Source organism: Molothrus aeneus, chromosome 24 (genome assembly GCF_037042795.1).
Source record: "Molothrus aeneus isolate 106 chromosome 24, BPBGC_Maene_1.0, whole genome shotgun sequence".
Classification (NCBI taxonomy): domain Eukaryota; kingdom Metazoa; phylum Chordata; class Aves; order Passeriformes; family Icteridae; genus Molothrus; species Molothrus aeneus.
The window spans coordinates 4,346,517-4,402,281 of NC_089669.1; the positions used below are offsets into that span (position 1 = coordinate 4,346,517).

At 45.3% G+C, this 55,765-nt stretch overlaps 1 protein-coding gene across 2 annotated transcripts; it reads right to left on the reverse strand.

Annotated features, from left to right (window-relative positions):
* Positions 1-2,685: 2,685 nt before the first annotated feature.
* On the reverse strand, positions 2,686-26,588 carry TSPAN2 (tetraspanin 2). 2 transcript variants are annotated; one of them, XM_066565471.1, is made up of 8 exons: positions 26,402-26,588; positions 23,991-24,093; positions 11,349-11,446; positions 10,851-10,925; positions 10,249-10,350; positions 8,961-9,035; positions 8,151-8,234; positions 2,686-6,649 (listed from the first exon to the last, which is right to left on the reverse strand). In XM_066565471.1, exons 1-8 carry the CDS (start codon positions 26,468-26,470, stop codon positions 6,584-6,586), a joined length of 672 nt encoding a protein of 223 aa, XP_066421568.1. In that variant the 5' UTR covers positions 26,471-26,588; the 3' UTR covers positions 2,686-6,583. The 2 variants fall into 2 exon arrangements, with proteins under 2 accessions (XP_066421568.1, XP_066421569.1); XM_066565472.1 differs by lacking the exon at positions 2,686-6,649 and adding an exon at positions 6,667-8,033.
* Positions 26,589-55,765: the final 29,177 nt, after the last annotated feature.

Below are 55,765 nucleotides of genomic sequence, written 5' to 3' on the forward strand. Positions count from 1 at the left end.
CTGGCTGCTCTGTTCTCTGCAAGGGGAGCGTGCTGCCATCAAATGGAAAGCAAAACTCAAAAAATCCCATTTTTCCCCACAGGTGACCACCCCCCATCCCCCAGGAGTGGAAGGAGAGCTGAGCCCACCCTGTGTGCTGCACATGCACAGGTGAGAGGTGCAGAGACAGGAATAAAGAAAAGTAATGCATGTAATCAATGTAAGCTAACAACTGCTTCCTTTCCACTGAGATTGTAGCTCCCAAGAAATCACAGACATTCCATTCACACATTGCTTGAAATAGTAAATAAAGGAACCAGAATTCACAGGATACGAATATGAATTTAAACATTCTTAGAAAAGTCCTGCTTTCGGGATTGCAGTTTTCATGACGGTTCCTAGAATCTGATTCTCTGTTCCAAACACCTTCATTTTATTTAATCTGCAGCATAACCTGTGAGAAAGCCCAAGGGAAACTGCTGGTGCCCCCCTGGAGCAGGGGTTTGGACTGGATGAGCTCCAGAGGTCCCTTCCAACCTCAACCAACCCATGGCAATTTGAATGTGTGTCACGGATTCTAGACAAGGTATGAACTCCAATTATATGTGCATTATTTGGTGATAAAGAAATACCTTCACAGGCAAAGTTTAAAGATTTAAATATTCCAAAAACAAGTTTGAAATTTACAGAAAATCCAGAGCATCTGCAGAAGCAGCCCTACTTCTGTAAAACAGATCCCTCACACATGGTTTAAACAACCCAGTCATAGCTAATTTTGTACAAGACTATTTCTAAAACTCTTCGGAGCAGGAGAGGTTAGTTACAATTAAATTACAAACACTTTCTGGTGGTGAGAATCTGGTATTCCCAGCCCCTTCTGTGTATCACACAGATGAGCTGTGATCTCCCAAGCTCTCCAAGGAAGAGCTGCAACATGAACTGCCGCTCTCCAGTTGGTGAAGAGCACAGGAGTGGTAAAAACACTTGGGAAATAGGTATTTATTGAACAAAGCTGCCCTTATGGTATCTGGTAAATGCCAAAGAAACAAAGTGTTCAGCTTTAAGATAAGCCAGAGCTTTCTCAAGATGTCTGGATTGTTAAAAATACTATTTAGCACAGGAATATATAATTCTGTTTACTACTAAGCAGCACTTGTACTTAGGAAAATAAAAAGAGAGTACTTGGCTATTTACAGTATCAGCAGCACTGCTAAGTTATTGTAATGTCCTTTATGGCCTGACAGATTTGTCTTCAGTACAAACAAAAAACAAGTCTACTTTTACGGCTAATGCCTATGGAAAATCATTGAGAGAAAATAACTAATGTGCCTTTTTTTACACTTTAGAAAAACCCAAACTGAGACGTTTGCGTTGTGCTAACATATCTATTTAACCATATGCTTCCATGCCCTCCGAGGTCAGTGTTAGGCATATTCAAGTTTAAGACTCCCAGGCCCAGTGATAAATCCCTGTTCAGGTGATGATTCCTTCCGGACGTGTTTGTTACCTTCCGTTTATCCCAAGACGGTTTCCACATAACTCAGCCATGGATTTGCAGGCAATCCAAACATCCTCACGCAGGGTCCGTCCCTCAGCCCGGGTGGGGAGAGCACAGAACGGGCTGGGGGGGCCGCGGCTGCTCCCGGCGCTCCGGCCCGCGGCAGGTGCTCGGAGAGGAACAAACCCGGGCGCATTCACACGCGGAGCACGGAGAAGGAGAAGGAAAAGCAGGAGAAGGAGAAGCAGGAGAAGCAGGAGAACAAGCCCGCCCTACCCCGGGCGGAGGGAGCGGCCTGAGCTCTGTACCCGCGGGGGCTGCGGCGACACCCCCGCCCCCAGGGGGCGCTGTGGCAAGGGATCTGAGGGGCGGGGCCGCCGCTGTTCCCCGCATGTAAAGCGCCGTGGGCGGCATTGGAGGGGGGGATTCTGCCCTGCTCAGGTGAGACTCCACCTGCAGAGCCGCCTCCAGCCCTGGGCGCCCAGCACAGGAAGGAGCAGGAGCCATTCCAGAGGACGTACCAGGATGATCAGTGGGATGGAGCAGCTCTGCTGGGACGAAAGGCTGGGAAATTTGAATTGTCCAGCCTGGAGGAGAGAAACTTCGGGGTGACCTTATTGAGGCCTTCCAGTACCAGAAGGGAGACTACAAGGGGGATGGCTTCACACAGACAGTAGGTTTAGATTGGATATTAGGAAGAAATTGTTCCCTGTGAGGGTGGTGAGGCCCTGGCACAGGGTGCCCAGAGCAGCTGCAGCTGCCCCTGGATCCCTGGAAGTGTCCAAGGCCAGGCTGGACAGGGCTTGGAGCAGCCTGGGACAGTGGGCACAGCTTTAAGGTCCCTTCCCGCCCAAACCATTCTGGGATTGTGGCCCCGCCCCGCCCGCAGCGAGAGCAGCCAATGGGGAGCGTGCACCGCCCACAGTGGGCGGGGCCTCCCCGGCATGCGGGTGCCTGAGGGAATTCCGGCGGTGCCGGGTTTGGATCGCGGCGGGTCCCGGTCCTGATCCCGATCCTAATCCCAGTCCCGATCCTAATCCCAGTCCCGGTCCCCAGTCCGGGGCCCTGCCTGCCTCGCTGGCCGAGGGCTGCTCCGTCACCTGGAGCCTAGCCGGTGTCCTGGATGCTGCAGGTGAGGCGGGGGCAGCCCCGCGGTGCCCTCAGGGCCGGGGGGGCTCTGGCCGCGCGGATCGAGTTCTCTCCGGGAGTCGTTTATTCCAGGTTATTTTTATTAGGAAGTTGTTTCAAATTCAAGACACATAGCCGATAAAACGCCACTTCGGAACACATCATAGGGAAGTGAAAGCTAATTTCAGCCACAGAGTTAAGTTTGTTTTCCTTCAAAGCAAGAGGTAATTCTGCCACAGACTTGGCAGCATGAACCAAAATGCCAGTTCTGTCAGAAATCAGAATTTATGCTGTGCCATACACATTATGCAGGAAGTGGTTAGTGTTTTGGAGAACCTCGTGGCTGGAGCACCAATAGAGAGGAAAAAGATTGAAAAGCTTTATTTATTTACATTTTCTATGAACAGCATCTGATGCTGTTAATCCATAGCCTGCAAAGGCTGTGCAATACAGCACTTGAGGGCTTAAGACAACTCAATTTCTTTTTCAAGACACATGAAACGTGTTTTGTTATAAAACTATCAGTATCAAGACAAGTGAAACACTACTCTTCATTGTAGGGAAGTCACAGGGCTGAGCTTCATCAGCTGCTCTGTGATTTCTGAGAGGTACCAAAACTGGCTGAGGTTTCCCTGTGACAAAGGAAGCTCCCACTGAAATCAGTAACTTAGAAAAATTAGACAAGGGAGATGTGAATCAGGATGTTTAGAGACACTGTAAGGGCATCAACAACTTACATCTTTATGCTCTAGAACAAACGGACAGGAGAACAAGAAAATGTGTGTGATGTGCTTTCAAAATTCTGTCACCTGGAGAGATCTGATCTTTTGTCACTTTCCTCTGACACAGGTGCAAGGGACAGGATAAATGGGTATTTTTGCTGCCTTTTGTGGCAGTAACTGAAAAAATACCTTCAGTTACTAAGATGCAGAGAAAACTGCAATTATATTAAGCACCTCACAACAGCAGGAAACTACAAAAGACCTTTATCCCTGGATTCTGTTAAAGGCACTAGTATATGAATAACATGTTGATTTCCAGCTTAATTTATACCAATAACTTAGAGAACTAAACCAGTAACAGGTATTGTCCTGTTCCTGGTATGCAGTGCAAGTATCCCCTAAACCTAAATAACTGCAACCCTAGAGCTTATGCAGGAATGCTCAGAAAATTAATGCTTTCTTTAGAGGAAGAAAAAAACAAATCACAAACCCAAAACACTTCAGCAGAAAGTTTGGTGGCTCGAATCTGAATTTATAGAAAGTTTTTTTCTGCCACTTTTTCTTGTTTTCCTAAGGCACTGGGGTGGTTTTGTACTTCTGGGGGAGTGGAGGGCTGGGGAAGCAACAGCAGGTTCTGCAAGCTGCCTTGGCATTCAGTGCATCTCCAAGCAGGAGTGGGCATCTTCCAAGAAATCTTACTCAAGAAATAATAAATAAAAAGATAAACTCTCGTCCTGTCATTACATTCTGGTGCTACAACTTTGAGGAATGTATAGATGTGTTTAAAATGAACAGAACACTGTCATTATGAGGGGGAATGTAACACAAGGAAATGGCTTTATTTGCAGTCAGTTTCTATCCCTGTAGGACAACAGTCTTGGAACCTGAACCACTGGCTCTGGTGCTATTTTTACTGATTTTCCTGGAAAGCTGGCTTGTCCTGAGTGGCAAAAATGACACTCCACAATTCCAGTACTACCTTGGGACAACACACCCCAGCTGGGCACTACCCCATCATCTCTTCAGAGCACAACCACTGTAGGGACAGTCTCAGGTACACCTGGGAGCCAGGAGATTGCTTTGCTGGCTGCTGTGTTAAACTGATTTCTAAGGTTCAGCTTGAGACCCTCATGGATTTGCTGCCACTGCTCTCTTGGGAACAGGCAGCAGATCAGGGCCCTGTTTCCTGTGCTGCTTCTTGCAGAATGAGGTCCCAGGCCCTGTTTTTAATTAACATCCATTGCTAATCAGCTGTGACAGAGTGACATAAGCCTCACTTTTTTCTGGTGTGTGATTTCATGTGTCCCTGACAGCCTAAAGCTCAGCCTAAAGCTCAGCCTAGACACAGCTCAGTCAGCAGTGCCTGCCATGCCCAGCTCTTAGTGCAGTGCCACAGCTCATGGTTGGATGATTGGAAAAGAGAAATCCATGTAAGAGACAGCAAGATGTGACAACTAAACCAGAGACTTGCAGCAGCAGCACTACCCCAAGTCCTGAAGTGACAGAAAACTGATGGGAGTTTTTGAGTTTGAGTTTCTTTGGGGAATAAGAGATTAAAAATAGATAAAAGGGTGGTATATCACACACAACACAAAACATATTTCCTGAAATCCCATTTTGTTCCACTGTGTTTCAGTAGAACAAGGAGCCCATGACTTGGAAATTCCAAGGCCTCTTGGACAAAGGTCTATTGGAATGTGTAGTTTAACTGAACTCCCCAGCATGTATGGAACAAGTGCATCAGGAATCTGAACTGGTGATCACCAGACCTGCTGCCATGGGGGTAGAGTTAGCAAAAAGCTGTTCTCTGAAACTGTGAATTACCTTGAGTAAGCCAAAAATTAAGAGATCCTGAGCCTTTGATGTAACTTCTTTTTCTGGGGACAACCTTTCTCCCTTCTAGGCTGGTTCAAAAGGAACATTCTCTTATGAATAAATATGACAAATAGAAAAATTAAAATATAGAAAAAACCAATGTAAACGCAAGCCCTGAGGTATTTCAAGCACACAGTGTAATTTTTATTCCTGACAATCTAATTTATACCTATGCAATCTAAAGGTGCCAGTAAGAAAACTTCCTGCATGGCTCTGTAAAAATGTCCCATCTTTCTTTCCTGCCTTCTGCCCCCAGGAGGGGGCGAGAGGTTGAGGTAAGAGCCCCGTGGAAGCTGTGATAGTCACAGAAGCAGAAACTGAGGATATTAAAGTGCTGTGTGTCATTCTCTGACCGCTTTCACTCTTGGTTTGGCTTCCACAGGCCAGTTAGATTCTCCAGAGATCTGACAAAGGCGCTGCTTTTCTGGACCTAGGCTCCACTCCTGCACCAGTTTGTAGCCACAGTGAGGCTTTTGGGATAAAGAGGCTGCTGAATGTTGATTTTAGTGGCCCCTTGAACTCACAGCTGGGATTTTTGGTCTATCTCAGCCTAGCTTGGGAAGCTTAAGCACACTCTGCACTGCAGTTGGTCCCAAATGACTGCCTGGTCTTGCCAGCTTCCCACCTCTTTCCCCCTCTTCCTATAGCCTGGATTTCCTTGGATGTGTTTTCTCCCCCAGAGCTTTCTGCATTTGCATGAAGGGTCCAGTCCTACAAAAAATAAATACCCAGTCTCTGCATGACAGTGAAGTCAGTGGGTCCACTCTTTAAGTTTGCTGGAGCAGACCCTTAGGCATTAATTGGTTTTTTTTTTAAATAAAGTACAATTTTATTAGTTCTGCTCTGTTTGGGCTTTGGAAAATAAAGTCACAAAATGGATCATAGGTCTTTTTACAATGGCATTTGTGCCTCTGCTAGTTCTTGGCAAGCAGAGGCTCAGTGTGAGAGGGCTCTGAGCACTGGTCCCTGAAGGATGTGCACACACACCGTGTTCCACCTGCAGATATTTACCTGGACAGGTACTGCACATCCAGGGACCTGCTCACATCCAGAGCTGTTTGTAAGGAGACACATGCAAATGCTTACACAAAGTCTATACATGTGTAAACTCTTAATTGCACATATACAAACATTAAAAATCAAATTAGTCTTAGATGCACCTTTGCTCTTTTTTCATTAAAAAGGACATTTTAAACCCCTTTTTTTGTTCACTTCAGTTTTACTGTAGCTAATACAATTCACCTGATCACCTAACGGGATATTTTCCTCTCAGTATGTTAAAACACTGATTAAAATGCATTACAATTATTAAATTGGGTAGAAGAGCACTTCTTGTAAGCTTAGTCTGGAACTCCTGGGGCACAGTTGTGCAGTGACAGTTTTAGATCATTTCTCTCATGTTACGGATGGTACAGCACAGAACCATGCTGAATATCATGCCAAAGATCTAGAAGAGAAGGGATGTGATTTAGGGATCCACTTACAAAACAGTTATAAAACAATTTGCATATCAGACAATCTGAAGGTCCCTATGGCAGAGTAGTGACTGCTTCCATCTACAAAGCCCAAAACATCAGACAGTGAACATGGAGGAGGTTGCACTGATTTTATCAGCTCACACTGGTTTCACTGTACTTTGTTCTAAATGTCCAGCCAAGCACAACTGCCCCAAATATTAATGTTACTATCATCAATGTAAGTCACATAATAACTGGTGATAATAATATTGGTGGTATCCTGGTATTTCACTGGAGTGTTCTGAGTTTCAGAATGCTTCTACAGGGAATAGGACACACATTAGAGTAAGAGCAGAGGGTGATTGCAGAGCCCCCAGAGCTGGTGCTGAGCTCTGAATAGTTCCTGTGCTCAAGAGCAAGACTGTGCCTTAAATCTAAACCCCAGCTTGTGTCAGGGAACTTGGTCAGCAGAGGGAATGACGAAAGCAGAGAACAGTGGGTGTTGGCAGAGCTCTGCTTTCTTGCCACAGCTCAGTTCCCCAAAGCAGCTGCCTCCTGAGCCTGCACTGCTTGGGGTGTGAGATGGGCACTTAAAGCACTGGGCTCATGTCCCTAAGGATGGGCACAGCTGAGCTCTCACAGCCCAGCAAGTGGCAGAAACAAGCACAGACAAAGGTGCAGGTGCATTTCTGCTGCTGAAGAGGTTGTGGTCACTTCAGGACCTTTGCTGTGTCTGAGGTGGGGATCCAAGGGGAGATGATCCCAGTTCTGGTGTGTCCTTGATGTTATTGATCTCTGTCCCACCCCCACTGTATTTTTGAGTCCCTTCCTGTCTCATACAAACCCCAGGACTGTTCAATATGCACAGCATGATTTCTGTTACCTGCAGAAACCCTTCAGCTGCTTTTCAGTGTCCACTGTGAATGTCCTGCTCTTCCCAGCAGCTCAGGGAGTGTTTCTTTACTAATACTGTGGCTCCTCATGCTGCTGTGTCTGAGTCTGAACGAAGTCATGGCACAGACTAAAGCCTGGAGGGCCCCAGCCTGCCAGCCCTGCTGTGTCCTTGGGACAGGGTGACATCTATTGGTCACAGCTCTGTGAGTACTCTCTATTCCTGATGAAAACTAAGGAATGTATCCTAAAGGATTGAAAGCATCAGACTGCAGTTCTTTTGGAATACAGTAAATGCTGCTACAGCTTTTCGATTGGTTTTGCTTTTCCATTTGGTTCATGTGCACTCTGCTCTCCTCCTCTTAGAACAAAAGAAGATTACCATCACTTTGGACCCTGTCTAAAGACACCAAATGAACTTGAAAAGCACAGTCACACAGCTCTGCTTGCACTGATGGGGGCAATTCCCAGGGAGAAGACACACTGGAAGCAAGAAGAATTGAGGAATCTCACCAGCTGCTGCAAAACACCTTCCACAAATCTTTGAGTAAGGGGCAGGGTACTGGGCTCAAGGAAGATTGGAGCAATGGATTTACTCACTGTGATGCTAGCAATTGCAATTCCAACAATTCCAACTAAGCGCAGCTGAGTATCAATTACATTCTGAATTTCAGCCAGGCAGTTCTGTTAAAAACAAAATATTTATTTATGTCTGGAAATCTGTATTTCAATCAATTCTATCAACTGTTCTCACTAAGCAATGGATAAACCCAAAAATATTAGTGCAGTCACCATCCTAATTCCTGCATCTAAACCTTGGGTTTTGCTGGATAATTTTCCCAGCATCTTCCCTTTCCTGGTGAGGCATCTGTACCTCTTGCCTGGAGAGGCTGACACATGCAAGTAATTTTCTTACACTCAGTTTTCTCCCTAAATTTAAACTCCTTTATATAACAGGCCATGCTAAATCAGGAGGTTTGGTGCTTCATTTTGACATTGAACTCACAAGCAGATTCCAGAAAAGACAGAAATTACAGAAATATCTTTCTTGACACCAATGAAGTTTCTAGTCAGGAGGGTCATGCATGACTCAGGTGGGCACTTGCTAAAGTCCAGCCTCCATGGGGAATTTGGGATCCTGCTCTGTTCCCTCCTTTTCCCTTTTCCTTTCAGATGGTGCAATATTGTCTTGGCTACCATGGGATGCCACAAAGAGGTGTCATGACTGAGGGCAATATGACCTCCAGCTTAATTCTGCCACCACTCTGCTCCCTTCCATAAGGAATTTCATGCTGGAATTTGCAAGGTAAAAAGAACTTCTTCCTTTCTTTTACTTATAGAATGTCTCCAATTTTACTAAAGACCTGACTTGAAGAAGTGATTAGAACAAGCAGGACAGAGGACACTTGCCTTTGGCAGCTGGATGTTCTCTGGACAGGGTAGTCCTGTTGGTTGTTCCACACTACCTTTACCACAGCACTGGAGCTGAATGAGAGAGAGATGGAGGATCAAAGAGGGGAAACCACAGACTGATCCATAATGAAAATCAGTTGTTACTTTGTCCTGGTTTAGGGACATATTTTCATACTGAAAGTGAGACAATAAATAACTAAAAAAAAAAAGAATCTGTACAGATCAAATAATAACCTTATTCTCTATATTTAAACTGCTGCTTCTGGTAGAGTTCCAACTGCGTGGGACAAAATTCTCAAAAATTAATTTCAATTGTGTGAGGCCACAGCAAACAGCCACATTTGTATTAACAACAATGACCAGAGGAGATTTTTATTGCAGTATTTCATAACAAAGCAAACAAGTGGATTTAGGAAAAGCAGATCCCTGGCTTACAAGAAAACGGGAGTTAAAGGGAGAATGCAGAAAGTTCAAATATCACATGCAGAATTATGGGCAATGCACAAAAAGTACAGCAGAGAATGCTGGAATTTTATTTTTGACACAACATCGTGCTGGGTTTGGAGACAGTAATAAATCAGAGTTTCAGAGGGTTTGTTTTTCCTGTTTGCCTATCTCCCACAAAATGCTTGGAATTCCTCTTTGGGTCAGAAATAAGAGCTATGGGAGAAGGACAAAAGGGTCTGAGGTTGTGAAATGTTTGTTCTAAAGAACGTGGGAATTGCTGTAAGGAGCAGCAAAGCTTGGGCTTGCTCTCCATGGGAGGCAGTGTAGATCCAGGATGGACACAAACAGGATTAAAGAAGTCACAGGTTGTAACTGATTCAGACATTCACTTTTTGGGTGGCCTGAACTGTGTCACACATGTGTGGTCTTTCACTGAGACTTAGTTCAGCCACACTGTAGGTCCTGGGACACAGGTCACGTTTTCTCTGACAGATGCAGAGGAATGCAGACATTTCTCTCTCTCTCTCTCTGCATTTGCAAGTATTTATCTGTGGATTTCAATATCCACAAGGGCCATAACAGTCATTTCTTCTGCACACAAAGACCAGAAGCATCAGCAATTTCAAAGCCTGGCTTAATTGCACTTTCAAATGTAGAGATCCAAAAACCAGAATTCTGACAGAGCCCTCAGGAAACTCTCAGGGTTGTGAGCCTCTGATTGGATTTGAAGCATATTCAGTTCTATTTTGCCACACCTGAGAGGGAGAAATTCTGGATTCTAAAGGGCAGTGTGAGAGTGGAGCAGTGGAGGGAGGTGTTGAGGGGGAGCAGTACTCACAGCCACGTGGTAGCGATAGATGGTACTGTTGGCCTTCCCCACTGGGTTTTTCATGTAGTCCTCATAAGCATCTTCATAGATTTTCTGGGCTTCCTGTATTGCCTGCAGAAATCAGACTTTCAGTGAGTTACAAATCAGTCTTATCCCCCATCCAAGACTTTCACCTTGTGTCCTCAACCTCCAGGGCAAAAAGTTGTGCCTGGTAAACAGGAATGGTGACTCAAAGGCCAGGAGGGTTTGTGGCCTGGTGGGATTCAGAGGCTCAGAGTGTTCACAGGCTCTGTTCTGTGTTTTGGTTAAGCACTCTGAGTTGGGGAACTTCAGTGCCTAAATTTGTTTGCCCTTCTCCCAGGCAATGCCCTCTTTTCATACAGCCCCCCTTGATGCTCCTTCAAGGCTGAACCACACCTCCACTTTTTCTTGAAGAGAGGAGGCAAAAACTTCATCCTGATAACACAAGATGTCATTGGCTCCAGGTAAGAATGCCAGAGAGTCTTGCAGGGAAAAGTCTCCTGGAAAGTTTTCCTATGGAAGAGCCAGGTCAGTGGGCACTGGAACCCATAACTACCCCATCATTACATCAGAGGCTGTTTGCTACTTACCACTTTCTTGCCTATGAAGGCAAATACTCCAGCAGTGACCTCACCTGCAAATATCACCAACAGGCAAGCAAAGAACTGCAGAGGAAGAAGAAAATCTCACATGAGTATGGCTTGTTCATGGGGGCTGCCAGCCAGCCCTCGTCCTCCCCAGGCCCCAACAGCCCATCCTGAACCAGAGCTCTGAGGGGGCTCTGCACAGGGCTGCCAAGGCAGATTCCTTGTCACATTCAAACCAAGGGGAAATGGCAAAGATGTGGCTCAGAGGGAGCTTCACAAAAATCAGAGAATAATTCCAGGGAATACATCACAAGGGACAAGCAAGGGCACCTCTGCTGTAGCATGGTGGCTGCTGACTCCAGAGACACTGGAATAGCCAATAAAAGGCCATAAGACCTTTCAGGTGTTGGACTGTAAAGATCTTTGCATTAATGACACCAAGCACTGAATGCTTTGCATGGTTTCCCTGCAGAGCCCAGGCCCTGGAAACCTTTTACTCACAGTTCCAATTAAGCACTGGGACTCCCGCGCTGCTCCACAGCACCCGAAAAATCCAACTGCTGACATGATGGCCCCTGCTCCCACCAGTACATAGAGTCCTGTGGAAAGCAGAGCCAGCAACCATTTCAGAGAGTTTCTGTCCCCAAAGTCTGCTACCTATTTCATCAGCCCCACACATTTACAGGTATAACAAAGTCTCTGACTCTCACAAAACTGGTTACACAGAAAAGGTTCTCTGACCACAGGAGGAGAGCAATACTTTCTTCAGAGTTCTTGGAGAAGTAAATAAGACAATTTGAGATTAGCTCAGTTGGTTAGAGCATGGTGCTAAAAACACCAACTTTGCAGGTTTCATTCCTGGATGGGCCATTCACTTAGGAGTTGGACCTGATGATCCTTGTTGGTCCATCCCTTCCAACTGAGAATATTCTGTGATAAGAATCTGGGACTTTCACCTTCCTAGTTTGTTGTCCCAGGGACAGTTCAGTGCAGAAAGAACAAACCCCATACCATCCAGAACCCTCTTACACCTCTGCAATCAGCAATGTAAGGCAAAAAAAGCCCAGCTTTGCTAGAGAGCTTATTCCTGGGAAAGCTGGGGCTGGAAATGTGATGTAGTGGGGGAACTGAAAGGAACATGGGAGATGGCAGCATAGCCCCATGCAGATCCCAGCTGTAACCTGACACCTAGAAATACTCTTATTCAACAGGTGTTTTGGTTTTGGTTTTTGTTGTTTTTTTGGTTTTTTTTTTTTTTTTTGTATGGGCTTTATCTAGGATAAAAGGAAATCAGAGTTCAGAGTTTTTCTTTCCTCACTTGTGAATGTAAAGTTTTTGATCTGTGTTTAGGCAACACTCGGGTTCCTGTGGGGGTCAGCTCCCACCAGAGCACAACCACGGGGCTGTGCCTTGGCTCTGGCACCGTTGGTGTAATTCCAGTCCTTGTCCTGTGCAGGATGTGCAGAAATCTGCCATGCTGAGCCACTGCTGGGGAAAAGAGCTTTATCTTCCTTCTCCTCATGTCCTTCTGGTGAGGGACAGGGGAGCTGCAGGCAGAGTGCACTAGAGGGCACAGTGAGCCTTGCTCCCAGCCAGGACTGCCCAAGCTTCCACTGAGAGCCTGTAGTCTGCTCAGTTACCACTGTAAACATTAATACAAAATCCGACCCAGGGTTAGCACAGCTGCTGGCATTTGCTGTTAGCAGGCCTTGTGTGACCTGGAATAGAAAATCCTACAGATGACAGTCTGCAATTGCTAGGAAAATGTAAAAGTAGTCAGTGTTTGAGTGCAGAGCTTCCATCCAGCTCCTCTGCCCACTGGTGCAGCCTGCTCGGGGAAGGCCAGCTCCTGCCTGCTGCCCATTCACTGCCACATCAGCCTTCAGTCTCTGTGTCTATCCCAGTTATTGTGATCCTTGTCCTCCCCTCCCTCCTCCTGCCCCAGTTCCTGCTGAGGGATACATTCTGATAAACAGTAATAAAACAAGGAATTTGGCTTTGCCCTACTAATTGTAATATACACGGTGCTGGGGAGATGCTGCTTGCTGCCTGTGTTGGCGGTTCTTATTCCATGTTTTCTGGATTTTTATTACTCAGCCACCTGGGACTTCCTGGGACTGAGCATTCTTCAGTCTGGTACTTGTACACAGATGCACAGCACTGGTTTTTACTGGAGTACAAAGATATCTGTGGCTCAGGGGAGAAAGGTCAGCCAGCCCTGGTGGAAGATGAATTGGAAAAGACAAAAAACCCTCGCTCAGGTGCAGAACCTGGTGCTCACCAGCCAAACACCAACACTGCCATTTCCTGGGATCTCCATGGTAACAAACACAGTGTCATTACAAAGATGTTTCCTGGACATACTCAGTGTGTCCCTCCCTACTCCCTCCCTGTACTTATCAGGCCACTTAGCAAAGATAAATTTGAGTAGAAACACAGGAAAGAAGTCTTCCCATTTCTTTTTGTTATTTGCAGCTAGGAAAGACAAAGCTCAGTGAGTCTGGGGGTGAGACCACTTTCAGGAATTTGGATTTGCATTTGTCAGAGAAACAGCCTGAGCATTTCACTCGAATGACTCAGAGCTAAACCACTACCTCGGTGAGAACTTCCCTTTTAAGGCGTGTTACAGGAAGAACTCACAACACTCACTAAACAAAGCTGAGCCCCAAGCTGAGCCAGCCAGGAGTTAAAATCCACCTTCTTCCATCTTCTGCTCAGGAGACTTCATCCCACTTGGTCCTTTCTCAGCCTGGGACTGCCACTTGGTGATACCCAGCTATTTCTAGATGGAAAATAATGTTGACACTTAAAATTTCCACAAAAATAATGATATTTTTACTTTTCTACTATATATACACACATGTAATCTTTCACACAGGAATAAACTTGTGATTTTGGGGTTGTCCTGAGGCCAGGACTTGGCCTTGGTTGATCCTTGTGGATCCCTTCCAATTCTGAATATTCCATGAGACACATGAAGAGAAGCCTGAAAAAAGTTAAAGGGGCCAAGTTACTTCTCAGCTTGCACTGAGAGTTTTCCCAGCACCCACATCCAGGGATGCTCAGTGGAAGATGACTTCCAGGAAAGATGTCTGCCAGAGATTGAAATGTTTTAATTTATGGCTTAAACATCTTCAGGAAGGACTTTTGCCTCTTGTAGCAAAACTGTATTACAAAAGCTGCAGAGAAGACCACCACATCCTGACTGAGGCCCCACCTAACCCCTGTCACTCTCTCCCTGTCTGTGCCTTCTCCTTTTCTTTTTCTATTTCTTTCTTTTCTCTTTCCTTCTCTTTGCCTCTTTTACTATTAAATAAAATATATCAATTTCTTGGCACCAACATCTAACCTCATTTGGTTTTAACAATATTTTTGGGTAGATTTTGAACATTTCTTAGTTTGATCAGTTTTGTTCACAGACTTAATTTTCTTTGCTCTTCTGTGTTTAAACCAGTTTGTAAAAGTATCAAAGCTGTAGATGCAGAAATATCCTGGATAGTGTAAGTATGTAAGAAGGATCTGGTATTTCTTTTCCTAGAGGGCTGTAAACAGCCATGTAGGCATGTTCACCTCAAATTCTTGATAAGACCAGACCTAAATTTAAAGTGAGACTCTCCAGAGAGAAAAAAAAAAAAAAGCAAAGAGTGGCAATGTCTGGCACACAGCCCTTGGAATCCCAGCCTTACCTAAAGCCATCAAGCCCTGAGAGCTGTGAGGGCCAGCAGTGCAAATCCAGACTTTTAGTGGTTAATATCACACCTTGCCTTGCAATAGTATCCAGTGTCAGAAGTAGCTCAGCTTCACTAAAACCCATCCCTTCCTAAAAAGCAGGATGGAAAGCCTTAATCAGCTTCTATTCATCAGCACTTCCATTGTAAAATACAAAGCCTTGGCATGGCCTCCAGCTTGGCATCTACAGCACAGCAGGGAAACAAAAAAAAAGTCGCTTTATAGCCACAAAATGGAACAGGTTTGAGAGCTACAAACTGACACAAAAAATTCACCATGCAGCTCAACATGGCAAAAAGAAGTGTGTGAGTCAGGTCAGGATAGAGAGCTTGTTTAGGTGAGTGGAAAATGATGAGAAGACTCTCCAGCTGCAGCTTTTTGTGCAGCAGAAGGAAAAATGTACAAGGTGGAAAGGAAGCAAAGGTTTGTGGCCTTTGTGAATTTTTTCCTCTCACCTCTTGTTGCCTCTGTTGATTTCCTGCAATTCTGCTCTTTGGTCTGTGTGTGCTCGTGGAGAGGAGAGAGGGCTGGCACCTAAACTGAGAGCAGGGAATGCAGAGAGCAGGAACGCTGCTGTGGCACCCACACTGGCCCCAGAGACAGAGCTCTGCCATCTGTGATTGCAGAATATTGGAATATTTACTCCACCTGCATTTAGGACCCACAAACAGGTCACTGGCAGCCCCTGAATGCAAAGGGGTGAAGAGGCACATTCCAAAGATTAAAAATCCATGTGCGAATCTGACAGAAAATTGGTTGATTTAGGCAGCCACAGGGGGTTCTGGAGGAAATAGGGGCTTCTTTAGAACCACATGAGGATGAAAAACAACGTGTCACAGAACTGGGGATTTTTGAACAGAGCTTATTCTCTTAATATTTTTTTTTAATGAGGAAATATTGAGGTTTTGGGGTGTGGTTGGTTTGGTTTTTTTTGCTGTGCTGACCCCCCCCCCCTTCCCCTTCCAGTTTTTTTATAGCTGTGAAGAGAAATGAAGACTTCTTCTTTTAGCAGTGAGTCAAGTGAGAGAACACCTGATAAATTGATTTCCCTTCTGGCTGTAATGTAGTGTGTGTTAGAGGAGAACCCCCTTCCTCTGCAATTGTTGTATTTTGCAAAGACAAATTTGGAAAGTCATAAAGCAGCAGCTTTTCTGTATATTTGATTTTGTTGATTCATCCCATGGGGAAAATCATTCTTTCCTGAAAGGAAATTGTCAAATGGGGGTATTCCCTGTGAAAATTCCAACAGGAGGGAATCCCATTTTCTAGCAGACTCTGCTTTGCAATTACAAGGGGAATTAAAATGTTATCTGGCAGTGTCAGAGCATCCTGTGGCTCCCAGTAGTGAAGAATGGCAAATGCACAAGTCAGCAGATCTCTGGATCAGCCTTAGTGCTCGTGGCACTCAGCTCTTCCCTAAGATATTGTCTCCTCTGGAGATAAGGACACAGCCCTTGTTGGGCTGCACTTGGGGACAGGAGACCTGCAAGTCTGAAAAAGCACCTTCAAAAGGAGCAAGGGATTCTGTGTGTTGTTTCTGAGTGTACAAACCCTCTGTGATTAGCAATGCTAGAGAATTCCATCTCTTTAGACCAGACAGAAGAGAAGGATGGAATTTTATAGCTACTGGCTGCAATATATTTTTATGCATATCAAGAGTGAGGGAAGGATCAGCCTGGGCTGGAAGAGATGTCATTTCAGACTCTGGAAGAGAACCCACTCCCAGAGATACTTTTGTTTGTTTGTTTGTTTTTCCCCAGGTCTTACTGAAGGTTTGAGGCACAAATCCCTGCCAAAGAGCAGGAGCAGACAAACACACCCTGTCTCTGTCTGGCTTTATTTCACATGGCTTTCTTGTTTACCTGGCTGCTATGGGCACTTTCCATTTGAAATGATTCTCCTTTTTTTTTTCCCCTCTCTTTTGGGCTGAGTAAATAACACTGAACAAACCCCCAACTGTTCCTACTCCACAGAGAGAACAAGCAGCTCTGTTCTGGGGGTGAGGGACCCAGCAGCAGCAACAGCAGAGCCTGGGACCCAGGCAGGGCTTGAAGGGATTTTCCTGGGGTTGTGTGTTCCTTGCAGCCCCAGAGGCAGATGTCCTCCTCCACAGAAGGACTGAGGCTCTCCAGCCCTTAGGAGAGCACCAAGGAACTTCTAGCACAGACACACTCCTGGAAAATATGAGAAACACACGTAGGAGTTGGAAAAAAAAAACCACCCAGACAGGGACGGTTGTGTGTGTGGCACCAAACTCAGCTCCTGAAACAGGCTTGTTACTAGAAATTTCCATTGTATATTTATTTATAAAATACATTTACAGAACTGGAGAAAAGCTGCCGAGGCCTCTAAAGTGACATGAATTTCTGGAGAAGTGGAACATACCCTTAATTTGAGCATAATGGATTTATCTGATTAAGTGTCTGGTGTGAATTCAGCAGAGATTCTGTGGTTAATCTTCCTGGAACCATTAGAGGCACCAGCCAGTGTGGAGGCTACTGCTGATGCACAAATCCTGAATTTCAATTTAAAAGCAGCCTCACTGTAATGTAACATCCCAGTCCAGTTCCTCCCTTTCCCACAGAACACCAACCCTTGTTACATATCTTGCTCACATGAACCCTAAATAATTATGGCCCAGATTCACTGGAGGCAGTGTGTTCCCAAAGCTGTTCCCAAAGGCTCTGCCACCCCCACAGACTGCTCTGAACTCAGTGTCACTGCACACCTGTGCCAGCTGGAGCTGTCCTGCCCTGGCTGCTCTTCACAGGCCCCCATGGCAATGGATTCTGCCATTTACTGATGTGAATAGTGTGGGAAACCTTCCTCACATGGGAGCTGTGCAGAGTGCACACTGTGGTCAGAAGCACATGGTCAAATGTCTTGGTACTTTTTCTACTTTCACTTTTGACTAGAACCTTTTTGACTAGAACCACAGAGTGTTCAGGAGTGCACTGCAAATGTACACAATTATATTAAGATTTTTCAACTGGATTCCCATTTTCTTTCTTCAAATTTCCTGACATTTATATGCCTGCTTGGCTGCAGTAAACAAAGCACTTTGAAGTCAAGAGCAACTGATAGTGAGTCTAAGATCATGTTCCTGTGTGGTTGTAGCTAATTTAAAGTCTGGCAGTGTTTGTACTGCTTACATTATCTGTTACCACTTGCATCACTTTGTTGTCACTGTATTTCCTCTGCCTTTGTAATACTCAGTCATTTGGTATTCTGAAATCCTCTCGTCATTCTCTGCAATCCTCTCTAGATTAGGACACTCTGGGTAATCCTGTGTGTGCATGAGCCAGCTCAATCCAAACCCTCCTGAAGATGTTTTTGAACTGACAAGCCCCAAAAAGGAGCCTGAGGGCTTTTTGGTTGCTGGTTTGTTTTGTTTTGTTTTTTTCCAGCAGACAAAACACTTTCCTCTCAAGGGCTTCAAAGTGGACAATCCAAATGTATTTACAGCTCTGTCAGAGCAAAACACGGCACAGGACATTTCCCTTACAGGAGTTGTAATGGGCTATACTGGTTTGCTTGTTATGTAGGAACTGCTTCAGAGCATGTAGAGCTCTCTTAAAGAGACTCTGTGTGAAAAAGGAGCCTGAGCAACCCTGGAGTGTGGGGTGCTGCTCCAAGAGGAATCATGGAATGGTTTGGGTTGGAAGGGTCCCTAAAGATGAGGGAGTTCCAGCCCCTGTGACCGTTCACAGGGATCTTGAGATGAGGGAAGAGATGAGGATCTGACTCCATGTTTGAGAAGGCTTGATTTATTATTTTATGATATATATTACATTAAAATTATACTAAAAGAATAGAAAAAAGGATTTCATCAGAAGGCTGGCTAAGAATAGAACAAGAAGGAATGATAACAAAGGCTTGTGGCTGGGACAGAGAGTCTGAGCCAGCTGGGCTGTGATTGGCCATTAATTAGAAACAACCCCATGAGACCAATCCCAGATGCACCTGTTGCATTCCACAGCAGCAGATAACCATTGGTTACATTTTGTTCCTGAGGCCTCTCAGCTTCTCAGGAGGGAAAATCCTAAGGAAAGGATTTTTCAGAAAATATCACAGCTACAAGCCCCCTGCCATGGGACACCTCCCACTGTCCCAGGCTGCTCCAAGCCCTGTCCAGCCTGGCCTTGGGCACTGCCAGGGATCCAGGGGCAGCCCCAGCTGCTCTGGGCACCCTGTGCCAGGGCCTCACCACCCTCTGGGGTTACATATTAATGTAACCAGCCACGTTCTGGGGGCATCCAGGGATGGGAAGCACCTTGATGCCCTTTTCCCTCCCGCAGCACCAGTGGCAGGTTTATCCCCAGGCACCTCCTGCAGGTGGCTCTTTCCAGAGAGCTCCCAGCGTTGCTGTGTGAGCTCTGGGCTGGGCCTGGGCAGCCTGAGCAGAACAGGGACTCCTGGAGCCTGGGTGCTCCCCGAGGGGGCTCAGGGCTCAGCACTCACATCACTGCCACCAGTGAGCAGGAACAAGGGGGGCTTCCAGCTGCCTCGAGGGAGGAGAAGGAAATGGGGTAACTGTGGGCTTGGCTGCTATGGGGTGGGACTGGCTGGGAGAAGCCACCCAGGGGGACAATTTAATGGGCAAAAAGCATTAAGTGCATTATCATGCTTAAGTGATTAAAGAAAAAAACCCCTCCTGAACCTCAGCATCTTGCAAATATACAGCAATCACCCCAATGCAGATGGAGAGGTTGTCACATTAGGCTAAATTAGCTGGTTTGGCTAGAATTGCCTTTATTCTTGCCTTTATTCTGTCTGGGGGAATGCTAACTCTTAGGAACTGCTGCAAGGTTTTGTGATCCACAACAGAGACCGAAGACTTTGGAACAACTTTCATTTTTAGTAAGGTTTTCTCAGGGGGTGGTAGTGGTGGTGTCATATTTTTAAAGTGAATTTCCAGTGAGCAGCTTCCGTTTTCCACTCAGGGCCACTATCAGCCTTTTCTCTCTAAACCACTCTTCCTGAGCAACAGAAAAAGAGAGCTGCACACAGATGATAGGAAGAAAGACAATTTCATTGCTAAAGTCTTAAGTACAGACTAAAAGCCTCTCCAATACATGATGGCAGGATCATTTAATGCTATTCTTGTGGTTGCACATCTCTTCACAGGGGCTACTTTGCCAACAGCTCTCATTTTAAAGGCTGGTAGAGTTTGAGAGGTGGTGGATTTAGCAGAGAAAATCCTGTTGACTAAGGATATAGTGCTTGACTCCAAAATACATGAATAGAACTTGAACAAAGTGAGGCACAGGAGCAGAGAACTGCAGTTCACATGGATGGAACTCCAGCCAGCTCCTGTTTGTATGGGCATCCACTGCTATGGAGAAAAGCTACTAATATCCTTCAGCTCCAGACATGACTTCATACCCTAAGGCACGCTCCATCCACGTACCTTGCAAAGCCAGCAGCATCACTCCTGCTCTCACTGACCCCAAGAAAAAGCCACTATCACCCTAAAACTTTTGTCCACAGCTGTTTTGGCCCTGATGGATGCCAGGACCACAGACTGGATCAGGGGACTGAAACAAAGAGAACAGATCAGAGCATAGGAGGGTTGTGAGCTCTGGCTCTGCAGGAGAAGCAACAAATCAGGGCTGAATTGTTGCTTCTCCTGAAAGAGAGAAGCAACCCAGAGCAACCCTGAAAGAGCCACCCAGACTGATTTGTTTGCATTCATCAGGTTTTGTTACCATTCCTGAGGGGGTTTGTTGAGTACACACACTTGACTTTTATTGGTGTTGGCAGGGATGAGACCCTCTGCACTTCATTTCTGAGGAGTACAGAGTTTGTCCTGCTTGTTGCCCTTTGTCCACCGAAAGCAGAGATGGAAGAATGGGGAACTGAAACTGATCCTTAAAAAGTCCCCATGTCAATTTTTGCTTTACAAATGCTCTACTTGCACTCAGCAGCACTTGGTCTGTACTACTGTGCTTCAGTTTTTCTTAAAATTAAGACCAGCAGTACTACAAGGAATTAATTAAGGACCAACTAATTGTGAGACAGTAATGCTGACACCCTGGGTTCCCACAAGTATCTTACTTCCTTCTGACTCTTGCAGACCTTCCTGCCCAGTAAAAAATTTCCCAGTCTTGGTACAGGAGTCTCCATAGGGACGAGCAATCCAAGGGAATGCCCTTAATTCCACAGATCCATTTGATCTGTGCAGTGTCACAGACAACTCAGATAAAAAGGTATCTGCCAGCTATTGTCCTTTGATGAAATTATCTGGTTTTCTTTCATTTTTTCTCTCTCAAGTGCAGCTGAGAGAGGGATCTATGAACTCTACCAGAGCTGAACTGCAGCTGAACAGGGAAGCCACAGTTTTGCTTCATCACTTGAAGCACAGGCACAAGAACTGTAGTGTGAGATGGAGTAACATAAAAATACATCCCACTGTAGAGGGAACTCCAGAAGCTGGGGAGCTGCAGGGAGAGGATGTTCAGTTTTAGGAGCCTGCTCCAGTGTAGGATGTGTCTGGTAAAATGTCTGGAGGCTCCGTGGGTCAAAGTGTTCCAATTCCAGCCTTTTCTGTTGTAGGTTTTTCACTGCAAACTGCAGTGGGGAATATGGATCACCAAACACAAAACCACAAGCAACAGAAAGCTAGGAACACATATGTGCTTGCCCACAGCACTGCTGCCTGTAAGCTGTTCTCCAACCAACAAAAACATCTCAGTGGCTGGAAAAGATGAACAGGCCTGGTTGCCAAGTCATGGCCCAAACTATTCCAGGGGCAGAAAAGACAGCTGGGCTGCTGGTAAAGAACAGGGCTATTTAAGGAGACTCACTCTGGCCTAATGGAAAATGCAAGGATAGAATTATCAATTATTTTACACTAACCCAACATTTCAGATCCAGGAAAAAAACAATCACAAGGAAGCAGAAGAGAAAAGCTGGTTAGAGTCGGCTGGCAGCTCAATCCAGGTACAGAAAGAGCAGAATGTGCTGCCCTTTAGAAGAAAGAAAATGAACTGTTTTGCAGGAGATGGTGATTCTGGAGTGTTTCAATGCACCTGCACTGTTGTTCCAAGCACTGACACAAAGCTGATGTGATCCCAGGGCCTTGGGTTATCATAAGGAGCCACAAAAGCCATCAGTGGAACTGAGATAAAGAAATCATTTTTGGATGTATAGCTATATGCTGATATTTTAAGTCATACTGCTGATCTGCTTTCTCTTTCAGCCCTCAGGGCAGCTGCTCCTGGTGTGCTGCACAGTGTTCCATATTAAGAATTCCTATGCAAAACCCTGGCTGCCACCCAGAAAGCATGTTAGAGAGCAAACACACAGAGCCAAATAAACAACAGTCCCAGAGACTGAGAAAGGCCCAATACACAACTGCCAGGGGGGACTCCGAGCTGAAATCTCCTTGAGAGAGAAAGCTCTTCAGCATGATCTTCAAATGCAGCTTTGTCTGCTGCAAAGCCACTGTAACTGAACTGCTCTCTGTCCTTTTACCACAGCCTTGGCCCCAGACTGTTGACAGCCTCAGCACAGCCTGAGCTGTGCCATCAGACGCTCAGGAGTCACAGCATTTAGCAGGGTTTGTAATGAGGGAGGGAGGGCAGCAGAAAACTCTTTGGTTTTCTTTCACAGGAATGCTCTGTTCAGTGCCTATTACAGAAAAGGGCAAAACTTTGCTTTAGAATTCAGACTAAAGTGCAAGTTTAAAAGAATTCTGAAATCTCTGTGCCCTGTTCCTCAGCACTTCCTCTCACAGTTACATATTTCAACAGGCAGCTCTATAAATACGTGTGGCAGCCCAAAAGCTGAATGTCATGGTGTCTGATGAAATTTTTACAAGAACATTCCTCGGGACTTCCCAAAATTAACAACTTTGAACAACTTTTGTAATTTCTATTCAGGGCAGAAGCAGACTACATCTTTTGGAGATTTAAATACACATGCACCAAAGAATATCTTGTTTACACTGTGTGTTCCAGGCTGTACTGGAGTTGTGGTGCTTATTCACAGCACAGGATGTAGCAATTTCTGCCTTCCAGCAGCACTTGATTTTGAAGGCCAGAACATCCTTTTGTCTTGTTTGCTCTCCTGGGACAAACATAAGTGGATCAGGCAGGGAAGCATTCCAATCTACAGCACAGGGAATTCAGCAGGTATAAAGTGGAGCTGGAAATGAAGTTGGTGATCTAATATGCTGCTGTCATAGCAGCTCAGATGTAAGAGAAAAAGTAAATCATACTTCCTGGCTCTCTGTGTCTGTGGAGCTGCTGCAGTGTGTTTTACAGTAACCCTCAGGTCCCAAACAACATTTTCATCTGAATGGTTTTATTCAGCCTCACAAAATCCCAGGGAAACACTGCTGGACATCACATTCTCCCCATCTATTCCCATGGCTGCACAGCCAATTCTGTGCCTCTAGCCTGGCTGCAGATGTTAAAGAAACCTGGGCCTGGGGCTGTGGTGGATCTGAGTCAAAGCCTCCACTGAGAGCATTGGGGTATTTAAGGCAACTGCACAATCCTGGAGTGACAGGTAACTGCTGGAGGACACCTCTGTCACCTCCCAGTCCTTCCACCCTGTCAGAGTCACCTGATGGCCAGGGCAGGACCGGGTATTCACTCACACTTAGCATTTGTAGATGGCAAAAATGTTTGCACCAATGGGATTTTATTAGGTCCATCTCAAAGGGTGATGTATTAAACAGAAAAAAATCCAACTTTTCTGGTGTAAAGGTATGTTACAGTTGCCAATGCCAGAGAGCTGCAGTTGCTGGCAGTCCCAGACAGCTGCTATTTAAGGATATCTATAAATACGAAGCACAGGTCCCAAAAACCCACCTGGAAATCCCAGGGAGAAAGAAGTTATCTTAAACGCTAAAATTAGATGTGACTAATCCCAGTTCTGTGGGCACAGGAACAAGCTGATTCCTGCCCAGGTTGGATAAACAGCTCCTGAGATGACTGAACACCAGGTAATATCACTTTTCAGCTGTGGAAGGATTTGCTTTGGCACTTTGGTCCCACTGAGGCCTCCACAGGGAGAATTGCTGAGCAGAATTTTGCTGCTGTCCTGGTTCTGGGAACATTCTGAAAGGACACTTGTTTTGTTGGCTGGAAGCTGCACACAAAATTCTGGAGGGATATACTGGTGAGCCCCACAAGTCTCTGACCTGTCTCACCTTCTATTCTGAGAGTATTAGCACAATTCACTTAGGATATGAGGGGCTGGATCAAATCCAGGAGAAGAGATTAGTTAGGTCTAAGGAAGTGGCTGTCAATCAGAGAAAGGTCAAAAGCCATCACACACATGGCACACAGCACCAGAATATCCAGTTTTGTATAGGTCAGCCCAGAAATTGTTGACCAAGGTGTGTCACCTGCCCCAGGATGCAGCCAAGGCTGGAGGCTGCTGCCCCCCAGCACTGTCACTTACCCATGAAGAAAAGTTCCGGGGACTTTTTGTCTGTAGCAAACTCTGCCATGGGCCCACCGAAGCGCAGCCACAGCCCGAAGGCAATGACAGCCAGTCCTGCCAGCTGCAACACAAACACAGCAGTCAGGGCTGCAGTGACAAGTGGCTGCAGAGCATCACAGCAGTGTCTTGGCACCTTGTGCTTTCTTAAAATCCCACAGCTCAGAACTGCACTGTCAGAAAATTCATGCAGCACTTGCCAGGCTCTGATAACAACAAATTCCTATTACAGTGCAATGTACTTTCTTCTTTCAGCTCCTCATTGTAGTGGTGCTTCTGAACTTACTAGAGACTCTCAAACCTTGTCAGTTATTTAATTATCAAAACTAGGCCTGAATTGTCATTAGAGATGGAATGGGGCAGGGGACCCCCAACAAAACTAGGAGGTGCAAGGATTGTTACTGGGTCGATATCTTGGATCACAGAAATTACAAACCAGTGATAGATGCTGTCAAGTGCAAGGGAAAATTCCCTTTAATGTGAATAAGACCAGGTCACAAAGGAGTATCACAGCATGTTGTTTGAGGGAAAAGATCTACAGAGGTTTCAGCCTCACCACGTGCCAGACAGATCATCAGCCTGCCAGGCAGAGCTGTGTGTCCTGCAGGCAGAGAACTCCAGCACCCCTCAGGGCAGAGCTGTGTGACCTGGCAGAGAACTCCAGCACCCCTCAGGAGCAGAGCTGTGTGTCCTGCAGGCAGAGAACTCCAGCACCCCTCAGGAGCAGAGCTGTGTGTCCTGCAGGCACCTCCAGCACCCCTCAGGAGCAGAGCTGTGTGTCCTGACAGAGAACTCCAGCACTCCTCAGGGCAGAGCTGTGTGTCCTGCAGGCAGAGAACTCCAGCACTCCTCAGGGCAGAGCTGTGTGTCCTGCAGGCACCTCCAGCACCCCTCAGGAGCAGAGCTGTGTGTCCTGCAGGCACCTCCAGCACCCCTCAGGGCAGAGCTGTGTGTCCTGCAGGCACCTCCAGCACCCCTCAGGGCAGAGCTGTGTGTCCTGCAGACACCTCCAGCACCCCTCAGGGCAGAGCTGTGTGTCCTGCAGGCAGAGAACTCCAGCACCCCTCAGGGCAGAGCTGTGTGTCCTGACAGAGAACTCCAGCACCCCTCAGGACCAGGCACCGTGTCCTGCTGCTGTCCAGGCCCAGAGCCCCAGCCTGTGGCACCTGCACAAACTGGACAAGCTCACAAACACCTGCTGCTTCCCATTGGGTGCCAGCCTGGCACAGGGCTCCCCTAACCTGTCCTGCATTCCCTGGCACTTGATCCATTGGCACAGCTCCACAAGCCAAGACAGCAGGCAGTTGTACAGCTGGAGAGCTTGGGATCACAGCTTTCCTCACAGATGTGTCCTAGCAGAGGGTGAGGGTCCCCTGCCACCCTGTCACAGCATGGGGACCTCCCTGCTGCCAGCCTTGGGCTGCCAGGGCCTCTCCAGGCTGTGGAGTGCCCCTGACAGTTCGGGATGAATGTCCCAGCCAGCTGAGGAGATGATTCCTTCCATCTCAGTGAAAAGGCAGATAACAAAACACAGTACTTGTCACTTTTGAGAAACAAATAACACAAAGCTTTGTCCTTCTGCTGCCTTGCAGCTGCAGCTGGGCAGCAATCACAGTGCCCCTCCAGCTCGAGCACAGCAGCACTGTGTCCCCGGAGCACGCAGCGCTGTCACCATGAGGGAACAGCCTTTGGTTTAACTGTGCTTCAAGCATAAAGGAGACAAAAGCCCAAAACTGCTTGGTCCAGAGAGGCTGAACAGGATGACTTTGTGGTTTCTTTTAAAAAGACCCCAGTGAATCAGAAGGAAAGAAAAAGACATTTAAGAAGATAACATTGCTGATTGTTTTCTGGAAAGCTGAAGGGAGAACAGTGCATGAGGGAGGGAAAGTGAGAGAAGAGAAAGCGTGAATTCAGCTGCGTGGAACTGTGAGACTATTGAAAAGGTGCAATGTGGGAAGAATGGACACAGCATTCCCTAAATCTCTAGGATGATCTTGTAGCAGCTGTTGGCTCCCTATTTGAAATTACATTAGTAAAAAGCACCGTGATGCTGTGAAATGTTCTGCTCACTGCACTCTACTGGGGGAACCTCTCTCAGCTTCCTCCTGCAGCCGCGTGGTTGCCGGGGAAATGATCGCTCCTTTAAATGATCAGTTTAGACAGATGCCGTCTCTGCTCAGCAATGTCATCTTACACCGAGCCGGTGCTTTATTTCCCTAGGAGCGAGCAGAAGCCGGGAGCGCAGTGTCAGCTCGGGGAGCCGATCCCGCAGGGCTGCCCGGAGGGAGCCGCGCCCGTTCCACCCCCCCGGCACCCCCGGCACCTGCAGCAGGTGCCCGGCCCCGCCCGGCCCCGCTCCGCCCGGCGCTCACCCAGAAGGTCAGGTTGAAGATGAAGAGCAGGATCTTGACGCAGCGCATCCCTCCATAGCCCACGCCCATGGCGGGCGCTCCGGCAGCAGCTCCGCGGCGGCTCGGCCCGACTCCGGCGGGGCGGCCCCGGGGGCAGGTGCGGGGCCGGGCGGGGCCGGCGCTGCCCGGGCGGATCCGCCGACCTGGGCCCGCCCCGGGGCGGACTTTGTGCCCGGCGCCGTGCCCGGGGGTTCCCGCGGCCGCAGCTGCCTGGGCGGGGCACAGGCGGGGCCCCCGGGCACCCCCTGGCCCCTGCGCTCGCTGAAATCCCTCTGTGTGTCTCCCAAAGACGCTCAGATCTTGCAGATGCTGCCCGCAAAATTACACGCAGGGTCAAGAATGTGATGTCGTTAAACTTGTCTTGGTTCATAGCCATAGCTAAGAGCCCCTCAAGTTCATCTTCCAATCATTTATTTGTTCTCTAATTTGACCCAAAATGCTGACTCTGCTATCAAAATCTTAAAGCTTTCTCATCTTATTTTTTCAGCTGCTCCTTCGAGGTCTCCAGGAACTCTGAGTCCAAAGTTACCTGTGGGGCTTTGAGACAGGGGAGCACGAGGTAAGGTTGTGTCTCTGGAAAAGGGATGTCTTCTAAGCTAAACATTTCCTCTCCTTATTTAACAAATAAAACACTTATTTCCTATATATATATATATATATATATATAGTTTGTGCTCTAGTCATAACTGTAGAGTTCTATCTATTCAGATTATTTTCAGGTTTTGAATAAATTTTCCCTGAGGTGTGTATGGAAACTGTGCAAAAATGTGTGGGAAAAGATGTTTGGTGTTGTTATTTCAAATTACACTCCACTAATGACATAATAATACCAAAGGACGTTGGAGGCGGTTTCCTTTTTCACTCATTTTCCTCTTTGTTTTCAGTTGCGTTAAAGCCTGGCCATATTTTGGAAAAATAATCCCAAACAGTTTATTTGAATTGCAATGACAGAGTTTAATTAAGAATATCTTATTCCATTTGCAGTGAATTGCAATGCAATACAGTTTATTGGTTTAGTTGCTTGGTTTTATTTAAAGAAACATTGAATCTACCTTATAACTCAGAGTAAAACCCCACAATTTCCCTTTTTTTGCTTCTGTGATGCTCTGCTAGATGGTGTTGACCTACCAGGTCCAATGTATTCCTTCTAAAATAACAAAAGCCTGAATGCATTTGAATAATCAAAATAACTTCAAGACAATGAGATGCATCAAACAGTAGCAAAAGTCTTCATTATCCTCTGATACATTTGAAGCAGAGGGAAAACAAGAGAGTGGTTTTGCCTTGAATTGTGATGGCAACAAAAATAAATAGTTTTTTTAGAAGTCTTTTATTAGGCTTCTCTAGTTCTCTAGTAATTTTCATGCTGATTTTCTCTAAAAGTGTAGGAATGAAGCATTCAGCCTTCATAAGTAGTTGGTCTCCTTCCCACATAATTCTTGCAATGAATTAATCCCAAGGTGCTGCTTTTCAGCACATGATTCTTGGCATCTCCTGGAGGCAGCTCACAGCTTCCTCTGGCACTGCCCAGGGGTCACACAGGTTTGGGTGCCCAGGGGTCACACAGGTTTGGGTGCCTGGAGACGTTCAGGCAGGTTTGGGTGCCCAGGGGCACAGGGTTGGCAAAAAGTCACTGATGGGGCTCTGCTGGGCTCGGTTTTAGGGCCGGTGTCTTCATAAATGACTCAGATCAGGACTCAAAGGGATACTGAGAAATTCTGCTGACAACACGAAACTGGGAAGAGCTGTTGACTCCCTCGGAGGCAGAGAGATGTTGATAAACATGAGGGCTGGGCAATCACCAACCATGTGGAGTTTAAAAAGGGCAAGTGCTGAATGCTGCACCTGAAGAGTTGTAGGATGGGTAACCCTGGATGTATGGGCAGAGTGGGGAGTGAGGCTGTGGAAAGCAGTGCCATGGAAAGGCACCTGAGGTCCTGGTGATGGCCAGTTGAATCTGGGTCAGTGTGCCCTGACCAGGAGGGACATCCCTGTCCTGGGGGCACCAGGCACAGCATCCAGGCTGGATGGGGGAAGGATTGCCGCACTCTGCTCTGGGATGAGGCAGCCTCGCCTCCAGTGCTGGGGTCAGTTTTGGGTGTCACAACATGAGAAGGATATAAAGTTGTTGGAGCTGTCCAAAGGAGGGACATGAGGGTGGCGAAGGGTCTTGAGGGGCCACAGGAGGAGCAGCTGAGGGCACTTGGTTTGTTCAGCATGAACGAGCCTGAGGTCAGAGCTCCTCCCGAGGGACAGCGGAGGGACAGCTCCGACTGCTGTGACAGGGACAGGACCCAAGGAAGGGCTGGGGCTGTGCCAGGGCAGGCTGAGGCTGGATCTCAGGGCAAGGATCCTCCCCCAGAGGATGCTGGCACTGCACAGGACCCAAGGAAGGGCTGGAGCTGTATCAGGGCAGGTCAGGCTGGATATCAGGGCAAGGTTCTTCCCCCAGAGAGTGCTGGCACTGCCCACGCTCCCCAGGGAATGGGCACAGCCCCGAGGCTGCCAGAGCTCCAGGAGCGTTCGAACAACGCTCCCAGGCATGCACAGGGTGGGGTCTGGGGCTGTCAGTGCCGGGCAGGGGTTGATGATCGCGGCGGGTCCCAGGCCGCTCCTCAGCTCCGTGACGGCTCCGCGGGTCCCGCTCGGGCCTCACGGCCGGGCCGTGCCGCGGGCGGCAGCGCCCCCTGGCGGTTCGGCCGTGCCCGGCGCGTCCCTCACGGCCGCGGGCAGCGCCTCATTAGAGCAGCGGCGCTAATTGCGGGGCTCCCGGCTCATCAGGGCATCTCTGCGGAGAAGCACAAAAGTGGTCAGTGTTCTCATTTCGCAGCCTGTTTGCGACAAATCAATATCGTTAAGGGAAGTAGAGAGGCATTGACTTTTTTATCAGTAGGATTATCAGGTTGTGAAGGAGGCATTTGCTTGTTAGACAATTCAGTGTTATTCCATGAGCTGCTGTAGTTAGTCCTGTTTGCTGGACAGGACTAACATTTCCATCTGGAACATGTCCAGCTTCAAAACCCATGGATTTTATTGCTTTTTATATTAAAGACCCTTCTGTTATCAAAGTGTCCTTTCCCCCTGAGGTAGATGAAACAAGCATGTGGATGGATATTTGTAACAGGCCTCAAGTCTGGCAATTTCTTTGCAGTTAGATTTAAATTATGCAGATCCTAGGGCAAAGACTATTTGGTTTTGGTTATTTTCTGATTGCAGACTATGCTAGGAAACTTTTCAGCCAAGTGTTATCCAACTGTAGCACTAGGTGTTCAGATACTGCTAAACACATGGAATTACTTGTACTCGTAGTGACAGATGGATAAGAAACTGTTCTTGCTAGAACAAGTGCTGTTTAATTTCAATTACTAAAAGAAAGCTTGAGTTATTATTCCCATAAATATCATCCTGACTTGAGAATTAAAATATTTTAAAATGTATTTGTGTAAAGGGAGGGGGTGAATGTTACCATTTTCCTTCCAGTTCTGCCCTACCCTTCCTCTGTTTTTCAGTCTTCCAAATGGTTCTCTGGTAACGATTAACCTTTCAGATATCAGGAGAACACAATATTCTTTTTCCTTTCCAGTGTTTGACTGTTTCCTAAGTGGCTTACAAATCCACTATGAACAGCAAAACTCCTATGAGTGTTTCTTAGCTCTGCAGAGGATTGTTCAGATTCACAGAATTAAAGAATAAAATTATAGAATGGTTTGGGTTGGTAGGACCTTAAACTCATTCAGTCCCACCCTCTGCCATGGGCAGGGACACCTTCCAGTATCCCAGGTTGCCCCAAGCCCTGTCCAGCCTGGCCTTGGACACTTCCAGGGATCCAGGCACAGCCACAGCTTCTCTGGGCACCTGTGCCACAGCCCCACCACCCTTCCTGGCAAGGATTTATCCCCAGTATCCCACCTAACCTTGCCCTCTGGCAGTTTAAAGCCATTCCCCCTTGTCCTATGTGCTTCGTGTTCCTCAGCTGCTTCTATGCATGATAAGGATGCAAATTCCTTTTTCAGGGTCCAAAATAGCCCTTCAGAGAAACATCAGCCAGGGAGTGAGGAGGAGCTTCCTTAATAAAAATAATCTTATTCCCTGACTTAAATAATCTTATTCCCTGACTTTGGTCTACGTGGAACTACAACTGATTTTAAATTCCAAGCAAACAGCCCCAAACCCATACTGGACTGCCATTCTTCCAGGGACAATGAAACTTGCATCACACCTTTGGCATCCGTGGTGCTCTTTCCATTTCCACTGAGTAATTGCCGGAATTCTGGGCCTGGCAATTCTGTCTGTCTCTGAATGCAGCTCAGGAATTGCTCCCTGGAATACAAAGGAGGTCAGAAGGGAGAGTATTTCTCCAAGTGTCTGGGCAAATCATCTGCTCCTTTGTTTCCTTCCATGCTTTTATTTTTTTTTTTCAATATATTTACTTGCTTTGCATCAAGCACTTGCATGCTGGGTCAGTCTGCAAAGATCACAAGGGGCTGATGGGAACTGCTTGGATGCCCTGGCAAATGCACTGGCCTTGTTTTCTTTTCTCAGGAGTGTTCAGAATATGCTGTGCTTCAAATCCTGGCCTGTCTCTGAAAGCTGCTTCTCAGAAAATGCATTGGAAAGGTGTAAAATCCCAGAATCCTGTCATTTCTACAGCAAGCATGATCTAGATATTATTTCTAGCATCACTCCTTAAAGGCCAAGTGGGTAGGAGGGTAGAACACAAAGTTTACTTTTCTGCTGTGCTCCAACAAGCCTTTCCCAATCCCAGCTTGGTGTTTTGAGTCCTCTCCCAGCTCTCCACTAAACAAATGAGAGGGGTTCATCCAATTACCAGTTATCTTCTCTCTCTGCAGATTCCATCTCATCTTGGGCCTGGTTTCTCTCTACTCAGGTAGATGTGAGCTGCACAATCCCACTTGGATTCAGCAACTCTTGCTGCTGAGTCCCTCTGCAAGGTGCAGAGGTGCCTGACACTTACCCAGATGATCACTTGTGTGTGATTTTGGTGGGCAGGAGCACAGCATGACCTGGTTTGCAGGCTCTTGTAACAGGCACAGCCTGCACAGCCTCTAAGGTGTGGGTGTTCCAAAGGAACATTCCCACTAAATCTTCCCTTGCCAAGGGAAAGGAGCTTCCATATCACAGTTCAGCATCTCTGCCCTGCTCAGGTGAGACCCCACCTGCAGAGCTGCCCCCAGCCCTGGGGCCCAGCACAGGAGGGACCTGAAGCTGCTGGAGCCAGTCCAGAGGAGGCTCCAGGATGATCAGAGGGCCGGAGCAGCTCTGCTGGGAGGAAAGGCTGAGATGTGGGATTGTTCAGACTGGGGAAGAGAAGCTTTGGGGTGACCATTTTGTGGCCTTCCAGGAGCTGAAGGGCTGGACAAGAAAGATGGAGAGAGACAAGGTCCTGGAGGGACAGTACAAGGGAGAATGGCTTCCCACTGCAGAGGGCAGGGATGGATGGGATGTTGGGAATTAGGAATTGTTCCCTGGCAGGGTGGGCAGGCCCTGGCACAGGTGCCCAGAGCAGCTGTGGCTGCCCCTGGATCCCTGGCAGTGCCCAAGGCCAGGCTGGACAGGGCTGGGAGCAGCCTGGGACAGTGGCAGGGGTTGAATGAGAGGGGCATTAAGGTCCTTTCCTGCCCAAACCATTCTGGGATTCTGTGATGTGGCAAGAGCTGGAGTTGGTGTGCATGGGAAGAGCCCTTTCACGTGACTGCCATAGCAATATCCCATTCTCAGCAGTGGAGTTTCCATGACCAATACACAGGGAGGAACTTTTGTCCCTGGTTTATGTTGTTTCTGGACATGAAGTAGACTTTGAAAAAGCAAGCTTAATTGTTTCTGCTCCCCATTAATCAGTAGCACATTCTGGGCAGTTGACGTTGATTTATCCATGAACCATCTCTGACAAAATGTAATGAATGCTCATGAAATGTTTTAATTTGGCATCATTTCCCTGGAAGGATTAGAAAAGTAAGAAGATGCTTTGTTTCCCAGGAAACCTGGCCTGGAAGATAATAACATGATCTGTCAAACTGTGAAAAACACGAAGGAAAAACAGGTTATCAGAAGTGTTGCTCAAGTTTAATTAGAAGGAATTCTGTTACGTGTGATGGCTGAGGTTTTTTTGAGTTAATCTGGCTGTTTGGGTCAGCATGGAAAATGAGGTATGGAACTGATTCCATGGTGAGTCACAGGGGGTCTGGGACAGCTGGACAGGGATTAATTCATTTTGCTCAGACCAAAGAGTCTCTGCTGTGGATTACAGTGGGAACAGTTCCCAGGAGAAGGAGGTCCTTGGTTGCATGTGGATATTTCTCCTGTATTTACAGCCTTCCCAGGGAGAAGGACAGACACTTTTATCCTCATTCTTACAGACCAGATACCTGAGACACTGCCTGCTCTCAATGCCCAGTGGCAGAGAAAAGGCTTTTTTCCAGAGCTCTTGTGTGTTCAGTGTCTCTGGACCCAGGAGGTTTCCACAGGTCCAGGGGACATGTAACACAACCAGTGTGGAGTGGAGAATTTCTGCAGAGATTGGGCCACTGGAGTGATCCCAGAACTGTGAGTTCTTGAGTCTGGTCCTAGCTCAGCCCCAGGTTTACTCCCATATAATCTGTTGTTCTCTTTAGGGAATTAAAATCTAATACATATAAAAGGGTCTAAGAGTGACTTATTTCATAGTGCTCTGGGACTGTTTATTACAGAAAGCCTATTAAAAAGCTCTGCTAATCTCTGAGCTGTATTCCATCATCTTTTCCAACCTTAAGGATTCTAGGAGCTAGAGGAGGGTGTGCAGCTCTGCCCTTAGCCTGGAAAGTAGCAACAGCAGAAGCCCAGGGTGCTGTACAGAGCTCCAAACACTGCCAGCCATTCCAGGAATACCCCTGGGGCAATCCCCTGGGGGCATGTGGAATTTCATGCAGTCAGCAGGAGGTCCCAAAGGCCCTGACTCACAATCTGCATCACAGGAGGGAACAAGCTGTTGCTGCTGTCTTGACTTGAAAATTGTTTGAGCCAAGTAGGAAAAGGAAACTGCTCCAAAGGGCAATGGAAAAAAAGAAAGTTACTCAAATTCAAAGCTTATGCCTCAGGATCAAGGAAGTTTACTAGACAGGTTTTAAACTGCACATTTCTGTGGTACTTCAAAAATGCATCACGGCTGGAATGTGAAATCAGAGAAGTGAGTGCTTTCACTGCCATCGGGGACTGGCCTGATTTGCAGCACCATGAGAAATACCAGTTCCACCAGTGAGGTCTGGGAGCCGGGTCAGCTCCGGGGAGGGAGGGAGGGAGGCATTGCTGGGTGTGCTCCCTCCAGCAGAGCCTGGCTGCAGTTCAGAGCTGCCTCCAGCTGGCAGGAGGGGAAGATTTCACTGACAGCGGGGGCTGAGTGGCACTCGCAGGGTTTGCATCTCCTTGTGGTGGTGGAGGGGGTACCCGGCAGACAGCAGCAATCCTCAAAGAGAAGTGTCTGCTTCCACAAAACTGCTTTGAGCTGGGAATTGGTGGAGGCTCAGGCATTTTTTCAAGTTGCAGTAGAAGGACAGCAGATGATGTATGAGCTGTAGCAGGTGCTCGGTTTCACTCCCTGAAACCCAAGGCAATCTGAACATGTTTATGGCCTTTAAGGAGGTAAATTTGTTTGTTGGTATACCAGAAGAAAACAAGAGAACTGAAAAAGCCTAGAAAGTTCATTTATTTTCCTATTTCTTGAAGTATTGATGGATTTCCATCAAGAAAGGCAGCTTTTAAAACAAACAGACAACTAACACCAAGGAGTCTAAAAGCTTGGTCATTATTAACATTTGGTTATTGTTATATCTGGGGCACCACCATGCTGCCTGCTCTACCCTTACTATGAAATGTGATTTTCTCTTGGCACAGAAAAACTCTGCCTGTATTGTATCAGAAGAATATTTGGACATAGCATTCAATTATCTGAGTAAGTTTTGGTTTCTGTTCAAAGAAATCATCACTCCAATGTGTTTACAAAAAATGATTTTGTTAATTTTTGGGGAAGATTTCTCTGCTATTTAATCTGTCCTGCAGGCTACAGGATGGCAAGGGCTCCACTCTTAAACTGGCAGCAGCAGTGCCTTTCTCCTGCTCCTCCTCCTCACTCCTGGAGTCAATTTCTTTGTTGGGCTGCACCTTGAATTCAATGGTTTTAATTCAGCTCCTTCACATGCACATCAGTGTTGGGGGAACTTTGGGCCTCAGCACTGATTAAATGTAAAATTATCCCTGCAGGATGAGCTGCTGAGGACAGAATCCCAGTCAATGACTAAGGAGTCCAAAGAGCTTTTCTGAATTCTACCCCAAGTTACTCCTTTGCAAGGACAAACCAGAAGGGAAAGATCCAAAATGAGCTTTGTTGTGTGAATGGTTTCTTCTCAAATAAACAGAAATGCTGCTGAGTTTTCCATTTTCCATGGAAATTTGCTAGAAAGCAGGGGAACTGAGGAGAGGAGGAACTTTAAAAAATGATGTATCCAAAGCTATTCTTGTGCTATTTATACAAAGCCTTTGCATCTGTAACTGCATGTTAGAGAGGTACAAAATGTCCTTCCAGAGCAAATGTACTCAGACTAATTCAGACATACTTGGCAACTCATAAAGGTGTTTAACTGTTGGTGGATCTGGGTAGAAAAGTCAAGGACTTTTGACTTTAAGACTGAAATCAGATGCTAATAGTGACTGATGTTAATCTCAAGAACTTGCCACTAAGACCAATTTTTATGCTAAGTCAAATCAATTCATGTCTAAAATAATTTTTTATTACATGTTAAATACAGAAAACCTCGTTGAGTTTTATAAACCTCCTCCCCTTCCTCAGTTCCTATTAACCCCTGTAAGAAACACTCATCAGGACTGTTCAAATATTTGCAGGTGTGGAAAGGAAAACCATGGCAGTACCAGGACACAACTCCTATTTCACATGGATCCCTGTTTCAGTCATGATAGAATCTCATTTTCTATCCCATTCACATGAGTGCTGCTTTTCTGCTTCTGGCTGGAACACTTGAAGGAAATTTATTGATGTGATTGTGGTGTGATGCTGTTTGGGTACAAGAAGAGAAAATTTCCATCAGGGAGAGCCGATCTGAGCACAGCTGCTGCTGCTTGGAAACTTGCCAGTGTTTTAAATAGACTTCTCCATTTTCCCAGGTCTCAGAAGTAATAGAAAAGGCTGTTAAGAGTGGAGTAGGATTAAGTGTTTAGGGAAAATTAGGGGAAAAGTATTGGAGTTTTCGTGCCTGGCTGTGAAGCACAGAGGAGAACTGGAGAAACCCATTTCCAGTGCTCCAGTCTGTGTAACCATGAGCCAAGGGACAGGACTCTTCCCTTGAAATCATCCCACAGCTCAGCCTGCCCTTATTTCCATTATTCTCACTCTCAATTTTCTTCTTCTGATCTTCTTAAAACAAACATCACTGAATTCCAGCAGGCCAATCTGGGAATGTGCTCCTCCCATTCCTACCCTTACATTCCCAAGCTGTTTCCTTTAGCTGCCCATAAAGTGGCCAGGCCATTGGTGCTACCAGAACATACATTAATGACTCTGGCATTTCTTTCAAGTCAGCTCTGAGAATTTCACTACTATGCAAGATGTCTGAAACAATATCAGTCCCCAGGCTGTGCTCTTCCCATTTCCACCTTCAGGCTGGAAAAAACAAACCCATTTGGTGCCTGAGTCTGTTCGCTCACATGGTGCGCACACGACTGGAGCTAAATCAGAATTAGCTAAAACAGGAAGCTTATTTCAAAGCCTGTGCAGCACAGCCAGGAAAGCTTCCAGAAACATGTGCTCTGAGATGATCTCAGCACGTTCATTATTCACACTGTGAATAGCTTTAAAAGGGCCAAATTTCTTCGGGTTGAATCAGCTAGGAAAGTAATTCAAATGGAGCAGTAAGGATCGCTTGGGCAGTTCAGGAAATGTTTGTTGGAGCCACTAAAAATGCAGGAGGTAGAAAAATAAAATCGACTTTGATAAATATGTGTTCAAAGTTTGGGGTTTCTTATAACAAGTAAATAGAAGTACCATATTTTTTTGTAGAATGATGATGGTCTAAACCCTTTTATATCAAGAAAAACTATCCAATAACAGCAACACTCCACAAGCAGATATAATGGTCATGAAAATATCAGACATGTTGAGTAATTTTGCTATTTTGGGGATAAAGTGAAAGTAGTCATAACTGTAATTCAGGAACTTTATTTAAAAATATCATAATCACCATTAATTTTGCAGTCAACCTGTTTTTCACAGTGGCTTCAGTCATTAAATTCTATGGATCCATAGAGATGCTTCACACCAAAGACAAACCCTCTCATTTAATACAGAAAACTTGTAAAAAGCATGGACTGAATGTTCTGAAACCACACTAGAGGGCACTTGAGCTGCTTCTTCTTGAGTAGATAAAGGTCAGAGTAGTAGGATGCTTATCCAGGAGCAGCAGTGGACTGAGTTGAACATGGGAATTACCAGGATTTATCAATATTAGGTTGGTAGAACAATCTGGGATTTTCCCCAACTGCCTAATGGAGAGATTAGGTGTGAATTTCCAGGTCTAAATTTTGCTTGTAGACACTATAAGCATTTAGGAGGAAATAATGTAAAAATTGCTGGTTGATTGCAATAGTGTTTTGTCTTTGTACATGGATCAGCCACAGAAATGTGGGATACTTTGGGAGTTTCAAAGAAAATCAGGGCAAATGTCTGGAGAGCTGAGCTGCTCTTTGCTCCCACTGTAAAAGTCTTGCTCCTGTCCTGTCCCCATTTGGAGGGTGATGCCCTAAAATGATTGATTTTATGGGAATGGAACCAACAGCACTTGTCAGCCTTTCTGTAAGGATTCCATAATAAACACTGAAGGCTGGAAAGGTAGTGAAGACCCCACTGCTTATAACTCACTTTCAGAGGTTTGGTTAAAAAAAAAATTAGTGTGTTGATCTGGTTCCCAATGTGGAAAACACCCACAGAAGTCTGAGTGTGTTTAGCTGGAGCAGAAGAGGCTCAGGGGGAATTTGTGGCTCTGCACAAGTCCCTGACAGGAGGGGACAGCCAGGGGGGTCGGGCTCTGCTCCCAGGGAACAGGGACAGGAGAGGGAACGGCCTCAGGCTGGGCCAGGGAGGTTTAGGTTGGATATTGGGGACATTTTTTTCACTGACAGAGTGATCAGACACTGATTTATTTTTTTTTCATTGAAAGAGTGATCCACCCAGGGCTGTGGTGGAATCACCATCCCTGGAAGTGTTCCAAAGTCATGTGGATGTGGCACCTGGGGACGGGGGTTAGTGGTGAACACAGCGGTGCTGGGGGAATAGCTGGACTTGATAATCCTAAAAAGCTTTTCCAGCTGAATGATTCCATGATTCTCTGAGCTCTCAGGGATCAAGGCCTCCCTACCTTTGGTGCTGGGCCCACATTTCAAGGTCCTGGAGCCCAGAACAGCTCCTGGGCACCCTCCCTGCCTGTGCAGAGCCCGGTGGGCTCAGGTGCTGCTGCACAGCCCCACTAACAGCTCATTTCCTGCAGATTTTCCTGTTGATGATGATGTGTCTGTAAAACAAACTCAGCTCAAGAACTGGCTGCCTCTGAAGCAGGAGGCACAGGAGTGGCTGAGTTTCAAACAATTCTCCTTTTGCCCTGACAGGTACAACCAAACTCCAGCTCTCAGCACCTTCACTCTGTCATCACTGAAACAAAGCTACGAGCTGCAATTAAATTTCTGGGAGATTTACAGACTTTCTGGTAAGTCAGGTCTCTTATGAAGGACACAGACTCTTTGTGTGTACTGTGGAACACCCATTTGTTTGTGGATCACTCTCCCCCAGTCCCAGGGAATTGCTGGCCAGTTTTGTGACCTTTCTGTCCGTGTTTCCTGTTCCTCAGCCTTTTGTCTTTCCCCTTCCTGTGCCCTTGTGAGACCCCACCTGCAGCAACTCTTCAAAAAACTACGGGTAAATTGCTATCCTACCCCTTCTGCCTTTCAGTACATGTTTCCTCAGGAGTATCCAGGAACAGTGGGGGTTTTCCTGCTCCCAGCAGTGAGGTAGGACTTGTTTGTTGACAGGCTGACACGTGCAGCACGTCCTTGCAGCAAGGACAAGCTGTGTGCAGAGGAAAAAGCCTTGGGAGAGCTGGACAAGCCCTCACAGGATCCAGGAGCCACCTCAGACCTCTCTGCATTCCATTCAAATGCCAGGTGTGCTCTTCTGATGTGGCTCCAGGAGCAAGGAGGCACCTCCATCCCTGTTTCCATGAGGAGAGGGGGAGGATGTCTCCTGGCAGATGCTGCCTTTGCTTTTTTGGAGCACTACTGGGTTATGCTTGGAACCTGTTAATGAGATTAATGCAAAAGCTGAGTGGGATGGAGTGGATGGAGACACAGATCTGGTTTTTACTACTGACATATTGATCTAATCTTTCCATGGATATCCTGGATATTTATGGCATTAGAACACACCACTAGAAACACTGAGTACCCAAATCCTCCAATTTTTATCACTTTTGTAAAGCTCCTCTTTGAAGTATCTTGAAGGGGATTTTTTGCAGTTTAGCTATAATCAGAATTTAGAGCACATGGGTAATAAAAGGAGTTATTCTGTAGTAACCTCCTGAATGGTAACAGTGCTGTGTACTTTGGGGAACTTTTCTGTCTAAAAGGAGCATATCCTTTAAAATTGAATAAATTTTACCTCCCCAGGAGGAACTTTCTATGCCTGGAATAAGAAGAAATTACCTTCCTTCTGCTGAGTGGAAGTTTTGCAAATATATTTTGTTGGTGGTGGGTTTTTTAATTAGTTTTCTGTTGGTTTTTTTTACGCAAATACCATGACTTGAAGTTTTTGGTGAACTCCCTCCTTCCCAAATGTTTTTGGGTGGAATAGAGGACAGAAATGAAAGTTTATTGAAATTCTGAGGTTAATGACTTTGTTCTTTAGCTTAAATTAGATTGTTTCCATGACAATCCTTCAGTTAATTGCACTTACGCCACTTGATACCACAATTTCTCCTGGGCTTCCTGTGCTGATGCATGTGTGGCCTGACAGGAGATTTCTTAGCAAAACAACTGAAATTGCATCAGGGAGGACTCAGAATATGGAAAGGAAAAGAGAAGAGAGCAAGAATAAGAGAACAATGGACAATAAGTGTGAGTCTGACCCAAACTGCTGGGATGCACATGGAGCTAGAGGATGATTTAGGCACAAAGGAAGGAATGAGAGCAAAAACTTCTCCCCTGGGTTCAAAGCTCTTGGTAAAAGCACAGGAGAGACCCTCCAGTTGCTGAGGTCAAACATGGAGGAGATGAGTGTATAGAGATTTAGGATGTCTGGAACTGTCAGCTTTCCAATTAAATTACAAAACAGTGCTCTGAACATGGAGAAACATGCAGGAAGAAATACTGTCATGCCATATGACTTGATTTGGACAAGAGGTAAATTTTAAAAATATTGCATGGGCAGAATTGGCAACAGATCTGGAATCAGAATTTTGGCCTGTTACTGAAAAAGCAGCACTTGAGATTTTAGATATGGAAGTCCTTCTCTGAGCTGTGTGGCTGAAGAAAACAAGATGGATGCAAGTCAAGATCTGTGAGAATTTTCTGGAAGTCAGTCCTTTTCCTTGGGTGTTTTTGGTAACCTTCACCAGTTCCCTGTACTTAGTGCCTATCAGGTGAAGTTGGGTGATGTTGTGTTGGCCAATATTTTCTTTTACATAACCTGGATAATGTAATGGGAGCTCTGTCAGGAATTTATGAATGGCAGCAAAGCTGTAAAGTGCTGCCAGAATGGGGGAGGACAGAACTCTATAATTACAAATAACAGACTGGGGAAAACCTCTAAAAAAGTAGCTATAACTTAATCACAGCATAGGAGATCAGGGATTAGTGTAGAAATAAACATCATCACAGGGGCAGCACTGGGAGCAAATAGCCAGGTAAAGTCTGCAGTGAGGAATTTGGGAGATGCTGTGAGCTGAGCAGAAAATGCTGCAGGGAAGGAGGCAACCCCTGGTTAATGTGGACAGGTCCCAGTTTGGGGGTGACCATGACAATCAGCACCCACAGCCCCTGTGGGGTTCTGCTCCCCAGGAAAGGTGGGGACCACTAGGGGACAACCCAGACCAACTTTGAGCTCTCTGATCCCTCCTGGAGCTGTAAAACATGAGATCATTCCATGATATCTCCTGCATATGTCCTACATATGTCTCAAGTCTTCACTGTGAACTCTGCAAATACTGCAAAGAATAATATGAAAGCACAGCCCAGATGAGATGGTATCAGAATGTAGGAAAAAAGTTTAGAATGTAGGGAAAAAAATCCAAGTGACAAAAGCTGGATGAATCTGGAAAGTTTCTCCTTCATAGCCTTGTGATTGGAATCCTGCTTTCTGTCTGTCTTTGGCTGTGCTGTTTGATTGCTCAGAAATGGGGGAAGTCTGAACCCATTTCCTTGATTCTTACAGTCAGAAGCTGAAAGAATAATATAAAAGAATAGTATAAAATCACAAAGAATAATATAGCATAAATAAATAAATAAAAGCACAATAAATAAATAAATAAATAAATAAATAAATAAATAAATAAAAGCACAAAGAGTAATATAAAATCACAGCCCAGATGAGATGGTATCAGAATGCAGGAAAAAAGCTTAGAATCTAGGGAAGAAAATCCAAGTGGCAAAAGCTGGATGAGTCTGGAAACTTGGTCCTTCATAGCCTTGTGATTGGAATCCTGCTTTCTGTCTGTCTTTGGCTGTGCTGTTTGATTGCTCAGAAATGGGAGAAGTCTAAACCCATTTCTTTGATTTTTACAGTAAGAAGCTGAAAGAATAATATAAAAGCACAAAGAATAATATAGCATAAATAAATAAAAGCACAAATAATAATATAAAATCACAGCCCAGATGAGATGGTATCAGAATGTAGGAAAAAAGTTTAGAATGTAGGGAAAAAATTCCAAGTGACAAAAGCTGGATGAACCTGGAAAGTTTCTCCTTCATAGCCTTGTGATTGGAATCCTGCTTTCTGTCTGTCTTTGGCTGTGCTGTTTGATTGCTCAGAAATGGGGGAAGTCTGAACCCATTTCCTTGATTCTTATAGTCAGTGGCTGAATGTCTTTTTTCCAGCCCTCCCCTGCACTCGCAGGCCAGGTAGGAAACTTCTCATGCATGCTTGTGGTGATTAAGGCTGCCTTGCAAAACTGCTGGTGCTGTTCAAAAGCTGTTGGAAATCAGGATTTCTGGTGACTCTGATGTTGGCTTATATCTGGATTTCTTCTGTGACTTTCACAGGTCCTTGAGAATTAAGCACTTCTGCTGGAATTGTGGTGTGGGAGGGTCACCATTCCCAAATCTTTTTTCTTCCCATCCACATCTCCTGAGTGTTTCTGTGCCTGCTGGTTGTGTTTCAGTTGTGCCCTGTTGCAAACACCTGGGGAGACACAGATTTGTTCTGGCTCAGGATGTTTTAATGCTTTAAATGTAAACATATTTTTTTTAGTGTAAAAATTAGACCATCCACCAACCTTTCCTGCCCTGATGACTGCCAGCTTCTCCTGATCCTGCAGAGGGAAGGACATGGACAGGGTGGGTTTAGATCAGGTGTTAGGAAGGAATTGTTCCCTGTGAGGGTGTCAGGCCCTGGTACAGGGTGCCCAGAGCAGCTGTGGCTGCCCCATCTCTGGAATGTCCAAGGTCAGGTTGGACACTGGGGCTTGGAGCAGCCTGGGACAGTGGAAGGTGTCCCTGCCGTGCCAGGGGTGGCACTGGATGAGCTTTAAGTTCCCAACCCAAACCATTCTGTGGTTCTACAATTTTACAACCCCATGGATACAATGCTTATCATTGAACATTTAATTTTTTTTCTTTTTCTGAGCAGTAACTTCAGCATCCTTTTTTGGTGGCTGCAGTGGATTCTGAGCTGAGCTCAGATATCAGGGTTCTGTATTCCTGGTGAGATGTCAACCAACATTTAAATGTGCATTGAGTCCTGCCTGATAAACCTGGCAATTTGCAGCTTCCCCATAAACACCACTTTGCATAGCAAATATTTTTCAATCAGTATCATCTGTCTTGCAGGTTTTGTTTCTTCCAGGATAACAAACCCTTCCTCTGTTTGCAAGAGTTTTTGCTCTTTCCAAGAGTTGCAAACCATTTACTGAGGCTGCAGCCTCAGTAAAAGGAACCATACGGCTGAGTTAAGATCCTCCAAGGAGGAATATGGCTGGAAGCAGCTCAGGTCTCTGCACTGAGCTGTTAAGGCTGAGCTTCCAAGTTTCTAATCAAAAGCTGAAACCAGATGGAAGTAAAATGTGAGGAATAATATGAAAAATATGTTTCTGAGGAGATCAAATGGAAGAAAGAAAATGAAAATTTTCTCAACTGACTGCTGAATTCCTTCAGAAGCAGCTTTGGAGGAGTCACCTCGTTCCTCCTACACCTTTATTTTGTCCCCAGGTGCACCCAGGTGAGGCCAAGTAGAACCTGTGGAGCTGGGGCTTTGCCACAGTGCTCCTGCCAGCACTGACTAGCTCAGGTTTTCTGTTACTAAATCACATTTAGGTACCTATCAGGTTTTCTGTGCCACTAAATCAGATTTAGGAACCTACCAGGTTTTGTGTGCTCTCCAAAGGCTCTCCCTGCAGTCAGCAGCTGAAAGGACAATAATTGAAGGTGCCAGCTCTGCAGGTGAAACTCTGTTCTTGTTTCTTTATCTGAGGCAGTTAGGATGACTTCTCTGAAGAGCAAGATTTTGAAGGACCTGAAACCTCCTGATCTGAAGATCCAACAATTCAAGAAGGAGAAGGGAAAATAAATAATTAAATCTCTCTGACAAGCAAGATGTGTCCTTATTCAGAGAACAGGAATACCATTCTTTCCTTCTTTGGGGAATACATGAACAGAAAAATGAACCCGGAGACAATAACATAAGAGTGTTGTCAAAGTATTCCAAAAAATAACTGAGACTTGTGCAGATGCCAAGTCTAACTTTGGCTGATTCTCTTTTTTAGGAATGTTGTACAGCAATTTTCTGAATTCTATTAATATAACAAGCAAACAGACTTTGGATGCTCTGGATCTACATTGTGGGAAGTAAAGGTGATTTCTTGGTGATTTTATAGAGTCCAAGAGCCTGCATGCTTTTGAAATATGAACTTAAATGTTATTTATAAATTAAAAGATGGTTAAAAGTTTAGGGAAGGGAAAGAGGGACACAAGGCCTATGGAATATGCTGGTGATGGTACAGGATGTGTGCAGGCCATGATGAAGGATGATTACAACAATAAATTCTGTTTATTCCAGCCTTGCCAGGGAGGATGGAGAGGGGAGGTCTGCCTATGGCTCTGAGCTGACTCCTTTCTGTAGCCCTTTGGCTCCTGCTACAGCAGCTCTGTGGGAATGTACATTGCTGTGTCCTTCTGCAAAACGAGGATGGGAGTGAGCTGCTGAACCTTCCACCACTGAAGTGCATTTGTCTTTCCCAGATGTGGTTTCCCAGAGTCCTGGTGACACTGGTGTGTCCTCAGGCTCCTTGCAGGGCTGGCAGTTTTGGTGGTGAGCTCCAATACAGGAGGCTGAAATGTGGTTTTGATTCCTTGCTCATTCCCAGCTCCCTCTGTGTCTTGCATTTATAAAGGAAGAGGCTAAACAGGAGCACAGGTACTTTTACAGTGATACCAAAATCCTGTTTAGGTGCTAAAAGCAGCTGGCTTTGACAAAGTTAAGAAGGTTTTTGGGTTTGCTGCTGTTGGCTTAGGGGTCCTATATTTCTTATCTCTGTTTTTCTCCTATTTTGTTTTCCTATGCTGATAAAATGAACCAAGAGCCTTGAAGTTTCCCTGTCTTTTGAGGACCAGACTGTCCCAGAGGCACCACAATCCCCAGGTTGAGAGCAGTGGGCTCAGCTTTCTTCTGTTACTGCTCCAAACCATCCCTCAGCTGCAGCCTGAGCCCCTGTCTGCAGTGTCAGGGTTGTCATGGAGGAGCAACACCACCTTCTGCTGCTTCCATCACACTGTTTATTAAGTATATATTTATATATAATATATATTAAAACGGGAGTAAAATGTGAGGAATAATATGAAAAATATGTTTCTGAGGAGATCAAATGGAAGAAAGAAAATGAAAATGTTCTCAACTGACTGCAGGGCTCCTTCAGAAGCAGCTTTGGAGGAGTCACCTTGTTTGTCCTAAACCTTTATTTTGACTATATATATAATAAATAAAAGAAATTTCACTTTGACCTCTGGCTTAGAGAGGAAGGCAACTTAAACACTAAGAATAAACATAAAATGGAAGACAATTGAAGCATCACCAAGCCATTCCTACGTATTCTGTTTATCTTTTGCTGTGGATTAAACTGCTTGACAAAGGATCTTCTGTGCCTTCACAGCAAAGATGTGAATGAAAGTAACAGGAATTTAACAACAACACTGAATTGGTTCTTGTAATGTTACCTGTCAGCAGTGGCAGACAAGAAGCTGTCTCCAGATGATTTCAATTTCACACATCTTCTATCTTCTAAACAGCTTTAGGTGAGATTCCAGCAATCAAAGAGGGTAGGAAAAGCTGAGTAATGGTGTCACCCGAGTCAGGAAATGTATTGCTAAGTATGCTGTCACAATATGACTGCAGGAATGCAGGTTTAATGAACTTCTAACAAAACGTGTGTCAGATTTCCAGGCAGAATTCACTATTTTAGTGTTGTGTGGATGTGTGCAGAAATCTGCAGAGCAATCTGCTGGAGCAGTGAGGAACAAAAATTAATAAAACTCATTTGAAGGGGCTAAAAAGGCAAGGCTGTGCAGGTTGCAGAGTCTTCATTCAAAGTGAAGGAAAGGCAAAAATGTCTTTGAGAGTAGAAATGTTTTGAATGAGAAGCACAGCCTTGAGTGGAATCTGCAAACTGAACGAGTCCAAACAACTCTCCCAGAAGAAAGGGAAAACCAGAAGGAAGGAGACAAAAACCCCAAGATACTGTTAGGAAATGTTGCTCTAAAGTAGTTGATGAGGAGAAATGAGTAGGGGCTTCAGTTTTTAAGGCCTCAGAGGTTGGTTAAGCTCTGGCTGGTGCAGCACAGTGGAGGTGCTAAGACCACGTTCCTGCTTCCAATTTCATGCTGCATTTGCACTTTCCAGCTCTCAGTCCTGATGTGCTTATCTGTCCTGCTGGATCACTGAATTAGGAGTAGTCTTGGGCTAAAGATTTCCTAAAGCTCTTGAAACCTAAAATCTAGTGGGTCAGGAGAGAGTGTTTGAAGAGAGGGTTGAGTGATACCTTCCTTTTCTGATCTCCCCATGTTTCTTCTTTCTGGTTTCCATTTCATGGTGGTTGAGTAATGTGAGCTCCACCAAATGGTTGGTATTGCAGATCTTAGAATTCCAAAGTGCTTTGGGTTGGGAGGGACCTTAAAGCTCATCCAGTTCTAACCTCAACACCTTCCACTATCCCAGGTTGCTCCAACCTGGCCTTGGATGCTTCCAGGGATCTCTGGAAATGAGATCTTATTTTTTATTCCAATTCTTATTACTCTTTCTTTTAATTACTATTAATAAAATTTTCTTTATACCATTTTAAAGTTTTAAACCCACTCTACCTTTCTCCTAATCCTATCTCACAGCAAAAAAAAAAAAATTAATAATATTAAGAAAATATTATTTTATATTGATATAATATAAGATATTTTATTATTAATATATAATTAATTATATAGATTATAAATATTATCGTATTGATAAAATATTATTGTTATAAAAATAATATTAATACATTAATAATTAACCAACACCAAACCTGCCACACTCTTTAAAATATTAGCCAAAAAAATCTCAAAATTGACAAAATCTCAAATTAACAAACCAAAACCACTACACAGGGGCAGCTGCAACTTCTCTGCCAGGCCCTCCCCACCCTCCTAGGGAAGAATATGAATGTGGCTGCACATTTGCTGGATGCTCCCATTTCTTTTGGCTCCCTAAAACCAGACAGAGCATTCCAAGACACCTTCCTGTGACACATTTCTCCAGGCCTGGCTGTAACCTTGCCTTCTGTCCTAGGCAGACCACAGGCACATCTCTCAGGAGTGTTCTTTGCTGCAGGACTTTGTCTAAACATTTTCCCACTGGATCTAATCCAGTCTGGGATTGCAACTGTCGTGAGAATGCAACAAATCATTCTGGGAAGTCTCTAATTTTGCCCCTATTGGTCAAAGAAATGTTTATGCACAGCCAGAGCCACATGACAGAGGAGAGGGTACTCTTGAACCCTGTTAGCAATGTGTACTAAAAAAATACCAGAGCTCCCAAGTTTTTGTATGAGTAAATGGCAAAACTACTGTTTCCTAGTTTGAACAACCCCTGATTTGAACATCACTGGCAAAAAGCCAGGAAAGCAACTGGAGTCAGCCCAGAAACATTTTTTATCCTTGTGGCTGCTTTATTTAATCAATAAACAAACAAACAAAGCCCCTCAATAAACCAACAAAAAAGCCTTCTCAAAAATGTACTTTTTCTTTCAAAGGGTGTTTTAGGGCTTTACAATGAGGCTTGAGATGTGATACCTACACAGAGACTGCCAGGGAAATGTGAAACACAAAATAAATGCTCTAAGTGCATGTGGTTTTGCTCATTTTCCAGTCCTGCCTCAAATAAATAATTGAGTAAATAAAGCATTGTTCAGTTCCTCTCTAGGAGCTCCCTCACATTCCCCAGGTGTCTGCAAAGGGCCAGCCTTGCAGACAGCTCTCTTTAGCAGTTTCCCAGTGGAGGGGACTGCAGAGCTCTCACACATCCAGGGCAAATGGCCAAGAAATTGATTATTTCCATGGGTTGCTCTGAATCCTCTGGAGGGGTGGGCTTACCTCCAGTTCTAACTGATGCTTGGGCTGAAAAACAGAGAATTTAATATATGTACGTGAGGGGAAGCTCTGAGTGACAGAGGCTGTGTCAGGGAAGAGCACTGGTGCTGTTGCAGCCTTTCTGCAGGAGCTCTGCAGGGTAAAATATCGTTGTTCCCCCAGCCACCACTTCATCAGAAACACTAAAACTGGCTGGGGTGCTCCTGCCTCCAGCTGCCATTTCACTTTAGGGTATTGACAGGAAAGATCCTTTGGGAAAGAATAAAACCTGGTTTGAAGGCTCAGATTGATGGAACACCCACCCTGTGCATGGTCACCTCCTGGGGAAGAGTCACAGCATCTCCTGGGTGACAATTTGAGAAATAAATGAAGGTTCATGGCATGAGGTGCAAAGCAGGTAACTGAAATATAAGAAAAAAGAATGAGAGCTGCTGCTGTTGAGGAGCATTTTAGAAATAATATTAATAAGCAAGATCCTGAACACAAAAAAAAATAGTCTGTGAAAATAAAAGAGAAATAAGAATGGGATGGAGAAAATTGGCTAAACCAAAACAGAAACTGGGCCATGCTGAGAAAGTGACAGCATGAAGTGTTTGTTGAATCACCTTTGATGCTCAAACACAAGATCCTGTTACAACTGGTTAACACAAACTCAGGGCTGGTTGATGGATGGGAAGATAAGTGCTGTATACTTGTCTGAAGAATGATGGGTTGTTATGAACATTAAGAATAAACTATTACAATCAACACCATTATTCAGCCCAGTGCTGAAGGAGCCAGAGCAGATCCAGTTTACAAAAATCCCATTTATTAATTTGATTCTCCCTGTTTGCCCTCGCATGGCTTTGATGTTCCGAAGTTGGTGTTTAAGCCTTGCTGATGACAGCTGTATTGGGAGTTATTAATCACCAAATGAATCATCTCTTCACTCACATCAGACAGTATCTAAGCAGTTTGATAAACCTGAAGGTGATCTGAATTTAGGGAAGATTAGATAAATAATATTTTTTTTCAATTTGTCCCAAATCCTCTGTAGATAAGACAATCTGTATCTTAAATTCTCCAAATAAATGTCTGGCTACTTTTAAGCAAATCAGACAATTAGGACCTATAATGTCTTTACTACATTGGTGAAATAGAAGCAATTTGTACTTCAAGTGCAGTTTTCAAGAAAGTTTTTGGGTTGGTTATACTTGAGGTGCTGGGGACTCCATCTTGCATTTTCAGAAAGAAAAATCTCTTGATGTAACTTAATTGGATGATCCTAAAGTGACAGAGAGTAGGTTAGATCAGATGTTAGGAAATTGTTCTTCCCTGTGAAGGTGGTGAGGGGCTGGAATGGAACTCCCAGAGCAGCTGTGGCTGTCCCTGGATCCCTGGAAGTGTCCAAGGCCAGGCTGGACAGGGCTTGGAGCAACCTGGAGTAGTGAAGGTGTCCCTGCTCATGGCAGGGGTGGGATGGGCCTTAAGGTCCCTTCAACTCAAACCACTCCATGATTGTATGAAAATGGGGGTTTGTCAGCAGTGCTGAGCTTATAAAGGATCTGCTACTTCTGGAATGTGTTGCCTTAATTTTCAGTTCCACTCTTCTCCCTGTGCTGGCTGTAGAAATTGCAGTCAGAGTAACTGATTGCACTCAGGGCACAGCAGAAAACCTTTGACTTCTCTGAGAAGCTTTATTGCCACAGAAAACCTTTAACTTCTCTGAGAAGCTTTATTGCCACCATTCTCCTGGCTCTCAGCTCTCTCTTACTGCAGCAGCATGGATGAAGCATGAAAACTCCAAGAGAAGAATGTCAAGAGCAAGTAACCCAAATGTTTGGTTTTTTTCTCTTTCCCACGTCAGCGATTAGTCACTAATTGTATCAATCCCTTCAATGCATAATGAGCTGCATTCTGTGCAGGTCACTGTGCTGATGTGGCCAGGGTGGAGCAAGAAGAGTTAGAAATGGCTTTTCTGCATCAGCTCCTGGCCTGGTGGCAAGAAGGGTTTTTGCAGTTCAGTGGCAGAGCTGAGTGTGGCAACCCTGCCCCTGCAGCTGGCAAACAATGCTGCAGGAGCTGCTGCTGGGCTCTGGGGATGCTGCTGGTGCCTGACTGGGCTGTCTGGGCTCCCAGCTCCTGCAGGCACACAGCTGAGGAGTTGTTTGCTTCAGCCTGACAATAACCCTGGCCAAGTTTGTTGTCTTTGGCTTCAGGGATCTGCTTTGGGAGCGCACTTTGAAAGGGAACTTCAAGAACTCTTGACTTCCTAGAACAAGAGGATTGGGCTTCTATCATTCCCCAGTAAACAGTCCCAGTTTAGAACAGCACTTTCCCATTAGATACTGCTTTTCCTGTGCTACTAATCATCTAAATTTATGGATATGATTCCAAAACCTCTTTTCTGCTCTCCTTGTCTATTCTGATTTATAGTCTTGAGAAGTTAATGGAGGACAAGGGACTTTCCACAATATTTTGCATTCTGGTCACCTTCACTTCTTCATTTTAGCTCATTACAGCTGTTCTGATTCAGAATATTTTTAACAAAGCCTTCAGTTTTACTGTTTGCTAAACAATATTTGTGGCTAAAAATTTCTTATAATTGTTGTCAGTGACGTAAAGGCTTTTAAAAAATTTGTGCAAAATCTGTCTGCTTGGCTTTTTACTACCTTAATAAGAAAATGTTTTCCATGATTTTCTGAAAAGTATTCTGGACCTTGTGTGAGAAAACAAAATAAAAACTTGGGTTTTACATTTATAGGTTTGATATAGTGCACATTGTCAAGCAAATTAAGCACACTCTCTTGTTATTTCCCTTTTGAGCAGCTCCTGCCTGTGTCCAGCATGTTCCACCCCACTTAAAATGTCAACTCACGGCATCTAAAGGCTTGGAATGCACAGGTTTTTAGAAATTTGGGTTCCAGTCTCTGTAAGGAGCCTAGAACCAAAGCAATCCTTTCTAGCTGGTGACACGAATACTTTTCCTTTCCCTTTTCTTCCTGTGCATCATCAATCCAAAAAGAAAACAAATAGAGCTTGAATGTCAGTGTAACAGATCAAACTGAATTTTGGAATGAGTGCTCAGTTGAGCCCCTTAATCAGACAAGCCCTGTTCTAATTAGAACCTGTAATAAAAGGCTCATTATTTATTGCTTAATAGACCTGTCACCGGGGAATTGGGGTTGTGCACACTCCTTCCTTCCTGCCACAGCTTAACTTGTTCTCAGACTTGGACTCTGTGCAGTAGAACTGGAATATACCCAAATCCAATGATTCAAGAGGAAAAAGGGAAACGGAACAAAATCCCCAGAGGACACATCTGATCAGTAACAACAGCAGATGTGTTTTGCACAGAGGTGCCACGAGCATCTGTGTTCATCCTGGGCTGAAAGCATCACCTGGGCTGAGGTTACCCAGAGCTTTCCAGCCCCTGTGAGTCACTCCTGCACCCATCAGCCTGGATCCCAGCCCTGGGGGCAAGATCTTGCTAAATGCCTGTCAGGGCCCCCCGTGTGTGCTGGATTATGGAAACAGAGATGATAAAAAAAGAGGCAATCCGTGAGTCAGTGTGCTCAGTACAGGCTTGCCTTTTCCAGGCAGAAGGAGCCTTCAGACAGGCACCACTTTGCACAGTGGGTCTGGTGGGGTTTGTGCAGGAACTGCTGGCAGTATTCTATTTAAAAGCCATGTGTGCCTAAGCAATGCTTCAAAAGAAAAAGCCATTCACATTTGAAGCAGAAATCCATTTCACTGACTGTAAGAGCCTGAATGAGGGATGTGGGACTCCAGGCAGCTCTGCAAAATGCAGTTTATTCTGTCCAAGATGTCACAGCAGCCCAGGGTTGTGGGTGACAGAGCTGTGCCCACAGCTGTCAGCTCCAGCTGCAGGCAGGCCTGGAGACCCTTTGGCTTTGGTCACAATGCATTATAGACTTTTCTTTTGGTCACAATGCATTATATACTTTTCTTTTGGTTACAATGCATTATAGACTTTTCTTTGCTGAGCATCCTAATACAGTAGAACCAATCTATACCTTAACTATTATCTACAGCCCATCATAACTACTATAATTACCATATTCATGTTACTGTTTTCCAATCACTAAAAGTCAGTACATTACAGTTTAAGCTAGAAGTTGTTTTCAGTTTTCCTGCAGTGGAAAATTCTGAGACTTTTCTTCTATTTGCAGCTTTGCTGCCTTGTTTGCCTGTGCTCTCTTTCTGCTTAGTAAAAACATCTTCTTGTTTGGGGTGGGTTTATCCTTTGCTCTAAGCCATAAAAACCCCTTCTAACTAACACATCCTCTGCCCTTTTAGTTATCCAGTGAGACTGGCTCAGCAATTCCTTTCCTCTATATCAAAACTTGCTTCCATCTCTATTCCTTCATCAGATTCTACATTTAAAAATCTTTCTGCTAAGCACACATATCTGTGAGACTTTCTTGTCAAACTTTCATCCTTCCCAACAACTGATTTAGACATGAGCAGATGTGGATTGGTTTTATTTTTCTTTTGGTGTAACGGAAATTTTTTTCTTTTGGTGTAAAGGAAAATTTTTTCCTCCAGAAACAGTTTGTCAGAAACACAACAGAATAACCTCCTACTCCGTCCTACCCACTTTAATTGTCAGACTGCAGTGTCCCCATCATTCAGACAGCAAAGGTGCACAGCAAAACTTGGCAGCTTCACTGTTCCTCTTCATGTCTCAGAGAGTTTAGGGAAAACCTCCAAAAGCTATGAATTTCTGATTCCCTGGGGAGTATTTGAAATCTGGAAGGACAAGAAGGAGAACTCAAAGAGCACTGAGGAAGTGCTGAATAGATTGTTGAAGTAAAGACAATTATTGTAGAATAGTTATCACTGTGAGGATAAGGACTAAATATTTTATCTGGTAATTTGAGACCAAGGCCTGGGTTCTGCTGTAAAATTGGGCATACAGGAAAGATTTGATCATCTGATCTTCTTTAACACCAACCAAACCAAAGAACATCCATTTTTCTAACAAGATATTGGTCCTGCCAAGATTCCCTTCTGCTGTCTAAAACCAATGGATGATGTCTCCATCCATTAGAAACTGCATAATTCTGTCTTGTATTTTCTTAGTTTCAGCCCTGTGCCAGGTGTTCTGCTGGAGTGTTTTCTCTATGTATTAAACTGCTGCTCAGTGGTTATTCCATATTTTGTTCTGCTTTGGGCTACATTCAGGGTTCCTTAGGTTTTGCTGATTCCTTTTCACTTCCCAAAGCAGGGTAATACTGAAGTGTCAATGTACAATCCTTGATGGTTTTACTGACCAAGGGGTTCAGGATTGAATGTCAGGCCCAATGATTTATATCAGGCTGGAGATGCCACATCAGAACATTCGTAGGCACAGAGACACTGACTTCTCCAGAGCACAGAATTCCTCAGGAAAACAGACTGAGAAAAGTGAAAACATACACACAGTGATTCCAACCCCTGCAAGGAAATTCCCCAGTGGTTGTAATTGCTCTCCTGAGGTGTAGCTTGCTAAGGAAGAGCTGGCAAGGGTGTGGCTGCTGCTTAATTACATGTTTGAACAAGGGATTAGAGAGTGGAGCAGCAGTGTCATGTAAGGGGTGAAAGCAAACCAGGAGAAAACAGGACTGTTATGTAAACCATCTCTTCTCTGTCAGTGGCAACATTTCCTGTCTGTATTGCACTGAAGTGAAAATAATCACCCAGGCCCGATGAAGTGCAGCCTGGGTGCAGGTGTAGGAGTTGGAATGGGCTTTTTGGCATTCCAGGCTTTCTGGCATTTCTTGGCATCCCCTCAGCAGCAGGAGTGACTGAGTAACCTGTGGGGTTTTAGATGGGTTGGTGCCACCTCCCACACCCCCCTCAAAAAAAGCCCCACCAAACTAATTACAGCAGTGATTAGAGGATGAGTCCCATGCTGGCTGATGGAAACTGATTATGATCCATCTCTCTAGAGATTGATCTGTTTTCCTCCAGGCAAAATTTAACCTTCACTCCTTAGTCAGACCCACTGAGCAGGAGTGAAATTGTGGGTGTCAGCCATGTGGCATTTGGCTAAAGGTGAAACCAGATTGATCTGATTTGCTTTTTAAATGTAAGGATCTTGCTTTTCTGTCCTCAGACTCTAAAGAGAATTCAGATTCTTGAATTAGCAATGATGTAATTCTCCCAATCAAACTGCTTCATAGCAGTCCCTCTAGTTGATCTCCTTTTGGATGAAGTAGCTTTATTTTTTTCTTAGCCATAAATATTTTCAGTCCTTATATTTAGAAGTAGGGCTTTAAGAAGAAATGAAGATGCTCCATCTTTAGGGAAGCAGTTGGTTATCATGCTTATATATATATAAAATTAAAACTGGTAGACTTCTTTTCTTAAACAGTGGGAAGAGAATTCAGCACTCAGTGAGTAGCACTTGTTCCAAAAGCTGAGGGCACCAGAGGAACTCCTGGGAAATGCAGAGAGCTGTGAGTGAGCACTTAGTGTTGAACAAAGTTGGTCTGTGGAGATCCTTCCTCACAGGTTTTTCAGTTATTGTCACCTTACACAAAAAGCTGAGCAGGGCATCAGCTCCATTCTCCATGCTGAGCTACAGTCTTGACTCATCATACAGATTCTAATGCAGCTTTTACAAGTGAAAGTAAATTATCTGAGTATGGATGGTCCTGTCAGCCCTTGGATACAGCAGAAACAAAGCAGATGAGCTGATTTAGGTGCTTGGCAGCTTTTATTTCAGCAGTGTGAGTTGAGCTGTGGTGTCACCTGGCCATTCTGTCCCTCACCCCTTCTCCTGCAGTTGTGGGTTAGGTTTGATCACCTGAGACCTCACTCAGAACTCAGCAATTTCTTGCTGAGCAATTAAATCCTGCAGTTGTTTTCTTCTCTCCCTAAAGTGACATCAACAGATTTCCCCCTCTGCTCTGCTGTGTAGCCTCTTGGTGTGATCTCTAATTAGGGATGGTGGCTCCCAATATTGCTTTCATTATCATGGAATCCTAGAATGGTTTGGACTGAAAGGAATCTTTAGGATCATTTTCTTCCAACCCCTGCCATGGCAGGGACACCTTCCACTGTCCCAGGTTGCTCCAAGCCCTGTCCAAGCTGGCCTTGGACACTTGCAGGGATCCAGGGGCAGCCACAGCTTCTCTGTGCCAGGGCCTCAGCACCCTCACAGGGAGGAAATTCTCCCCAAAATCCCATCTAAATCTACCCTACTTCAGTTTAAAGCCACCCCCACTATCACCAATGTCCTTGTCAAAAGTCCCTTCCCAGCTGTCCTGAGGAAGAAAGGCATCACTTTCAGGGCTTTTGAAGAAATGCCAGGTCTTACACATGTTTGGAATTACCAAAGGCATTCAGAAGACACTTTCAATTGCAGTTCTCTTATGTCAGTGGTAAAATAATCTCAGTCTCCATAAACCTAGGAGTTCTGAATGAGCAGCAGCTCCATTCTTCTCTAGTTCCATTGTGTCAGTTCTAGAAAACAGTTCTACAGCAATTTGTTACCTTGGCTTTAAGGGCACTGAGGAGCACAGCCTGCTCCAGTTCCATGCTTTCCTCTGCCTCAGAACACTGTGTGTCACTGATGTCCCTCCATCCCTCCTGTGGTGGTGACAGGGTTCTGCTGCTGTGTCAGGGCACCTGAGACCTCTGTGATTTCCTTGCCTTCCCCTGCTCCAGAACAAGTTGTTATTTGGAGGATTAGGACAGCCAGGAGCCTGCCTCCTCCTCAGCATTTCAGATAAGTGATTATTCACAAAAATATTGCGAACATGTTGTTCTGGAGAGAGCCATACTTTCTCACTGGGACATTGCTGCCCCACACCATAAATACTTATTGGAGGGGAGTGAAAAATGGCAGAGATGGTCAGGGGTGGTGTCTGTGCCCTCCACGTCACACAGAGTGGCACTGTCCCACCAGGGAGCACCTCTTGCTTGGCCTGGGTTAATTGCACTGGCACTGTTTTACCCCAGCACATTTTCTCTGGAGATTTTGCTGCCCTGCTGTGCTGCTTACGTGGAGGAAGCAAAGGTCAGCTCTGCTTTTTGCATTAAAGCAAGAACCGTGCAGGAGGGGAGCCGAGCGTGGCTGTGCCCTCTAGGATTTGGAAGGGACCACGTTGAAAAACCTTGATGGTATTTGTTTTGAAACAGTTTCTGCAATGGAGAACAGCTGCTCTTCCAAGGGAAACAAGGAGAGGATCTGCAGCTTTTGGAGAGCGCAGTGAAACGCCCAGCACAGGCCTGGGGCTCCGCTGGGTATTTCTGGAGGTCGATGTCCCCGACATGCAGAAATCTTGAGCACAGGGTTATTTTGGGTCCTTGCTAAAACACAGCCTCAGTGATTTTTTTGTTATTTATTTTTGGATTTTAGTCTGTCATGCATGAAAAGACTTGCTCTTATGGCAGGTCCCATTACCAGAACGCTGGCTTGAGAAAATTATCAAATTTGAATTATAAGGCACTTGAACTTTTTTA

What these genes read in the sequence shown, in the direction of transcription:
- TSPAN2 (XM_066565471.1), bottom strand. Translation starts at nt 26,470, where the DNA reads ATGGGCGTGGGCTATGGAGGGATGCGCTGCGTCAAGATCCTGCTCTTC. An exon ending in CCCAGTGCTTAATTGGAACT is followed by an intron (nt 10,926 to 11,348) that starts GTGAGTAAAAGG and finishes CTTCCTCTGCAG; the next exon opens with TTCTTTGCTTGCCTGTTGGT. An exon ending in CCTTCATAGGCAAGAAAGTG is followed by an intron (nt 10,351 to 10,850) that starts GTAAGTAGCAAA and finishes TGATTTCTGCAG; the next exon opens with GCAATACAGGAAGCCCAGAA.